This window comes from Puma concolor, chromosome A1, assembly GCF_028749965.1.
Source record: "Puma concolor isolate L17-30 chromosome A1, mPumCon1.1.hap2, whole genome shotgun sequence".
Classification (NCBI taxonomy): Eukaryota; Metazoa; Chordata; class Mammalia; order Carnivora; family Felidae; genus Puma; species Puma concolor.
In genome coordinates this window covers 159,995,270-160,065,990 of record NC_141667.1, presented here as the reverse complement: position 1 = coordinate 160,065,990, position 70,721 = coordinate 159,995,270, and the positions used below count along the sequence as shown (strand labels likewise).

At 53.9% G+C, this 70,721-nt stretch overlaps 1 protein-coding gene across 5 annotated transcripts; it reads left to right on the top strand.

Moving 5' to 3' along the window:
- The first annotated feature begins 40,119 nt into the window (after window positions 1–40,119).
- Window positions 40,120–68,287, top strand: SPACA7 (sperm acrosome associated 7). Of its 5 annotated transcripts, none has more exons than XM_086708326.1 (7): window positions 40,120–40,308; window positions 43,771–43,830; window positions 48,609–48,710; window positions 49,599–49,706; window positions 52,410–52,481; window positions 65,957–66,034; window positions 68,116–68,287. In XM_086708326.1, the coding sequence occupies exons 1-7, from the start codon at window positions 40,125–40,127 to the stop codon at window positions 68,130–68,132; spliced, it is 621 nt and encodes a 206-aa protein (XP_086564452.1). In that variant the 5' UTR covers window positions 40,120–40,124; the 3' UTR covers window positions 68,133–68,287. The 5 variants fall into 5 exon arrangements, 2 of the variants coding, with proteins under 2 accessions (XP_086564452.1, XP_086564461.1); XM_086708335.1 differs by having other exon boundaries at window positions 40,122–40,296; XR_015251743.1 differs by lacking the exon at window positions 48,609–48,710 and having other exon boundaries at window positions 40,121–40,308.
- Window positions 68,288–70,721: the final 2,434 nt, after the last annotated feature.

The following is a 70,721-nucleotide window of genomic DNA, read 5'->3' as shown; positions in this document are numbered from 1 at the left end:
CCCTCCCTCCCTCTCTCTGCCCCTCCTTCTCTCTCCCCCTCCCTCTCTCGATCACACACAGGTACTCTCTCTCTCTCTCTCAAAAATAAATAAAATAAACTTTAAAAAATATCATTACTAACTAGCCTAACTAAAGGCTTTCATTATTCTCCCCAAAGAACTAGCTTATGGCTTCAAATTTTTCTACTGTTTATTTTCCATTTCACTGATTTCCACTCCTTTTTAAATCATTTTCCTTCTATTCACTTTTAGTTGAGTTTGTTTGTTTGTTTTTACTTAATGCCTCAAGTTGTTAGCTCAGATCACTGCATGTAGGTAATTCTTCTCTAATATATTTAATTTTATAAATTTCCTTCAATGTCCTCTTATAGCTGCATCCCATAAACACTGCTATGTTGTATTTTCACTACAATTCAGTTAGAAATATTACCTAATTTCCTTCGTGCTTTAAACTATGGTTTATTTAGTAGTGTGTTGTGTAATTTCCAAATACTTGAGGAATACCTTCGTCATATTTCTGAGGTAGACTTCTAACTTAATTTTATTGTGATTTTTTTTCAGGCCACATTCAGACATTTGATCTGACTTACGAGAACTTAAATACAACCTCTGCAGGATTTGAATCGTAAATCTGCTGAGGCTTGATTTAGGCTCCAGCATGCGGCATATGCTCTTGAAATTAATTGGCGTTCCTCCGCCGACAGGCTTGGTGTTCAGGAAGTGACGGCAAACTCAAGAAGGTTGTCGTGTTGTTTAGACCTTTTTGTTGTCTACTTCTGTCAGTTCTTCCATAATTTGCTGATGCGGGGGTTTTAAATCGCCAACTATGACCGTGGGATTTCCCATTTCCCCCATTAATTCTATTTTTCTTTCATGTATTTTGAAGCTTCGTTATTACAGAAGACACACATCGATTGCTATGTCTTCCTCCTCAAGTGACCCTTTTTTATTGTAACTTTTCCTTCTTTATCTCTGGTAATGCCTTTTAACTTGAAATCTGTCTTTCTGACGCCACGGCAGCCACTTGAGCTTTTATGCTTCTTGACTGCACACTGACTCCTGTTTTGCCTACTTCCAACCAGTCTCCCTGTGGCTTTGCATTTAAGGTCAGATTTCCGGGACAGCATATCGTTGGATCCCGTGTTCGCATCCGTCTGAGAACCTCCTCTCTCCACGCAGGGTGTCGGCTACACTGACACCTGGTGTCATTGTTGACATGGCTGTCTGGGCTCCACCATTTGATTGGTGGTTTCCTAACTGTCCCTCCTGGATTTTTGTTGCTGTTTCTTTCTCCTTCCACGCCTTCTTTGGACTATTTAAACGGCTCTCATGGGGACTTCAGTGAGGCTTTAAGTCGGCTGGGTCACCCAGAAAAAAATCAGGTGACCTTGGATAGCTTATCTCCCCAGGTACCTGGAAGGAAGAAAACAAAATTCTCCCTGGAGGATGATATTGAACTAGGCCTCAGATTATTTCTGCAATACCTACACAGTACACACGCGCACATACACACATATGTGAAAAGTACATGCTGATCAATATCAGGCAGCAACAGTGGTAATAATACATAATAGCAACACTAGTACTAACAGGATGAACTAGGTGATTGACATCACTTCCTTCTCACTTTTGTTTTTCAGTGTGGGACGCTGTGAAAAGAAAATGTTGAAATGCTGAGCCAAAATTTGGATACCTAAATTTGAGTTTGAATTCTGTGATGTAACGGTTGCACAGACTAGGGTAACGTGATACTGTCTGGCCTCGGTTTCCTCGTCTGTAGAATAAAGCACTCAAACGACATGATCTATAATCTCTCTCCCACCTCTCACCTTCTGTAGAGGGAAACTGGGCAAATATTTCTATTCAGAAGGAAAACACAATTTCCATGGATTTGACGCCTGCTTTAGTCAGGGCCCGTGTGCAGAGAAGAGAATCCACACCCGTAAACGTGGGCGGGACCAAGGAGAGGTGGCAAAGAAGGACCGCGGTAGCTGTAGGTAGAGTTCGGGACAAAGCACAAAGCCACCCTGGACAGGCGGCTGCCTGGAGGCAATGTCCCATGACAGCTGACTCAGCAAAGGGTTGCCTCACCTGGCTTCCTCATCCCCGCACCCCTTCCCTGAGGTCCAGAGTCAAGCCTGGGGCCACCAGAGCTGTGGCAGGGCCCTGAGCAGCAAGAGTGTGCAGGAGGGGAGACACTTGCTTCCTTGCATCTGACCAGCAGGAAGGCCCCTGAGAAGAGGGGGGTGGTAGGGGGGTTCACAGGCCTCCATTCTGCCTGCCTCGAGCCCCCGCCTTCTGTGGCTGGGCCTCCAGGTGACACACAGATTCGGGCCCCATCTCCCACGGCTGGGCCTCCAGGAAGCACACACTCGAGCCCTCTCCAGAATCTGAGCACGGAGCGCAGGAGCCTCCCTCACTTCTCGTGCTCGGGACAACATCCTCAACCAGCCCCCCGGGGAAAATCTCTAGGGGGACGAGGCGTCAAGCAAGCATGGGCCATTGGTGGACAGAGCCAACACGCAAGTGCCCGCGCCTCCCGCAGCTCACGGCGGTCAGCTCCGCCCACGTGGCGGAGACAGGGAAAAGACTTGAACCTATAGAAGATGGGATCCCCGTCAGGCGGCCCCCGCTCTGCGCTCCACCTCAGGAGCCCTGCCGGCTCTTTGCCGGGGCATCCCCCAGATCGGGTCCCCCAGGGCCCTCCGGCAGGTGTGCGGCCCAGTCAGCCCTGCCTTGGAGTCGAACCTCGCACGGGGCCGCCCGGGGACGCCCCGGGGACGTGGCGTGTGGAGCCCCGGGGGTCCCTGCCCCGAGAACCACGCGGCGTGGGCAGCCTGGGGGCGCCCCGCGAGCAGACAGGAAGGCACAGACCCCCCCCCCCCCACCCTAGGGAAGGCTGGGGGAGGGGAGCCGCCGCGAGGGACTGAAAAACAAAAGGTAAAGTTAACGCAGTGTAATGATAGTGCAATTTCCAAATATTATGGAAGAGGCAGCCTCTAGACAAATATTTTTGAATTTCTAATGGAAAAATAACATTTCTTTTATTTATTTTTTATGTATTTTTGAGTGTTAACAAATAGTTGTAGCGATAATTAGCATCTTTGTATATTTATTGAGAACCAGCACTAAGTCTGTATATTCACAGCAAAGTGCCTTCGGCACAGATAATAGCACCAACCCGTGCCTGTGAATTGACAGTCTTCTCTAAACACAGACTGGAAATTCGGCAATTATCACTACAGCTGTTTGTTAAAATTTGACAATAGATAAATAATGACTAGAAATCAATCTTTTCATTAAAATTCAAGAAACAAAAATATCTAAAGGAATTTTATTATTCCTTTAACAAGCCCAGGCCAGGCTGCAAGAAACTCCTACACATACGTTTCGGAGACACACGCCATGTTTCTTCTCACAGATGTGCGTCCGGCTGGAGACGGAGAGGTCGCGCCTGTGCCCTCCGCTCCTCTCACTGCCACTCCCCACTCACTGACACGCAGGCGGAGCACACAACTCGCATCCACGCTCTTGCACCCACATCTGCAATGCACACCCACACTCACGTGTGCACGCCCACGCACACTCACACATCTGCACACTCAGATTAACAAACGCACGCGCATTCACACAACACCCACACCCACACACATCTGCACACCCACACTCCCACACACCCACTCACACCCCCCTGCGCACACACACACCCTCACTCACGCATGTGCACATTTATACTCACACATCTGTACACTCACACTCAAGTGTGCACGCACCCTCACACGTGCACACTCACACATTCACACTCATATACACATCTGTACACACTCACACATCCATACACACACACACACACACACACACAGATGGTGCTGAGCCAAAGTGTTCACATTGCTTATTCTCTCCACTGACTAGACCAGCAAATGTGTTCTTGCCCTAAATAACCCCCCTCCTCCAAACAAACAAACAAACTGGTTTGTGCCATAGATGTTAATTCATTGAAAACACTGAGTTAGACATTATCTGAGAATTAACTGTGTTGTGGGCTTTTGTTACAAAGAAAAGGCGGGAGCACAGGCGGAGCTGAGACGGATGAGTGTGGTGAGCCCTTCCCATTCCGGCAGGAGAGTGCAGACAGGCTCCAGTCACAGAAGAGACGAGAAGAGACGAGGTGTCTGACAGGTGCATGGCCTTCCTGTCACCGGACATGGAGGGTGACGGGTCAGCCCACCGCAGAGTGAACAATGGCCAGCAGAGATCTTGTAAGATTCCCTGCAGGGTTTCTGCCTGGTTTTCAGCTTGCAGGGAGGTGGGCCAAGAAAAGAAACGGTGAATATTCCAAATCAATCTCCAGCTAAGGATTCGGGGCCAACGGAGCCGCTCTCTGTCACGATTTCCGGCGTTTCTTCATTTTCACAGTACTGCCTGTGCCCCTCCCTCCCCTGCGGGACAGGACAGTCACCCTCCCAAAAGCCCGCACAGCTCACAGATCTCCAGTTTCAAACTTTCTTTAAAAGATAAATATAGTCCTTTCCATTTTGGAGCAGAAACGTTTTCTTTCTTTCTCGTTTCCCTGCCATCCTTCTTAAATGGTGGGGGTGCTACCCCGCACAAGGAAAACGGTTATCTACAAACTATAACAGCACAGCAAGATGCGTCTGGAGGGGGTATTGCTCTCCCTGCCACTGGACGAGCTACCCTCACCACCCACCACGGCATGGCCTCTGTCAGGACACGGCCACTAAAGTCCACTTCCCCGCCTTTGTGGCTACCACTGACACACCTCAGTGGGGTCTGTGTCGTGAGAAGGGGGCACCAGGCTGTGGCCACGAGAGTGGAGCAGAGTGCAGAAGGGAGGGTCTTCCGGTGTGACGGCTGTGTGGGCCGAGCCAGCCGGGTCGCCGGGAACGTGAGCGCAGGTGAGCCGCGCGTGCTGTCTGTCTCAAGAACGAATCCCGTTTGGGTCAAATTTTGATCACAGGAAGTTTCCACACCAGGACGTGAACAGGGATGGACCTCGTGCGATTGCTTGCCCGGTAGACAAACACTGATTCGATAGTTTATTGACCGTCTTTTCTGCTCGAGGCTGGATGCGGGAAGCATGTGACGGGGATGGCTCGTCCTCAGTGGTCATTCAACACCACCCCTGGGTTTGCACCCCTAACTCTGCCCCATGATAGCCCTGAGGTCTCAATTCCTGGGCTGTGGGACTTTGAACGTAAGCAACGGTAACCCGGTTCAAACTGGCTTAAGAAAGAAGTGGAATGCCCTGGCTCATGTACCTGCGAAGTCCAGCAACAGGCATGGCTGGATCAGGGCGTTCAAACAATGAGGACCCGGCAGTGTCATCTGTGTTGGCCTCCCTCTCATTGGGCTTGCCGCACACAGGACGAGCAGGGTCACCAGCGTTTCCAAGCTTCGGGGCCCTGCAGCTCTATCAGTTCTCACTCTCAAATGGTCTGGACAGAAAACACGTGCTGTGTGCACGCGAATGTACACGAGGACAGAGAGAGGGCAGGAGACAGGTCAGGCAAATCTGGCAGGATGTCGTTTGGGGAACCCGGAGAATTTGGACTCACTAGTACTTCTCTTGCAAGTTTTCAGCGAGGCTGAAGTTCTGGCTTTGAAGCCGCCCTCTCCTGACGGCTCCCACCACCCCAACAAGCAGGCCTGGAGCCCTGGGCCTCCCCTGGGTCCGCAGTGGACCCAGGTGTGCGCGGCTCTGCCGGCCTCCCGCCCACCCTGGAGCCGGCGTGGGGTCAACCTCAGCAGACCCACGCGGCCGGCAGGGGAAGGGTGGCTCCCCACACGCAGACTGGGTGCTGCAGCCAAAATGAGGGGTGTGGATGCTGGCCACACTTTCCCCCGACATTCCAGCCGGTGGCCGCCCTTCTGTCCCTTCCCTGGGCCCGCCGGAGCAGAGGCCATCAGACGGTGATTCTCAGAAGCAAAACTCCCTACAGTCCCAACCCAGACAGTCATGGGATTGACCACGACCTGAGATTCTCACACATCTCCAAGAGGTGATGGGATTCACCAGAGGAGGTGAGATCCGTTAAGAAAACACAGCCATGGTCTTTTTGAAGAAAACCGTCTTCCTATTTTTTTTTTTTTTACAAAAGTACTTATTTTCTTTGAACAGGAAATAAACCTGGTCAATGGAGTTATTTTATCAAAATATCCCATTACATACAGGAAAGGTAAGTGAGCACTGAAATTCAACCAAAACCAGACTATTCCAGTGAACGCGAACATGCCAGAAACATCAAACTGGTGTGAACCTGTGGGGTCAGACCCTCACCCAGCCCCCCGGGGTGTGAGTGGAACAACACAGGCACGTCGGAGGAGCCCCTCGGAGCCCAGAGACCCTCTCCGGAGTGGAGCAGTGTGAAAATACCACCTTTTATCTATCTCTTGTAACACGTAAAGACAAGCACAGCTCCGGGCCGCAGTGTCTCCATATTTATATTTGGATTGTTGTGCCTTTAATGCTGTCTATTTTCTGCCTTTTAGGTGCTCCGGCGATTGTAACATGTTAACACTGCTCTGGAATAAGTGCTTTTTGTGAGAAGTTCATCCTCTGGGTTCAAACACATTGCATTTCCCGGTAAAATTTTATTTTGCAATTATTACACTTTTTAAGAAATTTTCATGCCACAAGATGTGAAGTCCAAAATATTTATGTTTCTGATTGTCAGTCTTTCCTTCTTCAAGATGTCGAAGTGAAAACAAAATAGACAACTCATTTTGTTGAATCAATACAGGCGTATTATCACAGCGAGATTATAATTCCGGCGCACAATACCTGCATTTTCAGAGCACAGCAAGGAGGCCGGGAGGCGCTCAGACGCACAGCAGGTAACTAGTATCAATAAAGTAGCCCAGATCTGTGTTCCAACAACACAGGGGTCGAACTTCAACCTACAAAAGTTGACGAAAAGCAGAGTTAAGGTCAAAGTCACCCCAAACCCACCTCTGGCTTTGGGGGGCGGGGGAAACTGCCGGGAGGGAGGTCGTCTGGCGTGGCCTCCTGGTGCCCGTGGTTCCACCGGGAGACCAGGGTTCATCTGGGGCCAAGGCACAGGGACTGACAGTGACACTAAAACACTGGAAGGCTACCTCCTAGACATCCATGTCTCCCTACCGCTACCCTCTCATTAGCGCCCCATTGCTGCCACCTCACACCCTCGAGACCCCTCCTTCTTCCTCCTCCCTCCTCCTCCCTCCTCCTCTTCCCTTCTCCTCCTCTCTCCTCCCCCTCCCTCCTTCTCATCCTCCCTCCTCCCTCTTCCCTCCTCCCCCTCCTCCTCTCCTCCTCCCCCTCCTTCCCCCCTCCTCCTCCCTCCCCCTCCCTCCTCCTTCCCCTCCTCTCCTCTTCCTCTCCTCCTCCCCCTCCTTCTCTTCCCTCCTCCTCCCTCCTCCCTTCTCCTCCCCCTCCTTCCTCCTCCCTCCTCCTCCTCCCTCTTTTCTATCCTCCCTCCTCCCCCTCCCACCTCCTCCAATTCCTCTCTCCTCTTCCTCCCTCTCCTTCTCTCTCCTCCCCCCTCTCCTCCTGCCTCTTCCCCCTCCTCCTGCCTCCTCCCCCTCCTCCTCTCCCTCCTCCCTCTCCCTCCTCCTCCCTCCTCCCCCTCCCTCCTTCTTGTCCTCCATCCTCCTCCCTCCTCCTCCTCGTCCTCCCTTTCCTCTCTCCTCCCCCTCCCTTCTTCTCATCCTCCCTCCTCCCCCTCCTCCTCCATTCTCCCTCCTCCCCCTCCCTCCTTCTCATCCTCCCTCCTCCTCCTCCTCTCCTCCCCTCCCTCCTCCTCCTTCCTTCCTTCCCCTCCTCCTCCTCCCTCCTCCTCCCTCCTCCTCCCTCCCCCCTCCCCCTCCCTCTTCCTTCCTCCCCTCCTCCTGCCTCTTCCCCTTCCTCTCCTCCTCCTCCCTTCTCCTCCCTCCCCCCTCCCCCTCCTCCCCCTCCTCCTCTCTTCCTCCCCCTCCTCTTCCTCTGTGCCAACATATCTCTGCACCATGGCCTCAGCATTCTGACGATCTCTTCTCCAGAAACAATTTTATAACAAACTAGAATAGGCTTCAATCGCACATAAGCAAAGCGAGACTTTATAGTATTCAAGCACACTTCTGAATGTACTGAAGATACATATAATCTGAATGTAAATTTCATGTCTATTTTGGCTCCCAGAACTTAATGACACGCAGAGTTTCCTACAATGAGTCAATAGCAGATCCCAAAATACAGAACAGTTTATTGGTTGTCTACCAAGCAAGACTTCAAGGCTTTGGGTGTGCGTGACTGGCTCTCGGGCCAAGACCACACGCATGTTCACACACACACAGATGCCCTGTCCTTGCCCGTGGCCCAGCGCTATACTGAGAGACAAGGCCATAAGTGTCCCTGTCACGGGAGGAGGTTACAGAGGCTTGCTGTAGGACGTCACTATTTTCAATCCTATGAGTCATCACGATATTTCTTGAAAAGAGCCATCTCAGCATGTGAGGGCGGGAAATGGCATGTGAGGCTCACGGCTGGGCCTCAAATCCACCGCCATCCACCCGTGGCTGGGGACACGTGGGTTGCTGGCAGTGCCCGTGCCGTGGCCTGCGAGCCCAGCAGACGCCAGGTCACCCTGAGCCACAGGGCAGTATTTCCAAACTCAGCAAGACAGCCTTCGAGGACATGCACCCATCTACCCCCAACCGGGGACGGGGCCACGTCCCCATTCACCACCCCGCCCCCCCTCCCCCCCGGCGACAAGGCGGTGGGGCTTCGAGGGCTGGACGTTCTGAGGGCCAAGCATTGTCCCCCCACATCAAGAGGGAAGAATATGCTTGCATTCCCACAGGAGACCAGATGTGCCAAAGGCCACCGCAGCCCTGCGTGGCTCCCTTGCTGCTCAGCCCTAGCGCCCATGGCGGGCAAGGATGAACGCCCGTCCCAGGCCACCCGACACGCCAACAAGGCCACTGCTGCCAGGACCACCGGCCCTGTGCACTCTCCCAACACCCCCCATCCTCACCGCCGAGGGCCCGCCTCCTCCTCAGGGTGGGGGTGCACAGGGGATGAGGCCCAGAAATGGGTCAGGATGTCTGTTTCCATCATTCTTAGGTGACCGAAAACCATGAAATGCGGTGGCCTGATTTTCAGGTCCTCTCCCCCATCCCAGCACCCTGACCATGGGAGCCATGTCCACACAGGCCTGTGGGAGGCACGAGATACCCCGGCAGACCACCGTACCGGCCCCATCTCTGTCTCTGGTTGCTGGTGACTCCGGGCACTCGGGCCTGGATGCAGCCGCACAGAGTGAGGCCATGACAGCCACGTGAGTTCAGGTCCCACTGCTTCCCTGGGCTCCCAGGGAGAGGCCAGCCCGCATGGGCATCCCCCACGCCCAGTGGTTCCACTCAGCCTGCACACCCACACCACGGCCAAGGTCAGCCTTTACCCCCAGAACTCTGAGGCCACTTGGAATGGGCCACAGAGCCTGCGACGACGGCCATGGGTGCAGACCTGGGTCCACCCGCACGGAAACGGGTTCCAGAGGGTTCTAGCAGGCCCCAGAGGCCCAGCTGGGCTTTGGTGGCTCGCCGGCCTGGGCCCACATGGGCCCCAAGCCAGGTATCTGTCCCCCCTCAGACATGACCTCCTCCCAGCGCCTGCACCCTGATTGCTCACCCCCCGTCAGACAAGATGCGCCAGGGGGCAGCGCCGGACCTCAAAGCTGCTTGGTGCACAGCGTCCGTCCCTCACACACACTCCGTCCCGGGAGCCCAGAACCTGGAGAACATGGCCTGGGCGTCACCCCGAAGCAGGCTGGGGACCCTCAAGGCAGAAGGGCTTCCGTGGAGGGTCCCGGGAGGGTGGGGCAGGGGCAGACCAGGCGTGCCCAGGCAGTACCAGTTTAGTGCCTTGACTTCAGGCTCCCGAGTGACGGTCTGTCGTTTCTTCTGGAAACATCCACCGAGGCGACTCCACCAGCAGCTCTCCAGGCCACATGGGGAAACGTGGAGCCACCACAGCCAAGGCCTCGAGTGCAGTCAGGGCCCCAAACAGGTTCAGGAGGCTCGCGGCCCTCAGTGCCCTCTCACCTTCATCAAGGGACCCATTGAAGCCCCGAAGTTCCCTTATCGTGTGGAGCCACAGCCACGGCCCCACGGCATCCCCTGCTCCAGATCTGCGGCCGCAGGACCAGCAGAAGTCCCATGTCATGGTTCTCTGCACCCAAAGTCCCACGTCAGGGTTCTCTGCGCCCGGAGCCGGCCCCTCCCCGGGCTTCCCCACCTACGTCCCTGAGCCGGTCCCTCAGCCTCTGGAAGAGGGCCCGGGAGAGGAGGTCCAGATGCGGCCACGTGTGTTGACTCTCTGAGGACCACACCTGGGCCCCAGGCGTCCCCCCGCCCTGTTCCAGTGCCCTGCCCAGCACCCCAAGCCAGGCCTGCGTCCACCCCGTGTAGCCCCAGCGCCTCCTCTCACGTCTGCCCGCGAGGCTTCGGGTCCCGGCACAGCCGCGTTCTGGGCACTCGACCCGCTGTGTTCTTCTGGCACCTTCCAGAGGGCGCCCGCCCCAGACGGCGTGAACGCTTGTGACAGTCCCCCCACAGGGCGCACGGTCGTTCCCTAACTCGGTTCAAGATTTCTCAAGGACGGCGCTCTTGGGCGGCCCCAGCCCGCGGCCTCCTGGGCCTGTGGCGTGTGGAGGATTATTTCACTCTTTTTAAAGATGGGACGAAAGCTACTTTTCATGGAAACCTTGGAGAGCATCCTCCACCATATTGGCGGCAGTGAAAAGACACACACACACCAGAGCAGATGGCTCAGGCTGTATTTACACAACAGGAAAGGACGTTCTGTTACTTTAATGGGCTGTTTTCCCCAAATCCTTCATCTGGACAGCACAGCATCCTGACTCAGGGCGAGCGCAGGCTGGATTCGGTCCACGGCAGGCCCCGAATGGCCCTGGCGCAGTGAGGGCGCCAAACACCAGCTCAGATCCCGCTCCCTCCCGCCCAGCCGGCCTCCTCCCCTCACGGCATCCTCTGGCTCTGTGGGCTTTTCCCCCCGAAAACGGCACTTTGAAGTGCAAGCTTCCCCAGGGCTGTTTCCTGCAGGCGTCCTCACAGGGAAGGGGACACGGCCGCACTGAGGGCTGCACTGGACTGCGGGAGGCAGGGGGCTCCCGGGCTCAGTCTGCGCCAGGCAGGGGTGCAGAGGCCGGGGCCTCTGTCCAGGGTAGCTGACGGGTGCAACGCCCGCCTCGCCTCCGGCGGGAGTGTGGGCCTGAACGGGGAGCCCACAGTGCGGATCACAGTGGAGAAGTCAGAAAATTGGAATCAGAGCAAATTGCCACAACATGTGACTAGAAAGTAAGAGCTCTCGACTGAAGGAGCGTCCAACGGCCAAATGTGGGACCACTTCAACCATAATAATAACAGATTGTGTCCCATGGGACATAATAAACACCCAAGGGCTTAGGCTGATACAGATAAATAGTTGATACATAAGGGGAAAGGGAAGCTCTTACCGCGGAATCTAACTAATAAATGTAGACTCGATGATGGAAATAGAAATCACACTTGGCAAGAGACACGGTGATAACTGTCGAAGCCAGAGCCATCAATGCCGGCAAAAACTGGCAGGTGAAAATATAACGAGGAACGGGCTATTTGCCTTGTCCCAAAATATCTTCCCATAAATACTTACTGGTTACCAAGAGGAAAAGCACAAGTTCACAGTGGAGACAACTGGCAGGCAGGGCCCTGAGCACCTGACGGAAGCAGCCTTCACCAGGGGAGGGACCCCTGGGCACCGGGCACCCCTCAGGCCCCACTTGGGTGGACTTCTGGCCAAAGACGCAAACTCGGGCTTATTCATGAGGAAGCCCCAGGCAAACCCCAACTGAGCCATGTTTTGGAAAATCACAGGCCGTCCCTCTGCGAAACCGCCAAGGTCATTAAAGACAAACGTGTACGAAGGAATGGTCTCCGATGAGAGAAACACGCAGACATGGGGCCCGAGGCCAGCTCTCAGGACCGAAAAGGGACGTTTGTGAGGAGGGTGGCAACCTTTGAATCGGGTCCGTAGATTAACCAGCAAGAATGTACCAGTGTTAACTGCCTGATGTTGATACCGAGCTGTGATTCTACGAGACGGTGACACTTGGGGGAGTTGAGTGAAGGGTAGGCGAGAACGCTTTAGTTTTGAAATTATTTTGTAAATCTGAGGTGATTTCTGAATGAAAAGTTACAGAATAAAGTAAGGCTGTTGACGAACAGGTGCTCCCGCGGTCTTCTCCCAGGACCTGCTTTGACCACGGGCACTGCCCACACCACACCACACCCCCCCCCACCAGCGTGGGGAGACTCAAGTCCCTGCCACTCAGCTGGTGGCCGTCCCCGTGGGGCCCAGGCCTCTGTGCACCGGGAAGCTGGCAGGTGTCCACTGGGCCTCATCTCCGCTGTCACCCTGCGCACTAAGAGCCATCCAGGACCCGCCCCAAGCCTCCCACTCTCCCCTTTGAACACTAGGACCCTGCCACCCACCCAGACAGGGACTTTCCTAGAGGACAATAAGGGCCAGGACTCCGAGTCGGCCGGCTTCTCACACCCCCTCCGTGTGGACGGGTCCGGCTGCACCTGGACAGGAGCTCCACACCCTCATTTCCAGGTCTTACTTTCATTGTCCTGCAAAGTGGTTCTAAGGATCACTGGGTCGAGCGTAAGGAAAGGGAGAGGCATTTTCTACAGACGCTGGTGCTGTCGCCAACAAGGGTGACGCACTCATTGTTCCCTTGGCTGAGACGCACGGTGACGTGGTTTCCGGAGCAGCACAGCCCTGCAGGCCAAAACGCCAGGAAGTGGATGGCACTCCTCTCTGGGTGGGCGCGAAGGAGCCGCGTGGACACAGACCTGGCACGGTGCCCGGGCCCAAGGGGCAGTCTGGGGTGGGGTGGGGGGGACGTGGGGTCTGTGCACCACCCATGGGGGGCACCGTGAGACCACCGGGTGACCCTGGGGGTGAAAGCATGCACAATGTCCGGCACAGCTAGGAGCAGGTGTGGGTGAGGGACACACAAGGAGGATGCAGTTTTGTGTCTCAGCCCCAGTGAGCAGCCCCCTCCTCACGGGACCACCGACACCTAAGCCTCGTGTTAGCGTGAACTTCACACACACACGTGAAGTACACGCGCGCACACAGATGTGTCTGTGAATAACACGTGCACGCTCACCTACGACAGGCACAGAGAGCAATGGCACACGAACACAGCACACGTAAGGTACGTGTGAGGTGTGCACGACACTCATGGAAAAAACCCACACCCTTGTTCTGTCGTGCGTCTAAGAAGTACAACATGCAAGCATAGCAGCGTCGCGCATGAATGTCACAGACACAACATGTAACGCACACGTGCGGTACGCATAACCCGCGTGTGAGGAGCCCACGCAAAGATGTAGGTAATATCGCACACAACACACATCGCAGCGTGCGCGGACGGCACCTGTAACATGTAGTGTAAACGTGCGACACGCTAGAACACACGTGTGTAAAATGACAGGCACCTGTGACAGCGCGTCTCCACGGCAGGCGTGGTGAACTCACAGAACGCTAACACCTCCCCCCATCTTCTCAGAGGAGGCCGCACACACCATCGTCACACATCGTGAGTAAGAAAGTGGTTGGTTTGCTGAGTGTCAGCTTTGGAAACATTGTCCCATTTGGGAAACCCGGCCGGTTCCACTTTCCTGGACTCGCACGCAAGTGTGGGCGCCGGCATCTGGGCCCAGCCGCCCTGCACGGCTCACGCGAACTCCCGAGCGGCGTCCAACCAGCTAGAAGCTTCCCTGGGTCATTGTCCCCAAGCCTCAGGCTTTTCCAAGAGCCCGCCCCACCCCGAGGGGCCCCTCCCACACAAGCCGGGCGCCTGGCCTCTCCTTCTGGAAGCCACAAAGCCTCCTGCGGGAGTGGGAGACGCCGGAATGAATTGCCACAGTTAGCACTTGCAGCAAGGGTCCCGCATTGTGGCCAAGGAGCATAATAAGTGTGTCGTGAAAGGAAAATACTTTTAATTAAAGCTGCTAAGAACAGTGCCAAGAAAACCGAGGCTGGAACAGGACTGGGGCCGGGGGCTCGCCCCGCACCTGCCTCTGCTGCACAGGCAGGGCGGGGCGAGCAGAGCCGGGCCAGGCAGCCCCCCACCCCCACCCCGAGCAGGCCAGTCAGAGGGGCAGAGAGCGGGCGCCACGGTGAGCAGGCCTGTGCTCCATCACGGCCAAGGTGGGCCCATCTTCTCCCCGTTCTCCTTCCTCAGAGCCTAGTGGGGACCCTGCTCTCGGCCGTCAGGCTCTCACTGCTGAGCCCTCTGCTGAGCCGCCCGAGGCCAGCGCGCCCACCGTGAGCACATGCTGCTGCCCACAGGTCCTGCCCTGCTGCAGACACTGGGGTCGCCCGGAGAGACGCGTGCACCTCAGACGGCATCCGGGGCCACAGTGACGCCAGGGAAACTTCCAGAGGCTCTTCTTGCTTGCTCCTGTTACTCGGAGACACCCGTCAACTCCAAGTAGACAGCCGGGCAAGCTGGTCGTGAGCGAGACAAGCTCAGGAGAAGGAATGGGGAGGGGTCTGTGGGGTGCTGTGAGGTCACGTTCACACCCTCCCCGGCAGAACCCGGGAGACGTGAGGGCTGCTCACTGTGGCCCTACGACCTTCGAAAGTCGGTTCCCCAAACCAGGGATGGACGTCGCAGGAAGGCGCTGGCCGGGCCGCCCCTCGGGCCACAGGTGTGTCGCGGGCACAGGGCAGTCAGCGCCTCACTCGGCTGCATTGAGACCCGTTCCTGGCACGACTTTTACCAAAAACTTCTGTCTGGCTCATCCGACTCCAGGCCGCCTCTGGTGATTTTTAGTTGCTTTAATTTAATTAACTTTCCGAGACCCAGAGCATATTGGTAAAATACAGTCCCCGGTCACATCTACACGATTGCTAACAACCTACCCAATTACAGGAGGGGGTCCTGACCTCGCACCTGGTAATTAAAATTGCTAATCACTAGCAATTATCTGGCTCGGCTTTAGAGGCGAGGGAAACCGTGTGACCCTTCGCTCACAGCGGGAACAATGTTTGTGTCCATCCCGCGCTTAGCAAAGCCGTCCTGGCCCCTGCCTCTTAAGTGCCACTAATAGGAGATCCCACAAAAGAGCTGTGACATCTGCAGGGACGTCCGGGCCCAGGTCTGCGCACACAGGTGCTGGCATAAGGCTGCCAAAGCGGGAGCCCCGAGCAGGAAAATGTACCAATAATGAAGCGCCTTCGCAGCCGGCCTCTCAGCCAGGACCCGGCCCCAGCCCTCGGGAAGCGGCGCACGACCAGGCCTTTTGTCCTGCAGGCCCGCCTGGTCAAAAGCACTGGATGGGATTTCTTTTTTTTATCTTCTCTTTAATGAGTCTTCTCCGTGCTCCAGCAGAAGTGAAAGATGTTGCCTAGTCTTTTATTTTGCAGGGAGCCGGGGCTTTCTCCCCCCATCTCAGAGGGCAGAGGGTCTGTTTTCACTGCTGGGCTGAAGTGGTTCTTGGACAAGACCGGCTGTGACCGGCTGCTGGAAAGAGGCCCTCAACTAGTTCAGGCTCCCAAGAGGCGGCTTCACACAGCCCCGGGGCCCAGCGGGGGCTCCCAGGGCCCTGCCTCTCCATCCGGGGTCCCGTCCTGCAGGCGCACACACGCCTGCACTTTCCCCCTGGCCATCTGAGGAGGAGATGGCCGGGCTGGACATACGAGGTCATCAGCACAACATGGGGACCTATGTGACCCGGGCTCAGCCACCGGCAGACAGCAGGAGACACTCCCGGGGGACTTTCGTGCCGGCTGAGGACAGTGACGGGAAAGTCAGTGCAACACCCCCTTTGGCCCTTTATAAAAACATAAAGTAGAATTAAGTACCACGGATTTTAAAGTATGCCTTCTAAGGAAAAGATAAAAAGAAAACACATAAAATGAAATGCCTTCCCGTGTTTGGCTCCCCACTTAGCCCTCTCTCAGCCTGTCTTTCCCTCTCCCTGTAACCCAGGAGTCTGCCCTAGGCTCTCCCCAGAGTGTGGCCATGGGACCCCGGGGTGTCCAGCACCTTCTGGGGGTCAGCAAGGTCAGAGTTGTTTTCCCGACAACGCTGAGATGCTCCCGGCCTTTTCACCATGTGGACATCTGCACCGACGCCCCAAAGCAACAGCGGGTCAACTTCGGGGACCTCAGGGTGAACCAGGGCAGCGGCACCCAAGTGTCTGGTGTCGTCACTGTGCTGGCCACCATCACCCTCAGAGCAGGCCCAGAAAATGCCAGTTGCACTTAACAATGTGCTTGATGAAGTCATTTTATGAAGTCTGGCCGCACAAGAACGCGGGGCTGGCCTCCCAGGCGAGGCACCCAAGCACCCCCGTGGCCTTGGTGCGCAGAAGGGCCAGCGCGCGGCCGATGCTGTGCAGTCCCCATCTCAAAACTCTTCATTTGTTCTTAAACAAGAGCCCCGCACTGTCCTTTTGCACCCAGTCCAGAGTCCGGGTTTTCCACGAAGGCCCTTCCTAGGGCATCGGCAGTGCCGTGCACGAGGCACACGTGTGCACACGGCATGAGAGAGCCGCGCTACCGCGAGGAAAAGGACACCATGCCGCCGTCTGAGCTGCAAGCGAACTGGCCGCTCCCTCGTGGAACATCCCTCTTCCTTAAAAGACCCACCGGCAGCTCAACGTTCAGACCCGGCTGTTGGGCAGAGACATTGTCCCGGGAAAAGGGCAGTGCGTGCCTGGATCTTTAAGGAGAGAAGCTGGCAGTTACCATGTGGCCTTTCAAGCAAAAACCAAAGAAAACGGATCTGTGCCCCTGAGCCTGACACACTTGCCTCCTAACGGTGTCTCATCTTTTCTGGCGAGGTCAGTGGGGCTACCAAGGAAGGTGATCTTTTCTGATATCGCATGACGATGTGTGTCAACACCTGGAAAATCTACGTCACCCTGTGCCAAACGGGCAAAAGATGTGCTCAGAGCCCAAGACAGAGCAACGGGCTCTAACGTGACAGCGTGGGAACAGCTCACTGCGAGGGTTTTAGACCCCACCGCATAAACACCCTGGAGGAAGCCGCCACACGTCGCGGTTTAGTGCGGCCTCAACGAATATCCACATTCACCTGAAAAAGCTGTTGAGATGCCCTTCCTGTCTCCAACCAGGGGTTCCGTGTTGGGCTCCGACAACAGAAATACAAGAACTTATTTTCTGTTCTCTTGACACTAATGGCATTTCCCAAATGAACATCTATCACTTTAAAATCCGGTGTTACTTTGGCAATAGAAAAATATGCTGTTTTATTTTTAAAAGAATGAGTGCTCTCCTAGCTAATTGATCCAGAGGAACTGACGAACTTGATACTATATTCCGAAGCTCTATAATGAGATCTTGCTGAGACACGAGCGAGGGTCATTCCTGGAAGAAACCACCCTGGTTCTCAGAAGGGCGGCCCAGAGACATGAAATCCCAGCTCTGAGCCCAGAGCCCTGGGAAACAAGCGTAACCAAAAAGCATTTCCTTCTTTATGAGAACCACAGTGCTTTCTTTTTAGAGTAATAGGTTATTTAATCCAATATGTCCAAGCTGTTACCAAGTCGAAATGCAATCAATACACAATTGCAAATGAGACATTTTGCGTTACTGGCGTCAAGTCCCCTGTCTCGGGGCAGCTCGCCCCCAAAGCCCCTCCCCATCAGACTCGTGGAGCACCGTGGTCCGTGGCTGCTGTGCTCACATCGCAGTTCTGGCCTCGGAAGCAGGCTGGCTGTCATCCGTGTGTGTCCCCACTGGGCCGTGGAAAGAGCTTCCCACGTGATCTGAAATTGGCCTGGGAGCCAGGGGGCGGGGGGCGGGGCTCTCCACTTTGCTCTGGCCAGCAGCAGAGGCCCCGCCTGCACCTGCCTGGCTCTGCCTCAGGCCCCACAGGCTGTCCTCAGGACCTCCAGCGAGACCCTGTGTGGAGCCCCCTCCCTGAGCTGCACACGGTCTGCAGTCTAGGACAAGAAATATCCAGCCAAGCTTCCAGCCCCACCCCACCCAGGACATGGCTCCCCCAGAGGACAGCTTACACAGGGTGTCCAGATCACTCGCCCTCCGAGGACATCTGCCCTTCTCTGGCCTGATTTCTGGTCTGGGAGCCACAGAGCCATACCTACCCTTCCCCCTCTCAGTCTCCAAGTCAGTTTCTGAGGGTAGATTTCTTTTCCACTTTTTAAACCATTTCTCAGCAATCCTACGGCTTCTCCCCCATGGCCTTTCTCTGGATTTAGGCTGGCCTCCACCACCGGCCTCCCTCCCATCCATGCTCCATGCTACCACCCGGGACTCAGGGTCCGTCCACCCACGGCAGGGCGTGGGGGGCTGACGGGGCCTCCCTGACCGCTGAGTCCCCTGCCAAGCAGCCAAATCCCCAGTGCCTCGGGGTCTGGGAACTTCGGGCTCAGTGACACTATCTCTACCCCAGTTTCTAGTCACTGAAGGTTCCCCTCCAGGAGGCTGGAGAGGCGGGACCCCAGGTCCTCAGCCACGCACCCCAAGATGCCCACAGCCTCAGATGGGCTTGCCTTGAAGAGGGCCACCCCTCGCTGCCACTGTCAGCTCCGGAGGGAGGGGGCCAGCTGTGGGGCGGTGCCGACAATGGCTGCACGTGCCAGAGCCACCAGAGGAGCCCCGGGGCTGTGCGACCCACAGCAGGACGGCCCTGCCAGCAGCGGGCCTTCTCCACCACGGCAGCGCCATCAACCTCGGGCAAGTCGCTTCACCTGTGAGATCCTTCAGTGGGACTGCGGTGGAAACTGGACACAGTAAGTGGGGCACCAACACCGCGCCCTGCTCTCCAAATGTGATCAGTGAGCGGTGGGAGCCTGTGTTATGTCAGTGCACCCAACCGCTCCCAGTCCGGTGAGCCCTCTGCTGCTACCAACCCGTGTGTGCATGTGTGCGCGTGCACGTGTTACCAACCCGTGTGTGCACGTGTGTGCGTGTCACCAACCTGTATGTGTACGTGTGCGTGTGTGCGCACGTGTTACCAACCCGTGTGTGCACGTGTGTGTGTGCATGTTACCAACCCGTGTGTGTCACCAACCTATGTGTGCACGTGTGTGTGCACACACGTGTGTTACCAACCCGTGTGCACGTGTGCGTGTGCATGTTACCAACCTGTGTGTGTGTGTACGTGTGTGTCATCCTGTGTGTGCATATGTGCATGTGCGTGTTACCAACCTGTGTGTGCACTGTGTGCGTGTCACCAACCTGTGTGTGCACGTGTGCGTGTATGTGCCAGCGTGTGTTACCAACCCATGTGTGCACGTGTGTGTGTGCATGCACGTGTTACCAACCCGTGTGTGTGCACGTGTGTGCATGCCACCAATCTGTGTGTGCACGTGTGCATGTGTGTGCCCGCGTGTTACCAAACTGTGTGTGCATGCATGTGTGCACTTGTGCGTGTGTGTTACCAACCCGTGAGTGCACGTGTGCGTGTGCATGTTACCAACCCGTGTGTGTGCACGTGTGCCCATATGTGTTACCAACCCGTGTGTGCACGTGTGTGTGTTACCAACCCGTGTGCATGCATGTGTGTGTGTTACCAACCCGTGTGTGCACTGCGTGTGTGTATATTTGTGCATGTGTGCACATATGCATGTGTGCATGTGTGCATGTGTTATCAACCATGTGTGTGCATGTGCATGCACGTGTGCCTGTACATGTGTGTGCATTCATGTATGCGTGCATGCTTGTATGTGTGCACGCATGTGCACGTGTGTGCGTGTTTGTGTGTACACACACGGGGGGGAGCAGATACAGATGAACAAGTAACAATATCTACACCTGTGACGATTGATTTTCTGTGTCAACTTGGCTGGGCTCAGAGGTGCCAGGATGGCTGATAAAATATTATTTCTGCTGAGTCTGTGAGGGTGCTTCCAGAAGAGCCCAGCGTCGGCAGTGCTGGGCTGAGTGGACACACCTTCACCCACACAGGCAGCCCCATCCAATCTGTGGAAGACCCGAAAAGAGCAAACGGGCAGAGGGAGGGCATCTTCGCTCTGCCTCTGCCGGGGCACCCATCCTCCTGGCACCTCTAGTTCTCTGGCCGTCGGGTCTGGACAGGGACGCCCCCTCCGCACCCCGGCTGCCCTGCGCCTGCAGCTTGCAGACAGCAGGTGGTGGGCCAGGCCTCCACGACCACAGGAGCCCGGTCCCCTAACAATGCTCTCCCTGTCCATCTCTGTCCACTTGTCCTCCTTCTGGGAGAGCAGCTCACCTGAGCTCGTGGTTAAGAGAAGCAAATCTAGAAGATTCCTTTCTCCCACACGACATGCCATAGCTTCCTCTCTTGCTAAATGTGCATTTCTATTTCACACATCTTACTAAAATTTCTCTAGTTTAAATTCCTGAAAGAGCAGACCCTCTACTGCCATGAAACTGCCACAAAACATTCCTTTCTTTTTTTCTCTCTCTCTTTTCCCTTCCCTTCTCTTCCCTTCCCTTTCCTTTTATCTTTTCTTTTTTAGCTCCTCGGGTCTCCAAACTGCAAGCCAGGATGAGACCCCTCTCTTCATTTGGCCTGTAGGGACAAGACCCCTGAACCGGGTCTCATGAAGGACCCGACCATTCCTCCGGACGCCTGTCCCTCTGCTGTCCCCAGCAAAGGAGCGTCATCCTTTGCAAAGGAGCGTGCACGTACGTGAAAGTCCATTTGTCAGGATCACATTAGGAAAGCCTCGGAGGACACCGTCTGCATGTGCCCGGGATTCTGATGCTAATTCAATTCTGCAGGGATGAGCAGCTAATGTGAAGGATGGGACCGCGCTGATACCCCTGTGACCCGAAGGAGAAGCTTCCGGGCCACTGCAAGCTGCTGCAGGTGGGGCAGCCTCACTTTACAATCTCCCAAAAGGTAATAAACCGATCTGTACAAGTACCACTGACGCCTCACATGACAGCTCTCCCAGGAGCTCAGTGGCCTTGCCTAATTAGCCACATAATAACTGGGAGCTTCTCCCCACAAACCGGACCTGGGAGCCGTGCCCTCCCCCACACCCGTGTCACAGACGCTCTGAGCAGCAGGAGTGGTCACAGGAAAAAGTCTAACATGCCTCCCACTTCTGGACGAAAAGACACGTGTGGAATCAGCCCTGCTGCCCAGGATGCACAGCCCTCGCGTCTCCAGACTTACGCTTTCCAACAGGCCCCCGACGCGGGCTTTTCCGTCCTGTGCGGAAACTCCACACTTGCTGCTCAGGAGCACGGTGGACAACCGCTCAATTTCCAACAGGGAACCTCCTGTGGCCACCCCCTGGGACCCGTGGGTTCCGCAGTTTTCTGGAGTCACTGTGATGACATCATGATCCCAGTCGTGTGAGTTGAAGACCCCAGGGTCAGGGCCTTCCACACACCATAAAGACCACCATTTCGGCACTTCTGAGCGTGCGGCACGCTGTCGTGGGTGGGATCTGCAGAACGTTTCCGTCCTGGGGAGCAGAGACCCCGCCTACAGTCCTTGAACCACAACCGCTATCCCCTCCAGCCCCAGGCAGCCGTGCCAGGCGTAGGCTTCTGAAATGATCGAGGAGGGTCTAATAAGAGAACATGGAAAGAAAGCAGGTAAGCACTGTCCAGGAGGGAAGATCCCCGCCGTCCTGGGGTCTGGGCGTGAGCCCACACAGACCCAGGCAGAGTGCGTCACCAGTGAGAGCTGCTTCCCTGGACCCGAGACCTTCTCCGGAAGGCTCATCCTTCAGACGGTTGTGGCTGGTCTCCTGCACAAAAGGTGAAAATACACATACAATCATGCCTTCCATTAAGTCGAGTTGCCGTCTACCAGTAATTCTGGAACTTGCCGGAACTATTTGCTTTTGTGTGCTGGGTTACCTCTGTTCACTTACAGGCTTGAGGTGCTATTTTAAACACTTGCCATTTGGATAACACAGGGTCACAGGCCCAACACCCTGCCCGGATCCTGTTGCCGCGGCCGTGCACTCAGCGTGAGCACACACATAGCTGAGACCGGTCCGGAGACACAGAAGGTGCCGGCACGTCCTGAACCCTACAGCACAGACCCGTCTCTACCCGGGTGTCGACACTGTGCTCTTCGCACACACAGGAGCTGAACAACCTCATTCGCTATGTGGCTCTCATACAGCCCACAAGCTTTGCAAGATGTGTTCTAAGGCCGCTGTTCCACGAGGACCGGCGGCGGCCAGGAGAGCGCTGTTGTCAGGGGTGCTGTGGCCCTGAGCTCAGGTCGGCTGTCCCCAGCAGGCCGGCAGGGATGAAGCCCCACACACAGGAACCGGGGAATCTTGACCCAGGAGAACACGTTCCCCGCCCGCTTCTGTGCGGACGGCCTGTAAATGAGATGCCGTCCCCACCAGGTTGAAATGCCCTGGTGGTGCTAGGACATCCAGGCTTTGCCACGACTGTGTCACCCGGCTGACAAGAGGCCTCCCCAGGTCCCTCTGGGGACACTGAGGGACACCGCCCTCCAGTGGCCGGGCCACCCTGTCATCACTCATCAGAGGCCTCAGAGAAATCACCTTGAACGCTGAGGCAGGAGAGAGAGGCAATCCCCTGTGATTGATAGCACTAAATACGAAACCGCATGTACCTTGTCCGTGAAGCATGGAATCATGCGCATTGTCACCGGGGGAGATGAATGGAACTTGAGATAACCCTGGCAAATTAGGCGTATGTTAGCGTTAAGCTTTGTCAGTAAGCAGGCTATAAATTACAGACATATTGTAACTCCATAAACTCTTCTAATGAATTGAATGACGGCGGTAATTTAATGCGGAACATGCCAGCTTAACCCTTTTAAGAAATTAGCCCCAGGTCTCCACCACGCAACCAGCCAAAGTGCATTTTCAAAGTTGGTGCCTAGATCTCCTGAGAGAGCATATACAGCGGGCTGTGAGAACTTCTGAAATTTTCCTGGATATTAAAAACAAATGTCCAAGAGCCTCTGAGTAATTACATTATTTCATAGTTAATTCTTTCCTGAGCTTTTTCTCCCCCCACACATAATCTTCATTATAGTCCTTTTTTTTCCCCTAAAACGATCGCACTAAATATATGGAAGCCATAAGCCCCAGCGTGCAGTGCATTTCTGGGTGATTATTGAACCCATCGGGGGGTACCAGGAGCTCTGCGGCTGAAGGCGCAGAGACTTTAACCCGAAAGGGGGGCGGGAATCCCACATAAATGCACTACCTGCGGTGTCTTGTTGCAATAATGAAGCGGAATTTATAAATAAGAATCAGGTGCAAGGCAGAGCCTGTGCACTTTCCGGCCGTCACTGACAGAGGCAAGACACCCGTGACAGCTGAGTCGTGATGTGAAGCTGTTTCAGAATCTGCTGTATATTTCAGTGGAAGTTGCATGTAGAAATAACTGACAAATCAGTGTTGATCCAAAGAAAACTTTAAATTCAAATGGGAAAATTAAAGGTAATATGTCATTATTTAGAGTGTGTTGGCACAGTAAAAAGCATTCTTTAGCTCTTACTCAAATGGAAGGATGCAAAACAGCACCAGTGGACGTAATTACTGCATAACAGGTACCACTCGGCTCCTAATGTTACAAAACTAGGAATTTTTAAAATAAATGACCCCTCTATGGGTGTGTTTTCTCTTTACAGAACACAATTATCTCTTGCTGGATGTGTTAAGCGTGGTCTGTCCTGCGTCACGAGGTGGCTGGTCTCATCACACACACACACACACACACACACGTGCGGCACAAAACTCCAGCCAGACCTCAGCGCCCCCCGGGTTGTACAGGAGTAGATGCGCAATATGGTCTCCGGCTCCGGCAGGAGTGTCCACGGGGCGCTTGTGTTGAGCTGGACCACGGCCTTTACGCTGGTGGGAGGGACGAGTGACAATTACCCATGAGTCTTGGGTGTTACAATTGCACCCCTAGCCCTAGGGATCTTCCAGCACCTTGAAGAAAAATGTCAGAATATTGTCTGTTTCAGTAACTTCTGAAACACGATCACTGAAGAATCTGAATTCTTTACCTAAAAAGTGAAGTCCAGGAAAACAATCTGTGTGTCGCTTGCTGCAAAGACAGAAGACAAGAAATAAACTCTGAAATCCCAAATTTCCTTCTGGGAGTCTGGATTCCTTCTTTTGTTAAATTGGACCCTAAAGGTCTAAGCTCCATAAATAGGCGTCATTCCAACCTCGTGACAGAAGAGCCTTGCAGACTCTGAGGTCATGGGTCCCGCTCTGCGCACCTGCGGGCTCTCTGCAAGGGGCCGTGGCGGAGACGGTGCGCTCGCGGTGGAAAGAAGTGGGTGCTGCTGGGCTTCCACCCTCCACGTGCTGGCACCACCTGTGGCCGTGAGGGCCTCCAGCGGACTCCGGGCTCTGCCAGCACAAAGTCACCGTCTCGACACCGCGTTTCACGAATTTCTCAGCCCACAAGGGTGGCTGCAGGCCCTGATGGCTTATTCCCTCTGGCTGCAGAAGACTTAAAGTCACAGATTCCACCTGAAACCCCCCTTGGAGCCTCTCTCAGAAGACGCAGCCTCAGCTCCCTCCCCTGGGCCCTGGGTCTGGAATCGGCACCGCGGCCCAGCCACCTCACTGGCCAGCCTTCCCTGCCCTGTCCCCACAGACCTGTCCCCAAACACCTAGCATAGGGGACACCATGCCAGCCCTGCGACAGCAATTCCCCTCTTTGTGCGTCTTGCCGAGTCTCATGTGAACACCGCGACTGTTAGCACCTTGTTCTTCAGCGTGAGGCCCGGGACCCGGGCATCACCTCTGCCGGGAGCTTGTGAGAACTGCCATTGCGGGCGCCTGCTGGGCCCTGCACGTCCTGCATCTATTGGGATCCACAGGCCACCTGCGCACAAAGGTTTGAGGCACCGCCATCGGGCCTTGGGGAGCTGGGTCAGGGCTGATGACGCTCGGCTGTGCGCAGATGGCGGCGGGAGGGAGGAGGCGGGCACTGGCAACTCTGGGCCTGACTTTTAAGCTAACACACTAACCCCACACACGGCTGATGGGAGAGCGAGCCACGCCCAGGAGCAATTCTGGGGCGGTCAGGGGATCAAGGAAATCATGGCCCACACACATCATCCTGGTTTTCAAATGGCCGCCACGCTGGAGGGTTGGGTCCCACGGACACAGGCTCCTGAGGACCCTGAGAGCAGCACCCCTCCCGCCCGATGGAACGCAGGGGTGTGTGAGTCCGGGCCCCCGGCGATTGTGCCGGGTGTGAGTCCAGAGCGCCGCCTCGTGAGCAGACTCCAGTAGCAGCATCTGCACATCTCTGTGCACTGCCCGAGAACGACAAAGAGATGCCCGGTGGCCAAGGTCCTCGCCAGCCTGAGAGCTGCCCGATGGTGCGGCTCCCCGGCCACGGCCATCCAGGAGCCAAATGGGCAGGGAGGAGGGGCTGTGATGGTGGTCGGGGCGGGGCACACCCGTGCATCTGTCTCACTGACATGTGCACCGTGATGCACACATCATGGCTCTGGTTTTGTTTTTTCTAGTGTTTATTTATATCTGAGAGAGAGAGAGAGAGAGAGCGAGCAGGGGAGCAGCAGAGAGAGGGAGACACAGAATCCTAGCAGGCTCTAGGCTCCAAGCTGTCAGCACAGAGCTCAACGCGGGGCTCGATCCCCCTCGATCATGACCCAGGCCGAAATCGGAGGCCTAACGGACTGAGCCCCCCGGCGCCCCTCTGGCCTTGGTTTTGAATGAACTAGGAATTGAGTCATCACTTCTGTCTGCAGAGAACAAGAAAGTCCTCACAAAACAGTGCACGCCTGAGCGGCCTCTGCAAAGCAAGCCAGATTTGGGTATCTTCTCTCTAACGAGGGTCCTACTTCTGGTTCTGTCCTCCAAATGTCACTGCGTTTGGGACACCGGCCAGTGCTCTCCTCTGGCCCCTCATGGGGACAAACTGGAGGAAAGTCTGGATTTTTTGTGCCTTCCCTTGGTCCAGAGGCCCCTCCTGTGGGCTCGGGAGCCTGACAACCTTCCCCTGAACCGACTCACTCTGCCCTGCACCCTGCAGGACCCAAGGAGCCACACCTGAGTCCCCGTCACTGGCCACGGAGGGCACCTGGGCCCATCTTGTCTTGGGTACAATGGGTGTTGCCGGCTTCCCAGAGCCCCTGAGAGCAGGGCGCAGGCTCTCGCGATGGGCTGCTCTCCTGGCATGGCCAGTGCCCCACGTGTGGACCCCACACCTCTGCATACGGCCCTGGCCCACAGGACTGGCCTGCTCAGCCTGGTCGCCCCGTGATACTCACCGTCCAGAGGAGGAGTGACACCCGGGCCCCCATTCTGCTGCCAACAGCCCAGGAGGCAATGGGCCGCGAGGGCCGAAGCAGCCTCAGTGTTTTCCTTCGTCAAGGAGGAGCTCCAGAACGCCCCGGCCAGCACCCACCTTCTGCAGTTACGGACATCACTGTCCGCAGCTGCCTCCCCTTTTCCGCGTGTAATGGCGTGCTTGCACTTGGCTCACAGGCAGTGTGCAATCCAGATCCGTGTTCAGTCCCCGCCAGTTGTGTATGGCTGCAGTGCTGGTGCAAGGCTCTGGACGGCTGTACGTGGTCGTGCACGGCTGTGGGTGGTCAGATGGTCACGTGATTGTGGATGCACGTGGTTGTGCATAGTTCTGTATGGCTGCAATGCTGGCATGCGGTTGTGAATGTTTCTAGCAGCCCTTCTGGTGTGAGCAGGGTTCAGCTCTACTCTGGCAAATGAGACCCTGCAAACACCACCTTCCTCACGTGGACCATAATGTTTATGCCGCGGATCTTACACCCAGACATCAGCGCAGCCCAGCAAAGCCCGAACTTCGTGGCTGAAAACAACAGCGTACGATCACCTCCATGGTGCTGGGCTGATAGGCTTGGCTAGGGGCTCTCCCTCGGGACCCCCACTTGGCGTCAGCTGGGAAATGATGCTGGCGGTGTTGGAAGGCACCCGCGTGGCTCGTCTGGGCCCAAGCGTGGGTGGTGGGACTGCCGGGCACTTGTTGCCTTGCTGTGTCCTCAGCCTGTCCCTTCACATCCAGAAAACGTGTTGAGTTACCCAAGTCTCACATATTATTCCTCAAAAATTAGTTATAATAGCTCAAAAACCCACAGCCGCTGCAAAATACCTCGGGAATGTGCAGCAGTGTCGGGGAAGTTCCCGCCGTATCAGCAACGACTTGGGGCTCTCGTGTGGGGGTGCGAGGCCTCCCAGGGCAGGGCGGGCCCTTCGCTTTGTCCATTTATTTGATCAGATCGTTGTGAAGAGCTGCTCACCAGTCTGGACGGTCGTGCCCCAGGCACCTGACAGCACCGTGGCTGGTGTGTGCGACGCACAGACAGGACACGTCTGCGGATCAGCGTGTGCTCCTAGGGGCCCGTCTCTACGGACATAACGTGAGTATAAACAGACTTACCAGCCGTCGCTTCAAACATCAGCCATCAGATGTCAACAACACCCAGCTGGACACGCTCCCCTTCTCTTAAACTCAAACGACTCCTTTCAAGGAGGCAAATGCCTGTCCCCTTCCCTGTGCCCAGGGATTCACGCTTGGAAACACGTTGGTTTCCTCTTCTGACAGTCTGTTTCCATTTCCTCTATTGAGTCAGTCATCATACTGTTCTCCACATGTGGGTTAGTCGTTCCAGGTAAAGAGAGGTTAGTGCTATCTGTCGTGAAACAGGGAGGCGGAATCGGCAGCCCTGGGGGCCTTGCTCTGTAGCACATTCGAGTTGCTGGCTGATAGATGATGCATCCACGCAGGCAGCTCTCTGCTCTCTCCGCAGAAAACACACACGTTTCCTGCGACAAGTAAGTAAATAGCTCTCAGATAAAGCCCGAAGGCTGTCTACAGTCTCTTCATGCCCACCCTGGAAAGCTGCTGGCTACTAAAGCCATCAAAGTTTGGACTCCGACCTGACCGCACAAAGACAGTAAACAGCGAGAACCTGCCTTGTACTATGAGCTGCAGCAGCTTTAGAATGAGCGGCTCTCAGAGGCTCCAGAACTGACCCAACCCCAGAGGCTTGCATCCGTCAGGTGCTCCAGAGGACAGCTCAGTAAGGACACCCGGCCCTTTGAAAGGAGGCATCAATCTTGTTGCTTAACCCTCAAAACATGCACTGATTTCAGTCAAAGGAGAACAAAGCGGTTTCAGAAATTCTTAATAGCTTCCCTTCGAGGACGCTTCACCTCGGAAACTTCCACTGACTTCTCCTCTCAGACGCCCACGAGGAGCCAGTAGATGCTGCCTGGCGATCAGAACTTAACGGTACAATGAGGCAGCTCCCAAACCCTATTGACAGAAGAAGAGAAACTCTTAAAACGCTTTCAGAAGTCAAATCAGTGGGCAGCAAGACAGAATAAAATCGGGAGGGAAAGAACAGGGTGGCTGGGGAAGAAGAGAAGAGATGTTGTCACTTAGATTTGAGTGGGATGGAATGGCTAGAAAATACCAGAAAGTCACGGAAATGCTCTCCAGGGCTGAGATGTCTACGCCAACGCAAAGACACCATCACCCATAGGACACTTATCACTCCTTTAATCCTCATTCCCACCGGGGGTATGAGCATCAGCAGCCCCACTGTACAGATGGGGAAACCGAGGCACCAGGAGTCCCAGCTCCTGCCTGAGGTCACAGACGACCTGAACTCGGTGGTCCGGCTCCTAAATATGGTGCTCCCACCTCTTCCACACCCACAGACACAGCCAGTATTTGAAAAGAGGTGCAGGGTGCTAGGGGGTGGGGTACAGAGGAGGGGGGCAGGGTCTGCAGGAAAGTGAGGGCAGGTGCAGGGGTGCAGGGTGCTGGCGTGCAGGGTGCTAGGGGGTGGGGTACAGAGGGGGAACATGGTCTGCAGGAAAGTGAGGGAGGGTGCAGGGGTGCAGGGGTGCAGGGTGCTGAGGGTGGGGTATAGAGGGGGAACAGGGTCTGCAGGAAGGTGAGGGAGGGTGCAGGGTGCAGGGGTGCAGGGTGCTGGGGGTTGGGTACAGAGTGGGGGCAGGGTCTGCAGGAAGGTGAGGGAGGGTGCAGGGGTGCAGGGTGCAGTGGTGCAGGGTGCTGGGGGTGGGGTACAGAGGGGGGGCAGGGTCTGTAGGAAGGTGAGGGCAGGTGCAGGGGTGCAGGGTGCTGGGGGATGGGGTTCAGAGGAGGGGGGCAGGGTCTGCAGGAAAGTGAGGGTGGGGCAGGGGTGCAGGCCCTTGCCTGGGCTGTGGGGTCACATTGGAGATATTCCAGAAGCTGACTCATTTTACTTGGCAGCACGTACTTAGGTGTGTTACGGGGTCAACGTGATGGGAGATGTGTGCAAGTGGGGTGCAGGTGCAGCTGGAGAAAAGGTGGGAAGGAAAGTCTGGGTGGGGTGTTACCACTGGGGCTTGGCCAGCCCGCCATGCCACTGCTGTGACTAAGACCTCACGTGGCCATCTCTCCTGGCCCGGCCCCTCCCCCCTCCTCTGCCTCCTGGCTCCCGGCCCGCCCCCTCTTCCTGTCTCAGTCTTCTGCATGTGCCCAGAGGGGAGCGGACCCCAAAACGGGGAGCACTGGGGATGGGGCAGGCTCTCTGAGGGTGGGATGACCCCAGGTCCCAGCGGCATGAGGAGCCGTTCCCCAAAGCTGGCACGGTGACCTGGAGCTTCTCCAGAAGGAGTGGCATCCACAGCAGGTGGCCCCAGCAGTCCCCCAGTGGCACGCACCCCTTAGCAACTGCCACCCTCGACCCGGCGTCCTGACGTGAAATTTGCACGGCGGAAAAATGCATCTAACACCATAACAAGACCAAACTCTAACGAGGCTTCACTCCCTTCAAAATGAAATGAAATTTGAAACCTTCAAGTTCAAAACAAAATTGTAAGATTAGGTTTTTATTAATGTAGATATTTGCATGGTTATGCTCAGCCAAGTTTTTCTTTCCTTTGCCGGGGTGGGGGGCAGTGGTGGGGGCTATCCACTGAGCGCATCAGTTGGCCGTTTGCAAAGAGAGAACTTGTTAGTGGCCTGGCCTCCTATTCCCATCAGTGTCCTTCCTCCAAATGACACAGTAATGGCTTCGTGGGAAGCAGAGCGTCCGTCATCCGATTGCCAGGCCACCTGGACGCCTGGGCTCCAGGCTCAGGAACCAGCATCTTTTTTTTTAAGATCAAAATTCATTTGAAAAACTGGACTCAGTTATTTCTTTTTTTTTTTTTTTTTTAATTTTTTTTTAACGTTTTTTATTTATTTTTGAGACAGAGAGAGACAGAGCATGAACGGGGGAGGGGCAGAGAGAGAGGGAGACACAGAATCGGAAACAGGCTCCAGGCTCCGAGCCATCAGCCCAGAGCCCGACGCGGGGCTCGAACTCACGGACCGCGAGATCGTGACCTGAGCCGAAGTCGGACGCTTAACCGACTGAGCCACCCAGGCACCCCTGGACTCAGTTATTTCAAACGACAGTGAGGAGACGTGTGCCTGGAAGTATTTGGAGCTGTCCCCTTGCAACAGAGAAGGACCGCGTCTCGGGACAGCGCCCAAACCCCCCTCCCACAGAGCGCGCAGCTCTACTTCCTGGGCCGTGCGGCATCCTCCCGCGCGGGGCCCACCACCAGGGGCTCTACGTGTCGGCCTGTGACCTGCTCAGGGCTGGCACGAGCTTGATCTCAGAATAAAATTAGCCCCGATCCCTCATCCCAGCGGAAATTGTATGACTCTCCCTCTCTACTTTCTTAATGGTTTCTTCACTACAAAGCCGCAATCTAATGACCATGTCGGCCATCTCCAAGGTTTGGAATTAAATGTCCCTAACATAAATCAATAGAAAGGAAATCAAAACGGAAAGGCCAATTATTTTTGCAGATGTCTTTGTGCAAAACAACTTTGCATTGAACTCTGGGCCACCTGGAGACTGCAGAAGGAGCCTCCTTCCAGTTTCAGGGACACTAATGTAACGAAGAACTTTCATGAGCAGATGCTGATGACAGGATCTATTAAAATGGTCTCACAAGGCTGGCCCATCCACCTCCCAGAGCTACTAGATAACAATATTAGAAAGTTCAGAATTCTAAGTGTTCAATTTCAAATCGACAGACAAGCGGCCTTTGCAAACAGCCCCGCTGCCTCTTCTCGCTTCCCCCCTCAGCTTCCCAAAGAATTCCACGTGCACGTGGGTTTTCAGGGTACCGCCTTCTCGAAACGGGGGGCTACAAGAAGGCCCCACGGACACGTTTAGAATCGAGTGGAGGGTACCTTCAGGGAGCCAGCCCCTCCTCCCTCCAGACACCCACTCCCAGCGCTCTGGGGCCTCCTCAGCACAGCACAGCCCATAGGGACCAGTCCACTGTGGTCCTGTGCCGTCACTTACCATGATTTACTGCAGCTAGTGAAGCCGTTTCCTAAACTAATTAGCTCTTGGGTATCAGCGGCTGGTAAATTATTAACATGTTATCCCTTCCAAAAGTATTGAATTTTTAAATGGTAAGCCCCAATTACATAATATTTTAAGCAAAGGAAGAACTCTCTAATGGTAAAAATTCAGCCACCTGAGCCAAGAAGAAAACAATCTGTGCCTTTATGGTTTTAAGGAGCCGCGTACTGTGTCGACATCTATGGTTGGTTCTGTGAACTGCAGATTCCCGGCTGAATTTCTGCCGTGGTCCCCCAGAGCCCAGGCAACGCAGCGGAACTGGGATTCTATTCTGAACACTTGAAAGTCAAAAGAGAACCATTGTGTCTCCACCTGCTTTCCCGGCTCCAAAGCACGTTGGCTGTTACTTATTCTGCATTGTTAAAAGAGACATGAGTTCTTACAAAGAAGCATAAACTTGGCTGAGTGGGTGCTGAGATATGTAATTCCAGTGGGAAAGCAGACAAACCCAGCACCGGTCTCAAGGCTCTGGTGTCATCTTTAAAAAGTCAACAAATTGGGGCGCCTGGGTGGCGCAGTCGGTTAAGCGTCCGACTTCAGCCAGGTCACGATCTCGCGGTCCGTGAGTTCAAGCCCCGCGTCGGGCTCTGGGCTGATGGCTCAGAGCCTAGAGCCTGCTTCCGATTCTGTGTCTCCCTCTCTCTCTGCCCCTCCCCCATTCATGCTCTGTCTCTCTCTGTCCCAAAAATAAATAAACGTTGAAAACAAAAATTAAAAAAAAAAAAAAAAGTCAGCAAATGAGGGGCGCCTGGGGGGCTCAGTCAGATAAGCCTCCGACTTCGGCTCAGGTCATGATCTCGCAGTTCCTGGGTTTGAGCCCCACATCGGGCTCTGTGCTGACAGCTCGGAGCCTGGAGCTTGCTTTGGATTCTGCGTCTCCCTCTCTCTCTGCCCCTCCCCTGCTTGCACTATGTCTCTCCCTATCTCTCAAAAATAAATGAACATTAAAAATTTTTAAATAAATCAAACAAAAAGTCAGCAAATGAGAGTAATATTTTTCAGTCATTTGCAAAATGTAACAGCAGTGAGAGTGAGCTTTTCTGCTAAGTTGATCTGACCTGTAGAGCATGAGAACAACAAAAAGAGACCTTTGCACTTTTTTTTTTTTAATTTTTTTTTTCAACGTTTATTTTATTTTTTGGGACAGAGAGAGACAGAGCATGAACGGGGGAGGGGCAGAGAGAGAGGGAGACACAGAATCGGAAACAGGCTCCAGGCTCTGAGCCATCAGCCCAGAGCCCGACGCGGGGCTCGAACTCACGGACCGCGAGATCGTGACCTGGCTGAAGTCGGACGCTCAACCGATTGCGCCACCCAGGCGCCCCTGCACTTTTTTAAACTGACAGATTCTACCACTTTTCTGGATGCCCACAGTTCTTGGTGCACGTCCCTAAGAGAACACAAGAGAAGAGGAGAGAGCGGAACCAGATCAAATGGAAGAAGGAAAAACTGGGTGTGAGTGTGTGTGTGTAACCAATGAATCCGTGCTGGGACCACGTGCATCCACAGATGCCCAGACCTGCTCTACACACGACCTTCTGTCCGTGTGCAGAGAGCACAGTCTCTGATGTCCTCCCCGGAGGGATTTCGGGAGAAAAGATAACATCCCAGGTGAAGGTGACATTCTTAACAAATGTGGGTAAAATGTCACTGCCAGTTCACACAGTCAGCCAGAAATTTCTTTACGTTAATTACATGTCGTCCGACAAGCATACACACAGGCAGGCCCCTCATATCTGTACACATTTGCTAGCACTTTTGTTCTGATTTTTAAAGAACCTTGACTAATTCACTTGAGCGCGGAGCTAATCCTCCAGCAGAGGGCTAAGTATAAAACAAGTAACGTTCTCAAACGGGTGACAGAAATGAGCAGACTGGGGGTCATTAAGTGCTCATTAGCTGTATGTTGTCACATTAACTACGGGGTGTAACACCAATTTTCTCTTCTTTGTCAGGAGCCGACTCGGTCCCCTTTCACGGGGCAGGCCCCCGGGGGGTATGCTGCCCAGAGCGCGCCCCGATCAGCGCTGCCCGCGTGAGGTTCTCCCAGCTTTCTCTCCGTCGCCCCCCGTTTCAGCAGCTCGCCAGGAAGAAGCCGTTACCTGGGTCTGTTGGCCACGGCGACGAGGAACTGAAACGATCAAGGATCAGAACAGGATTCTTTCCACGCGCGCCAATATTCACGGCTGAGAGGGCCAGGGGTGTGGGCAGAGTGGTCTGAGTTGAAGTCATGGTTCTGGAATCTTAAAGATGGTCAGGTAATCCAGACATTCAGGGTTTCCTGTTTCAATTCCTGGTCGCCCTCAGCCCCACGGGGAGGGGCAGCGGTGGCCCCCGCCCTTGGCCATGACCGAGGAAGCCCATGCTCCCCCCGCGCGTGGCTGGGGCACGTCCTCTCCGTTTCTCCGCCCTGTCTCCCTGTTCGTCCCTCCGGCTGATGTCCTTGTGAACAGAAACTAAAGACCCGCACTGAAGCTCGGCTAGCAGAGGTCCCCTCCTCAGCAATACGAGGGCACAGGTCTGGGCAGACGTTTCCAGCACAACTGTAGTTATGAAGCTCTGCTACCCTCACACAACACCGCATCTTGTCTATCATATTCCATTTTGACAAAACTCTACCCCAACGCAACATCAGGTTCCTTACCTGAATTCAGGAGACTGACTGAACCCAACAGAGACTGAAACCATGGAAGCTGGTCTCAGCAGACACATCGGCTCAGGTTTCCTAAGCCAGTCTTTGCTCTCATGGAGCCGGTCTCGGCCTCTCTTTGAGGCCGACAGAAGACACGCTCTGGGGGGAGACGAGGAAGCCGAACCAACGAATAAATGAATTAAGGGAGGGGCTTCCTCACGTGGGCAAACCTTTCCCCGCTGCTCCCACAGAAGAGGCGGTGTCACCCCTGGCATTTCACTTTTGCAGCATCCCCCACCTTAGGATTCCCTGTAGAGGGACCTCAGGACACAGAGCTGTCATCGGGGCCCATTGAGGTCAAGTGGGCGCCCCCAGGGACTGAGCCCGTCCTGATGCGGCCTCGGGCGGGTTGGCAGCCCGGGCAGGAAGGGTCACTGGCATACCACACGGCTGCACCTCATGAGCACAGGTCCCTACCATTCATCTGCAGGGCACCAGTACTCTGTGGTTCTGACACAGTTAATTGTTCCCAGGACTCTATTTTAAGCGCTCTGAAGACAAAAGTAAGAAGACAATTATACAGATTGCAGAGACCAGAGAGAGAGGAGCAGGGAAAGGGAGCTCAGAGAGCCAGCAACAATGTAACACAAACAGCTCGGCAAATAACAGTGCGGCGTCCCCGCTAATAGAACGTTGTAACACCTGAATACACCCGCACGCCTGATTAGGCGCTGACAACATACACCCATAAAGGAAGATTATAAGTTGTAATATGTCTTTGCGAGAAGCAGCATATTAACCACTGTTTGTATACTTCTCCAATTAGATTCCTGTAATTCTTCATTTAGAAAACAGTTTACATTATAATAGCCAGCATCACTTCTGGTTTTGAAACAATTGATTATATGTATACTGCCAAATTATGGGTCTACGGAATATTTTCATAAGTGAAAACAACTCTGAACGATCTTCGAAAGGATCTTTAACTGGGGCGTCTGGCGACGTGCAGACAGACTATCACCTGCGCCCGCTACCCCTAGGGCCTCCCAGTCAATGGAAACATCCCATTTTTCCCCGCTCTGGTTTTCCAGGAGCAGAGATTTGCTCCGTGGACCTGGAAACCAGAACAGCGGTGCCGGTCACAGCTCTGTCCCTGGCCCCTTGGCTCGCTGCCCCACGGACCCCAGCCCTTCAAGCTGTCATGCTGGGCAGGACCATGAGCTGGTGAGGCCAGTGGTTTATTCTGTGGCCAAAGGTGCCTCTTCGGTACCTGAACCCCCAGATGCTGCCAGCCCCCCCTCCCCCCCCACCCCGCCTAGAGCTAGCCAGCGTGGAGTCTCTCCTGGGACCACGGAACCATGTCAGAAGCCATGCAGTCACGAGACAGGCCAACAGCAGAGCCCCCAAGACAAGACGTCGGTGAGGAGGAGAGCCACTGAAGGAGAGACCGGCAAGGGCACAGCCAGGTGAGGCAGAGATGACCCCAGGGGCCCCGACACCGCCCAGCGAGTAGGGGCTACGTGGCAAGAGGGGGAAATAAAGGACCCATGGGAACACCTGTCCTCGTGGGATGGCTCGGAAGCCGAGGCTCGGTGTGACTTCTCTGAGGTCACCAGCTAGTAAGCGGCCGAGCTGGGAGCTGAGTCAGCCTAGTTCCCAGTGTGCACCACCTCTCAAAGCTTGGCCACGCCGCACATGAACCCCCTGGTGATTTCTAGGAAAGCATGCGTGGACCTCTACCAGGAAAACCCATCCCCTGGTCTTGTCACCAAGCGCAACGAAGCCTGTTGATGTTACTTGTAAAACAAACGTGAGAATTCTCCAGGAGACGCAGAGACGGCCGAGGACAAGGGGCCTCAGGACCCGAGGGACAGCATGGCAATGGGTCCCCTGGGTTCTCAGATTGCCTCATGAATCCCGGTGGGGTCCAGCTGGAGATGCTGGCAACACAGAAACACCCACAGACCCAGACTGCTCCCTCCAGCCAAATGACAGGGATGCGGGGTCAGCCTCACGAGAAAGACGACATTTCCACAGTACAACGCCTCTACCCTTGCCAGACACCACAGAAAAAAATGTTCCCTGTCTCCAGCTCACCAGCCAAAGTTGCGTGGGGAACCTAGCCTTGCACCCTCACTGAGCTGTTAAAAGGGCCCAACTCACTGTTGGGGACACCGGTGCAGCAGGCTGAGCACGGCAGCCGGACCCCACCCCATCGACAGTAACGATGGCTCCAGGGCAGTGTCAGACGCCTGCCTACGGAGAACAAGGTCTAAACGACCCCAGAGTCTTATACGGTGACGCACGCACCGGCCGGATGTCAGTCAAAGCCCACTCATCGCACCGGGACGGGACAGGTGTCTGAAGTAACTGCTGAGGATTTCAATGCACTGATCATACAAATGCCTCCCCGAGACTTTACAAACATGCTTGGCACAAGTGAAAAATAGAAAGTCTCCACAAAGATACAAAAGCTTTCAGCGAATACACAGAGAATGTAAAGAACCAAGCGGATATTTTAGAACTAAATATCCGCTAAATGTCTGAAGAGTTAAAAATCTCACGAGATGGGTTCAATAGCAGGAGAAGACAGAAGAGGATCAGCGGAGGAGAAAAAGGTAAAACAGTAGAAATTCCCCGCTGTCACTGACCATATTGGCGGACAAACAAAGAAGGAATCTATGATCGTATCAATTCACGCAGGAAAACGTTTTTGACAATTCCTTCCAAACCGATCTAAAGGTTTAACAAAATTCTCATTGAAATCCCAGCAAAATTTTTCCGCAAGTATAGACAACATTATCATAAATCTATGATTTACATGATAATTATACATGATAATTATAAGCTATAAAGTATAAAACTTTTAGAAGATAAGAGAAATCTTCCAGACCAAGGGCTTAGGGAAGAGACAGGACAACTATGGAAAACATGACTACACTGCGTGGCACATTCTGATTGGGTGGGTCCGGGCCTCAGGCGGTGAAAGAGCTCACCCCCCAGGACAGAACAAAGAGACAGAGGTTTGTTGAATACATTGGGGGTGGGGTGGGGGGGGCAGGACAGCAGAGAGACTGTCCGCCAGGAGGCAGTGGTGAGGCGCTGTGGTTACAGGATGCAGTGAGGAAGCATGGGGACGGAGGAATTTTCCCTGTTTTGGTAATCTTGGGAGTCGGGCCTTGTTGTAGGCAGTCCATTGGTCCGCTGGGGCCGATGGCACTTCAGGGTGGGTCGCTTACTGGGCCTCTTGCATTCAGCCTGGCGGTCACTCTAGGCCCCTGACTCAGACTTCCACTGGCCAAGCTCATTGCCTGAAAGCGGCCTCTATACACGTTGGATTCAGCAAAACCAAAAAACAACTGTTGTTCCGCAGAACACCTTGCAAAGAAGATGAAAGGTAGGCTGCTGACCGCGAGAGACTGTTTGCAAATGGAAGCTCTAATAAGTACTCGTACTTAGTAAGAATAAACATATAATGAACTCTCAAAATTCCACACTGAGTCAGAAGTGGGCAAAAGACATTCTTGTCTGCGGGACGGTGGTCTGCCAGAGATGTGTCTGCACACCCAGGCCTGCAATCTCCAGAGCCTGCGACTTTTCTGACTTAATATGGTCGCGGTAACTGCAGTTGTAGGTGGAATTCAGATCGCCAGCCACCTGAATTTAGAGGGAGGGTTGATCCTGGATTGTCCATGGGGGCCCGAATGAGAACTCTCCAGGGAAACAGAGCCAGGAGGCGGTGTAGATGCAGAAAGAAAAGATTTATTTTCAGGAATTGGTTCACGTGATTGTGGAAGCCGACGAGTCTCAAACAGAAGGGCAGGCTGGAGCCCACGGAAGAGCCGACACTGCAGTCCAGGTCTGAAGGCCATCTGCTGGGAGAAGTCCCTCCTGCGCGGGAGGGATCGGTGTTTTTGCTCTAATCAGGCCTTCAACTGATGGAATGAGGCTCACCCCCATTTTGGAGAACAGTCGGCTTTACCCAAAGTCCAACAGTCTGAACGTAAATCTCATCAAGATGCCCCTCATGGAAACATCCAGAATATTTGGCCACATGTCTAGGCCACGTGGTCAGCCAAGTTGGCACCTAAAATTAATGCTCACAGAGAGCCCCATGAAATCTCAAAAGTCTATATAACCAGCACAGGGAGAACCAGAGAGAGGACAGGCTTTGAAGATGGAGAAGACCAACCACAGCCAAGGAACGCAGTGCCTTCTGGGCACTGGAAGAGGCAGAGGAAGAAAGTCTAGAGAGCCCTTGGAAGTCACACATCGCTGCCATCCACCTAGTGTGGACTCTGGCCTCTGGGACTATTAAGATGATAAATTTATGTTTCTTTCTTAATGTTGTTATTTTTGAGAGAGAGAGAGAGAGCACAAACAGGGGAGGGGCAGAGAGAGAGGGAGACACATATCTGAAACAGGCTCCAGGCTCTGAACCGTCACCCTAGAGCCCGACATGGGCCTCGAACTCACGAACCATGAGATCGTGACGTGGACCGAGGTCGGATGCTCAACCGACTGAGCCACCCAGGTGCCCCTAAATTTATGTTGTTTTAACTGAGTGTTAAGGACACGCCTGCCCCAGGTGGTTCTCCCCAGGTTTGCTCCCCAGCCCCTCACAGGGAAATGCCCAGAGCTGCCTTCTCCCGGTGGCATAGGTAGGAAGTGGGACAAAAATTAAGAAAATTGTCAATTACTGATCAGATGCAGGTCATTTGGGGCTGATTGTTGTAGGAACTGCTGCTTAACCACTCGGACGGTGGGTCACAATTCTGTCACTCGAGGTGCCGCTGTCCATTTGTGTTTTGTTTCCACTGTCTCATGCTGGGGCTGCTGGCTCAAGGACCTGAACAGCAGAAGTCCACACCACTGGTCTATATGTCATCAGTCCATTAATTAGCTCAAGTGGGACATGAAACCCACCACGTCACCCGCAAACCTAAGCCACGTTAACATGCCTGACAGACACTGCAGATATTTGCAGCGTCCTTCATGATCACTCCCGGAGGTAGAAGGGTTCCACTACATCCACCAGGAAGAATACCTAAGCAAAAATCTGCAAAAGTTCCCCATTTCAGCAATAAAAAAATCAGAACTCTAAGAGACCCCTGGTAGGCCAGCCATCTTTAGAGCCATTATCAGGTTTTAGGAGGCATGGTTGCTCTCTTTTACCCTGGTCCACTCCCCTGGGACCCCACACCTGTTTACACAGGAGCAGTGGCCCGGGCAGACCACCCACCCCACTGTGAGCCTGGGGACAGGTATCAGTCCTGGTCGGGTATGGCCCAGGGGAGCCAACCAGAGTCCTTCCTTTGGGGTTTTCTCACAGATGCCGATGGAGAAAAGCCTAGAATGTCTGAGACAATGAGCTGTGGGACATATGTAGCCATGCTCCTGTCTTGGGATGAGCGTCCACCACCAGAGAGAAGTCAGGGCTGCTGAGAAGGAGGGAAAGGGGGAGAGTGGCAGACCTGGGGCATCAGCCCTATTCTTCTCAGACCCCTTGAAATGCTGGTTCCAGCGCTCACCATCCTCCTTCCAAGGCACCTCTTGTCACTTAAGCTGATTTTGGTTGGCTCTGCCACGTGCCCTTAGAGTCTTGATTACTATCCCACCCCTCGGGCTTCAGGGACTGCAGGACAAAAGAAGGCTCCAGAACAGGAAGTGAGCATGCTAAGGGGATCTCTGTTACCCTACTGTCCCAGTCAGCCTCCCTGCTTCTTCATAGTCACACGGCCTCGACACAGCCTTCCCTGCACGGGGGCAGGACGCCACTCACTTCCTGCGTGACGTCACAGGACCCCAGACACCACGCTCCCTGCATAAGGGGCAGGACCCTGTGCACTTCCTGCCATGACGTCACAGGATGCTGGACACTAACCTCCCCGGAACACGGGGTAGGACCCTTCCCACCATGACGTCACGGCTCCCCAGACATGGCCCTCCCAGCACGAGGGTGCAGGACCCCACTCACTTCCTGCTGTGAGGTCACAGGACGCTGGACACTACCCTCCCCAGAACACAGGGTGGGACCCCGCTCACTTCCTGCTGTGATGTCACAGGACCCTGGACATTCCAGGGTATCCTGGAGACCAAGTTCTTCAGGGCATGGTCTTCTTCCTTCAGCCGGAGGGAACATGGCAGGAGACAGAGGAGTGACCCTGTTTGTCTTGCTGCTGTCCTGCTGGTGCCACACGGAGCCCCAGCCCATCAACACGACTTCAGGTACAGTCACAGGTGGGTGGCTATTGGGCGGGTGGGAAACGCACGTCTCCCTGGGGCTGAGTCAGGCCCCTCCCCACCTTCCCAGTTTCCCATCCATTTCTGGGAGAGAGTGAAGTGAGTTGAACACTTTTCTACCTTGAAAGTCCTTTTCAAACTCCAGAACCCCATGGGGAAGGAGCATATGCGATGTATTTTCACTTTTTATCACAGATGATTTCTAGGGCGCCTGGTGGTTCAGTCGGTTGAGCGGCCGACTCTTGATTTGGGCCCAGGTCTTGACCCCAGGGTCATGGGATCCAGCCCGCATTGGGCTCCGTGCTGAGTGTGGAGCCTGCTGGGGGTTTTCTCTCTCCCCCCTCTCTGCCTCTCTCCCCTGCTCATGCACATGCTTGCTCTCTCTCTCTCTCTCCCTCTCCCCCTAAACTAAGGAAACAAAGACAATTTCTAACCTCCCGAAAGTCGAGGGGCAGCACAGAGACCCTGCCGCCCCCCACCGTCCACCACCCCGCACTTCCTGCACACACACACTGCTGCTGTCCCCGGGACCTTGTAGTCCTGTCCAAATGGTCTTACTGCTTCACGTAAACCTTTTCTTGCTAACGTGAGGCGGTTGTCCCTTACACGCCGGTGTCGTGAAGACCCGGACAAAATTAACGAAGCCTGCACAGCAGCTCATCCCGGCTGCACCCGATCCGCCGTGGTCCCCGAATGCCCTTGTCAGGGAGGGTGCCGATCACACCCAGGACGGCCCCCGCGTGCCTCTGGCCCCCGCCCTCCCATGCTGGCCCCTTCCGCATGGAGGATCTGAGCGGGGACGGGCCGGCCGGGACGGGATGGGACTCTGTGACTCCCCAGCAAAGGATGGCAGGGAGGAGGTGCTCCGTGACCCCCCTACCCCACTTCCTGCCAGGAAGCTCTATTCTCAGGCCACCCGGCCACTCTTACACCTGCCGCACAGGTCACCACAGATGGAAGGAACGGGGCCGAGATGGTCCCCCAGCCCCAGCTCCCAAGGATGGCCGAGTGGACCCTGAAGGCTCACTCACAGGGTTTGGGGGGCTTCTCTGAGAGCAGGACCATGGGTGCTGCCCGAGCCGGTTCTGTGTCCCCTCCCACCCTTGCCACGCCCACACGTCCCAGGGGGGGACGGGCCAGCTGGCTGCAGTTGGGCCAGAAGTCAGGTGGTCCTGAAAGGAGTGAACATCCCCAACTTCCTTTTCTTCAGCAAACTGAGCTCTGAGGCGCTTCCCAAAGACAGTGTCCTTTGCGACTCCGTGGGTGCGGACGGGGCTGTAACAGGTGGGGCCGTGTGTCCCCCAAGGGAGGGCGCGTCCCTCCAGGCTGCTCCTTCCTGCTCAGACTGTCACGTGCCAGTGCCCTCGGGAGGTGCTCCCAGTGCCCAGGGACAGAGCACTCCTCCAGCCCTAAGCCAGCCCGCCCCTCCCTGACCTGGTCTCCTGTCCAGACAGGGACACCCTTAGGTGACCGTCATGGTCTTCCCGGCTTGAAAGGCCAGTTGAGGGCAGTCTCTAAATCATTTTCTGAAAGGAAACAGTGGGTTTCCTTATGGGCTTGCGGCTGGGGCGCAGGGGCGCGGGAGTACCCGTCTCCGGGGGTCCCAAGCAGACCAGCTCCGGCCGCTGACAAAATCCAAAGGTGGAGACAGTGATGGTGACACGAGAAAGGAGTTCATTTCGGTGAGGCCGACAGCCAGAAGACAGCACAGACTGGCATCCCCAAGCCTGTCTCCAAATGCAAAGACCCTTCCAGGTTTATCTGCAGAGATGTGGGACAGAGGCCAGGGCACAGGCGGATGGACAGGAAGGGTCATGTGCATCATTGTCATGGGGTCCATCACGTGTGGGCTCCGGCCGGCTCAGGCAGTTTCCATTCCCATCGGAGGAGGCTTTGCCCTCCGAGTCTTGCTTAAGGGAGAAACTGGAAATGAGAACTTCATCTATTAGAAAGTTGGCAGTCAAAACGGGGATGGTTGAAGTCCCCCACCCCCCGGAGGCTTACCGCCTCCGAGGGCACTGGTGCTGTTGGCCGTGAGTCACCCTGACCACGAGGAGAGATGGGAACAGCAGCCATGGGCCTGGTTTGCCTTGTTTTCCCCAAATTAACCAGAGCACAGCCGCAGAGGTCAGCAGCGAGCCCTTCCCGGTGTCCGGGATGCGCACTGTGCAAATATGGAGGAGTAGTCAGGGATCCTGGTAACTCCGGCGCCCGGCGGTTTGAAGCCGAGAGACTGTCAGTCGGAGGTGACAACAGGCGAAACACGCCACAGCCGCCACCGTTGACAATGCACTTTGAAAACCGTGCGGGTATTCTAGAGCATAAATATTTTTCTGCACACGCTTGCTGCCTGACTGGCACAATACTCCCATTATAATCACGGGACAGACACAGAATGAAAAGAGTATTTTTGACAAAGTGCTCGCTCGACGCAGCTGTGCCCATTCTTAATGACTCATTAATGCCTCATCCTCGGCGAACTGTACTTTTGTTTGCCTCGTTGCCGGGAGGTCAGCACACTGGGAAGCGATTGTCATCTCCGTGCAGACCTCCTTGCAGAGATTTCCGCATTGTTCTAAGCCCCGCGTGCAGATGAGGCCATTGGTATGCAGATTGTCCGTCATTAAAACCATTTGAAAATCAGCGTCGTCACTGGTTTACTGTTGGAACGAGAGTCTGCAGACGCCTGCGAGCTCTGTGCAGCCGGGCAAGGTGGCGCTGCCCAGCGGGTCCCGGGCGTGGCCTCTCCCCTCCCCGGGGGCGGGAGGGGAGGCTGACCTTGACCCTGAGTCGAGGAAATGGACGAGGACACCCAGCTCTGAGCAAAAGGAGTAGTAGGGAGCCCCCGGCTGGTGCCGCCGTGCGGAAACCCTCACTCCAAGCACTGCCGGGCCGCCAGCGAGGCCGGGGAGGCTGGGGGTCGGGCGTCCAGGGATCCCACAGAAGTCTGCCGTCTGGCCCGGCCGGCTCACCCCTGAGACCCCGTGCCTTCCCTGTAAACAGACCACCTGGAATCACTCTGCTTCTGAAGGGGAGAGAGCCGGTGGCCAGTCTCTCTGGGACCCCCTCCCGACCAGAGAACCCCCACCGTTCCCCAAATCACGTCCCTAAGCTCCCAGAGGCACTGGCCTCTGGAGCCCTTCAGAAAGGACGTGCGCGTCCCTCTTGGTTGGCTGTCCGCGGAGCACGTGCAAGGGCAGTCATCCCTGTGCCAGGACGCGTGTTCCCTTCCGAGGGACGGTGCCAGCAAGCACTGCCCCACACGGCAGGAGTCAGAGCACAGGGCACGTCCCTCTACCACACGGCCGCCTTGCCCGCCACTTTCCGGATGAGAACCCAGTCCTGGGAACCCCTTGCAGGCCTCTCCCCCCTGCAGCGGGCTGGTGGGCGCCGCAGAGAGAGAGATCAGTGCAAATTCAACAAATTGTTAAACTATTAGGGTATTTATTTCCCCCCTAGGTCCAACCACTGAAATGCCACCCAACTCAAAAGATCAGGAGGATATACCTGGAATATTTGGTAAGGAACCTCCTCATATCGGTATTTGGCCTGTATCTGGAGGGGTGGGTGCCTGTGAATGGGTGCTCCCCAGAGAACCTGGTGGCACAGGTGGAGGGTGTGATTTGGTTTGAAGTTAGAACCACACGCCATGGCCACAGCCATGGCCACGGCTTCAGTGCTTTCACCTGAGTCAAGAATTCAGGAAAGAATTCAGGAAAGAAGTAGAATTTTAGGCCATTAGACGCAAGAAGGGCCAGCGGGAGGGAGACTGCTGGGAGCCCTCTCTCTGCCCAGGGGGCTTCTACAAATGTGAAGTGAGGGCATCGCTTCTGAATGCGGGTCCCCAGACCAGCAAGCCGTGCCAGCCAGGAGCACGTAAGAAATGCCCAGTATCCAGCCCTCCCCAGAAGCCCTGCTGTCCTGGGAATCACTGACTTTAGGGCTGCTCAAAAGAAGTACAACGCAGGCCACACATACGGTTTTAAATTGTCTAGTAGCCATATATTTTTTAAGTGTTTATTTTATTTTTGAGAGGGACAGAGAGAATCCCAAGCGGGCTCCGTGCTGCCACCACAGATCCTGACACGGGCCCTGAACTTAAAAACCGTGAGATGGCGACCTGAGCAGAAATCAAGTGTCAGATGCTTAACTGACTGAGCCCCCAGGTGCCCCATCCAGTAGCCATATTTTTTTTTTTTAAAGAAGCGGGTGAAACTTAATCACATTTTGTTTGATGTTATCATTTCAACGTGTAACCAACATAAAAGTACTAATGAGGTATTTTCAGCCTTTTGTCACACGGAGTATTCACAGTTCAGTGTAGTTCACACTTAGAGGACATGTCAGTAGGACACGCGTGGGTCCCACATGGCCAGAGCTACGGGGCCCCCAGTTCTGGTCCAGCCCTCACTTCACTTTTGTAGAAGCCCCCTGGGCAGAGAGAGGGCTCCCAGCAGTCTCCCTCCTGCTGGGACGGCTCTCCCCCTGGGTCTCGGACTTCCCTGGGTCTGAGCAGGAGCCCTAGAAACTCAAACAGCGGAGTGCCTGTCTGGTTATGTGGGCTCTTTCCAGCAGCGTCTCTGCCAGGACGTTGGACTTTGCTGCATTTCCAAGTCTGATGCAGCAGAGGCCCTGGGAAATCCTCTCTGACCGCCAGAGGGATGGCAGACAGACAGACAGGTGGATTGACAGATTACATGAATGAGCGAATGAATGAATGTTCCAGTTTGGTCTGGGGCTACCGCCGTCTGCTCATCTCCGCGCTTCCCGTCTCAGACTCAGAGGCAGTGGTTCCGATGCCCACAGGTGCCTCAGTCCCCCTGAAGCAGGTCCTGGCCATAAAATGACAGGACATCAGCTCTGTGTGTGGTTCAGGCCTTGGGGAGAACTCAGGTGCATGGAGGCCCCTGCCCCACACAGGTGTGAGCTTAAAGGTGTGACTTAGATGCCCTTAAAAATGCTACGTGCAGGTCAGGTAAGTCTGAGGGTGCCAGACCTGGAAGGGCGAGGCCTCGTCAGGTGAACTTTCCAGCAAGAACGGGGCACCAGCAGGTCCGCGAGCAGTGGAGACAAACGCTCCCAAGTTTCCTGGGGGCTCTGACCGTCCCGGGCCCCGCAGGACCATAGTCCTGACACCAGCACCCCCTCCATCCCATGGGCCGACCCCCCAAAGTCCCAGCCACTGTGGAGAAAGAAAGGATGAGTCACTGGGATTTCTGATCAACTAAGCCCAGAAGGGGAGCTGAGGCTCCCTCTCCACCCACCCCATACTTCCCCCGGATGGGAGCGGGAGAGTAAGGCATCCGCGTCTCTGGAAATAAGTCAGGCCACCGCGTGAGAACAGCAGGGGCTGCCCATTCAGAGCTCCCTGTAGCAGGGCATCCGCCAGGCCACCGCCACGTGCGTGTGGCAGAGACTCAGGTGGGTGGGGCGGGGAGAGCTCAGGGTGGAAAAGAGGTGGCTGGGGGCAGGGACCCTGGGGGAGGTGCTGGCCCAGGACAGGTTGGGGGGGGCTGGGGGAGGTGCTGGCCCAGGACAGCTGGGGGGAGGGGCCTGGGGGAGGTGCTGGCCCAGGACAGCTGGGGGGGGGGGTGGCTGGGGGAGGTGCTGGCCCAGGACATGTGGGGGTGGTCCATGGGAGAGGTGCTGGCCCAGGACAGTTGGGAGAGGGGCCTGGGGAAGGTGCTGGCCCAGGACAGCTGGGGGGGGGGGTTGGGGGGAGGTGTTGGCCCAGGACATCTGGGGGGAGGGGCCTGGGGGAGGTGCTGGCCCAGGACAGCTGAGGGGGGGTGGCTGGGGGAGGTGCTGGCCCAGGACATGTGGGGGTGGTCCATGGGAGAGGTGCTGGCCCAGGACAGTTGGGAGAGGGGCCTGGGGAAGGTGCTGGCCCAGGACAGCTGGGGGGGGGGGGGGTTGGGGGGAGGGGTTGGCCCAGGACATCTGGGGGGAGGGGCCTGGGGGAGGTGCTGGCCCAGGACAGCTGGGGGGTGCTTAGGGGAGGTGCTGGCCCAGAACAGCATGGGGGGGGGGGTGGCTGAGGGAGGGCCTGGGGGAAGTGCTGGCCCAGGACAGCTGGGGGGGGGGGCTTGGGGGAGGTGCTGCCCCAGGACAGCTTGGGGGAGGGGGCCCAGACGTGGGTGCTGGCCAGGACACCGGGGCAGCTAACAAGAAGCAGGTCCAGGGATGGGTTAGGGAAGCACACGGGGCTTTCTCTGGTTGGTCCCAGGTTGGAAGCAGGACAACAGTTGGGGAAGCCGTCCTGCCCTGGTGCTTGTCCGTTTGTATATTCAGTATCTCATTTATCAGAAACAACAATTTACCCATAAGAAATTAGACACAATTCGAAGGCAGCGTTGTCTCACTCGTACAGCAACCTGATGCTCTGTCACTCCCTGAAGGTTTCTGCTATGATTACACGCACAGTGCCTCTGGAAGCCTGTTGGAACTTGTGGTTTGGGTTTGCTCACCTCTGAGGTGTCCCCCAGCCCCCCCTCTGAAGGTGGTGTGAGGTCGGCTGGCTTCGGCCTCCTCTTGGCCCTGAGGACTGTCCCCGCCCACTTTGAGGACCTCTCAGGATGTGTGCAGCTGATGGTCTCCAGTGTCCCCAGGAGGCCACCCGGCTTCCTTCACGAGGTAGACTGGTTCCAGGAGCTCCCACTGCTTTGAGCTGGTCAGTCAGGCTCCTGTCCTGGCCCCTGGTGGGTGCTCTGTGAAGTGCTGTGCACAATCACACATGTACAGTCCTGCCCCTCGCACACGGCTGCATATTTGCTCCAGACAGAGACCAGGGACCAGGGCTGGGCCGCCCTTGACCCCCAGGCACCTGGACAGTTTCTGGTACACAGTAAGTGCTCAATACAAGTTATTCCCATGAATATCCGCTCTTCTGTCTGACCCAAAATCTAACTAGACACCTTGATCTCGGGGACATGAAATGGGCTCTTCTGCACAATAACTGGCCCAGAAGAGTGGCCAAAATCTTCTCAAGGTGGAAACAGGTGTGGCAAAAACCACTGGCCGCATGAGCAGGGCCAGAATGGCAGCAGTAAGGGGCTGTGCTCCCGTGTCACCAGCAGCTCGGCGACATCAAGTCATGGCCCTGAGGCCACCCTGGCCATCCCTTGAGCTTCTGCCTGTGGTCATGGATGGCGTCCACAGCCCCAGAACTGTGTCCACTTCCAGGGCAGGGAGAAGTAAGGGTGTGGGGGGTGAAGCCACCCACTTCTCTCTACCGGGAGAAGCAAAGTTCCTGTCAAAGCCAGTGGGCTCGCTGACCTTTGCATGTCCTGAGCCCCCAGCCGCCCCACGGTCCCAGCCAAGTTCAGCATCTGTGGGGGAGGTTGGAGGATGCCACACAGAACCGTGTGAAAGCATCTTCCCATACATGGCGGTGAAACCTTTGTTTCCAGTGACGCTTTGCGTCTGTTCCCCTGGACTCCTGTAAGTCACATGACTTGGAACCCGGGTGGGCAGCCGTGTGCTTTGCCCAGGATCTCAGGGCTCCCAGGATGTGGACCAGGAATGTCTGGGCAAACTAGTCATCGCCTGCTAGGTGGGCTCCAGCCTCAGCACCTGGACTGACTGCTCAGGGTTCCTCGTAGGCGGCAGAGGTCGGGCGACTCCCAGCTGCTGTCTTTTAAATTACATTAGTCTCCACCACGGTCCCCGACTGTGCTAAGGGCTTTCCACATACACGGCTTTATGTGACCCTCATAACACGCCTGATGCGATAAGACAGACCCATTTTACAGAGGAGAAAACTGAGGGTCCAAGTAGAAGCTGCCTGGGTCGTGATCCAGTGAGAGCAAAACCAGGATGTGGGTCCCGTCTGTCTGACGCAAAGCCCAGTGCGCTTACGTTAGAAGCTTCCTGGGAGCTGTCAGGGAGATGTAGAGGGAGAGAGAAAACAATGCTGCGTTCTGCAGAAATCGGGAAAGACCGTGTGCCTCCAAGGGGACGGCTTGGGGAAAGTCTCAGAGGGGACAGAAGGACAGACGGGCAGAGAGTAGAGGTGGGACGGCACCTGGGCCAGGCTTTCTAGCCTCGTGTCTTTGGGGAACGAAGTTTATTGTCCAGGGCATCTGGACGCCCTCAGGTTTTCAGGAGCTGTTGAGGGGGGCAGTGGTCTCCCACCCCAGACAGGGCTCTTTGGAGGCCCCAATCCTGTCTGTCTCCACGGTGCCCCTTGAGTTCCGGTTTCTAGTCCCGCTTCACAGACTGCCTTCGGTCCAGGTAGAACAAGAGGGTACCTGTCCTGCTCCACTGGTTCTGACGTGTCCTTATGTGCTTTTCCCAAGATGAAATTCTAGTCCAAGAGATGTTGAATCCAAATAAGTCATCAGTGGCTGGAAAGCACATGACAGCATCAACATTGTCAACAAAGTTGTTCAACGATAAAAGCAAGTATACATTTTTTACACCTGTGATTGCGTGTACTCCTAGAGGTCTGTGGTTGTGAAGACACAATCCTACCAGTTTACATTCTTTAAGGCCAGCTTACTTCTGGGGCAAAAGCAAATGGCGGTGTGCAAGAAACAGGTGTCCGGAACCTTCTCTGTAACCTTCCCGAGATTGAGGCGGCCAAGCCGAGGCTGGCGGAGACGAGTTCCTCTTATTTTGGGGTGGTCTCGGGGGTGCACACGCAAGCAGGTTCTTGTGCTCAGGATGCAAAGGCGGCTTAGCCACTGCGGGAACGGGGGGGACACATGGAAACAGGGACTTGCGACCACCCGCTCACTGACACGTACCTAAGCGTTCTGAGAGCGCGGGCAGTGACATTGACCCCATTGCACGCGGGACAGAACAAAGGTCTGAAGAACCTGCCCGAGGCCACATCGCTAGTAGTGAACGTGGGGAGAGAAGGCGCTTTTCCAAAGGGCGGTTCCGTGGTGTCCGGGGTGCGTGTCGATCAGTGAAACAGCTCGCTGAGAACCAAGACCCAGCACTTGGCTGACAGTTGCTAAGGGGAGGCCGGGAGCAGAAATCCACAAGCAGTGCGTGAACTGCATTCAGCAGCCGGGAAGTTCAGCACTTTCTTGCAATTGTGCGCCCAGATGTGAATTCCGGTTCCTGGGACGAACACCACCCAGCATCTGCTGGGGCCCAAACTGCTGGGTTCAAGGTGGTCAGATGACGCCTGACTCCAGTACATCTCAACTTTCCAAGGCACGTTCTCAGTAGACCTTGACAACTGTTAGCGTTCCGTAAGATACAGTGTGGACCCAAATGTTCGTGTTGTGTGTAATCAAAAATTTGTTTCCTTATTTTTTCCATGGTCTTCATCAAAGATGACAGCATGAATGAGGATTTTGAAGTTGGTGGCACTCAGAATTATCAGGGACTCTCCGATAATTCACAATTCTCTATTGGCAGTGAGGACAAAATTTTCAATAATGGTAAATGCAACCCGGTAATGCCCCTGCCTTAGGAGAAGGTGGTGGGGAGGACAGAGGAGCCAGGCAGATGTACACGGGGACGTCCCCGTCACGGAGGATGAAAGCGTGGCTGGAGAGAGCTTAAGGCTGCTTCACCCCAGTGGGGCTGATTTCCCGTCTCCGTCGAGGAACCGCCTGCCCACCACCCCTGCCCGTGGTCCTGACCCTGGAGAAGCAGAGCCTGGCAGGAAGGTCCCGGCAGGCGGGTGGCCACTAGCCGGGAGGAAGGGCTGCCACACTGCCCGCCCCTCCCACACGTCAGCTGGGTACCTGCCCCTCCCTGGGGCTCAGAGGCTGGGCAGGGAGAGCCAGTGTCGCCCCCGCCACCAGGGAGGTTCCCCCGGAGTGAGGGAAAGTGTCCCTCCAACGGCCACGGTTGCTGAAATGAACTCCAGTGTTCAGGCACTGAGGCTGAGGAGCTAGCCCCCCACGGGGTGACAGATCTTTTCCTCACCCTAAAGATGACGCAAAAGAAAGGTGCCCATGTAGCTCGCGGGATGCCTGGCCCGTGAAGGGTTGTGGCAGGCTCTAGAGAAGAGAGCTTGTGAAATGGCAGCTTTCTGCTTCCATCACTCCTTCTGGGTTTCTTTATTGGGATTTTTGCCCTGAGGAAGAGCTTGTCCCTTATTTATTCATTCACTTACCCCAGATTTGCCATGGGGGGTCCCTCCATTTGGCTCTTTGGTCCTGTTACTGTGCCTCCTCCTTCTGAACACCTCCCCACTTTCTGGCACCATGAGGTGTTCTGGGCCTCTAGCCCCCCAGCCCCAGCCCTGGAGTCGTGATTCTTTTTCACCAAAGGATGGAACTTAGAAACAAAGAAGTGGGTGTCAGGTAGACTGGAGTAGAATGTCATTGCCTCCTTCATCAGGCTGGGCTGGGAAGTATGTGACCACACACAGAGACACACACGCACACACTCACATGCACATGCAGAGACACGTACACACAGAGACACACACTCGTGCACACGCAGAGACGTGCACACACACAGACACATATTTGTGCACACGCAGAGACGTGTGCACACAGAGACACACGCTCATGCACACAGACACGCATGTGCATATGCAGAGACACACGCTTGTGCACACAGACACGTGCACACGCAGAGACACACACTCGTGCACACGCAGAGATGTGCACACACAGACACATGCTCATGCACACAGACACGCATGTGCACATGCAGAGATACACGCTTGTGCACACGCAGAGATGTGTGCACACAGAGACACGCACTACACATGCAGAGACGTGCACACACAGGTAGACACGTACACAGATAAGCACATGCACGCACAGACACACACGTGTGTGCACACAGGCACATGCAGACGTGTGTGCATATGCAGACCTACAGACACACATGCGTGTGCAGATACAAACACACACAACCAGTCATGCACACACAAATGTGCAACACAGGCATGCACGCGCACAAACACAGAGGCACGTGCACATGCAGCCATATTAAACTGTCTCCCTCTTTCTCTACGTAAAACCACGACCTGCAGCTGACAGGCCTCCATCCCGCTCCTTGGAAGTTTCTTAAAAATCTGGCTCCCATTTCCACAGTAACCGAAGCACTTGCTTAGTCTAGAGACTTCGGATTGCTCCCCCCACCCCTTGGGAAAATCAGACTGGCCGACAGGAGAGCAGTGTCGGTGAGGAGTTCTTTGTCTCTGTCTCACGTGTGGTTCTCAGGGTCACCCGGGGCACGTCGTTCCTCCCGCCCTTTCTGTGTGCCCCTCGTTTCCCGTAAAGTCAGGCTCATTCCTCATGCTGTTGATGTTAGATGTTTGTATTTGAACATGTGGCCATTACTATGGTTTTGGAGGTCATCACGATAGACAGAGGTACGTACCGGAATCCGCTAGTGGCCCACCACGTGCATGCCTAGTGGGCCGTCCCCACGAGTCCCGTGTTCCCTTGGGCTCAAATGAGATTCACGTATACGCAGATCACCTCCCTTGTTAGGTGAGGGCGCCCACCAGGCCCTGCTTTGTCCCCTCACACCAAGCTGGGAGCCACCGCACACCCTTAAGGGAGCTGGTGCCTGGTTCTCCAGCGGGGCACGCCCCTGTGCCAGTGAACCATGCCTCGTGCCCACCATCCTTCTAGTTGTTTCCATTTTACATTGTCTCTACAGTTCTGCAGGGTACCACGGCAACAGCCTGCTGGGCGTGTGTTTGCATGTTGTTGGAGATGTAAATTCTCCTAATTGGGAGGTGGGGCCAGCAAGCAAGTGAATACAAGGTCCTGATAGATGACGCCTGACTTGATACTTGTGCCATGGCTTTCCAGAACACATTTTTTAAAGCTTATTTATTTATTTTGAGAGAGAGAGAAGGTGCAAGTCATGGAGGGGCAGAGAGAGAGAGAGAGAGAGAGGGAGAGAGAAAGAACCCCAAGCAGGCTCCTCACTGTCAGTACAGAGCCCAACGCGGGCTTGAACCTACGAACCGTGAGATCATGACTGGAGCCAAAGTCAGATGCTTAACCGACTGAACCACCCAAGCGCCCTCAGAACACATTTTTAAATAAAATTTGAAAATGATATTGCATTTCAACTTAGTGTTTGAAAATAAACCATGGCCAAAACGTTCATAAATGTGTAATCAAAACACTGTCTACCTGTTTTTTCCATGTGCGTCATCGAAGAACCCAGTACTGAGCAGAGTTACCGACTCGGCGATCCTGAGGGTTACAGTGAATCACAGTTCTCTTCTGGAGGTAAGGACAGAGTTTCCAATGACAGCGACTGTGACTCAGTAGCTACCCCTGCCTGCATGCCGGGAGGACGGGGCGGGAGAGTCAGTCTGCCTTGCTGCTGTTACAAATGAGGACATCTTTGCCCTGCGTGCTGTAACTGTTTTCTTTGTGTATTTGAATGCTGTTGATTTTTGAAGGCTAAGTATTATTCTGCTCCCTTCTTAAATCCTTTTATTGTTTCAGTTCATTTTAACATTGATGCTTTAGGGTTTTCCAAACATACTGCATTATCACGTACAAATAGAATTTTCTTCTTCTTTACCAATGTGTATGCATCTCATTGGTTTCTCTTGTCTAATTGCATTAGCTCGTGTTTCTAGAATAGTGGTTGGAAGTAGCAGAGTTAGTGGGTTTCAGTGCCTCATTCACAGTCTTAGCAGAATAAGTTTAGCCAATAGGTAAGATTCTGGCTTTTAGACAAAGACTTATGTATTTTCATGTGCAAAAAAAAAGTAACCACCAACTTTTTTACATTTTGTCCCGGCCATTTTCATTATCTTCGGCAATGCTGAAGTTTTTCCTTTAGATCTATTAATGCGGTGAATGATGTATGCATGCATTTTCCCGTGTTGAACCAACCTTGCATTCCTAGAACAGATCTCACTTGGTCATGTTCATTGTTTTGGATCCTGCTCGTTGGTGTTTTATTTAGTAATTTTGCACCCAAATACAGTTCATAGGTGGTATTAGTCCGTAGCGTTTTTTGGTACTTTTTATCAGATTGAAATGTCAGTGTGATACCTGCCTCATAACAAAGATTTAAAATTTTTTTTTCTTTCTTTTTGAATCTCTTAGAAAATTTAAAGAGCATTGAAACCATCTGGTCTTTTCAGACTTGTCAGAAATGCCCTGTGAAACCATCTCATTCTGGTGCTTTTCCTAGAGTAATTACTCAGTAACTCTCTATTTCTTCTAGGCAAAGTGATTCATTTAATCTTTCTTAATCAGATGCAGTCAATTTTAGCAATGCATATTTTTTTTAGAAAAACATCCATTTCTTCTGTGTTCTCAAACGTATTTGCAAGGAAGTCTCCAACTCATCGCATTATTTTAAAAATACCATTTGTTTCTACTGCTATTTCCCCCTTGTCATGTCTTATTTTATAAATATATGCTCTTTTTTTATCTTCCTTATTAGGTAAACCAGCATTTTGTCTAATGTATTAATTTCTTCCCACGATCTAGGGTATTGGCATATTAACTAACTACACCGAGTTTCCATTCTGCACCCCTATTTATCTGTGTCTTTGTCATTACTATTTCCTTCTTTATGCTTTTTTTGTAGTGAGCTTTGCTGCCTTTCCAGGTCTTCGGGCTGAGTGGCTCACTGACTTCATTCTACCGATAAGTGGTTGGTGCTCTGTTCTTTCAATGTGTCCCATAGATTCTCATATATCATGCTTTCATTGTCATTATCTCCCAGAAATTCTACAAATTTTAGTGCATAGTTCCTTTTTACCCAAAAGTTGTCTGAGAGGTGTTTTCTGATTTCTAGGTAGTAGGGCCTTTTCTCTTTGTTTCTGTTAATAATTCCTACTTTGATTAAACTATGATCGGGAAGTGTTTTCAGTAGCGCTACTGTGTGGCTGATGTACATTTTCTTTGTGACCTGACATTAATTTCTGTGAATGCTGCGACAGCACTGAGAAGGTGTGCACTCTGCCAGGGTGGGAAGGGTACTTGTAGTATCTGCTTATTGATGATGTGGTTTAGGCCCCTCTCTGCTCACCTCTTCTTTTCTCCCTAATCTTTCCCTAGAATGGGGTGTAAATCCCCCCACTGTACACATCCTTGCATTTCCTGTAGGTTTTGCTTTACAAGCATGATTCTTGTGACATTTGGCACAAGGATGTTCATGAGCATTATCTCTTCGTTACGAACTCTAGCTTTCGGTATTAAAAAGAGCCCTTCTTCGTCATGTTTAATGCTTTCAGGGTTGGATTTTACTTTCCCTGATGTAAGGGTCACTACCACCTGCTTTCTTGTTATTTCAGTTTACCTGCTGTGTCTTTGTCCATTTTTTCATCTTTACGTAAATAAGCTGTCGCGCTGTAAGTACACAATGTGTACTTGGATCTTGTGTTAGCCCTTTCAGTGAAGAGGAAACCGCCTCATGAAGTCCAAAGCCTCCCTCCAGGGGGAGGTGTCGGGGAAGCAGAGCCTGGCTGTGACGAGGCCCCAGGCCCCCAGTCACTTCTTCTTCCCGCCACAACCTGAGCCAGACCTTCGAGCGTTTGGAAAAAGCTGAACAGAAGTGTTAAGACAACTCCCACTTCAACCTGGCCCCTAAAAACTGAGGGAACGATGCACAGTAGAGCTGGGGCGCTGGTCTCTGAGGAAGCACGGCCCCTGCTTTGTTCCCTGCCCGCCCCCCACCAGCCCCACGAGTCCCCTGTGTGCTCCCAAAGGGGCTGCTGTGTCCTCCTTGTCCCCCAGCGCTTTGTACCAGGCAGGCGTCCGTGGGCTCTGGATGAACCAGCTGTCAAGGGGATCCTGAAATCTTGGGGTTCATTTGAGCAAAACACTGGCCAAGATGCCACTGTGGGAATGTGTGGAGGAAACGTGGATCCATTAACACCCAAAAAAGGCAACATTCCATAATGTTTCACAACTTCACAAGCCACTGAAAGGCAATTCGATAGAATCGTTGCGTGTTGCGCGTGGCGGGTGCTCTGGGACCCGTCGGGGGACCCAGGGAGGCCCGTGTGATGGCGGAGGAGCCGACTGGAGAACCAGGAGAAAAACGGAGAAGGAAATCTTTTCTCTAAGCTCTCGAACAGCGAAGGACAAAGACAGGCCGTGGCAGAGCAAGACAGGACGAGGACATGAGCGCATCCGGAGAGAAACCGTCTCCCTCGTGAGAGTCAGCGCCATGGGCTCCCCAAGCCACCTTTCCCCAGGAACCGGCCTCCTGCGGGGACACCACGTGTGGGCCAGGAAATCAGCTTCCCGGGGGCAACGACACTTGTAAGGCCGGCGCTGATGAGGCTCCTGTGCCCGAGACCCAAAGGGCCGGGTCCCGCCGGCGGGGAGCTGTGAGCATGTGAAGGCCATGGGCACAGGTGGCCCCCCACCCTCTGCCAGCCCCCCAGGCTGCTCCAGAGGCTGTCCTCCTGCGTGCTGGCTTCCTGTGCCGTTGAGACCCGTTGTCGCTCTGTCCTGGGGGCAGAAGTCCCAGACGAAGGCTTTGGCAGGCGGCTCCTTCCAGGCCGTGAGGGAGTCCTTTCCACGCTCTCCCAGCTCTCAGGGGTCTCCCCAGGCCTCCTGGGTTCCCTGGCTTGCGGCAGCCTCCCCGACCCCTGCCTTGTTACCACATGCCTGCTCCTTACGCACTGCTCTGCAGCTGAATGTCCTCCTCTAATTATGATGCCAGTCACGCTGGATCGGGGCCGCCCTGCTACCCGTGGGCCCGGCTCTGAACTGGTCACAGTTGCTGCAGCCCCGTTTCCACGAGGCCACCACGTGAACTCTAGGGCGCCCCATGACATCGCCTGGCAGTGGACACCCTCTGTCAGTGCCCGGAAACAAGCCCGGGGTGTCCTGCCGGATGTGGACTGCAGTAAAAAAGAAGTAAATGCTCTGCCGTCTTATTTTCACTAAGAGATTGTGCGAGGGTCAGAGGAGCCTTGTCTGGTTTGCTGGGCTGTTCTCGGTCCCGGTGACCCGGGGCCCCTGACGCCCGGCCCTGGCCAGGGAAGGGCGGGGACCGTGGGGTCCTGCGGGGCGGTGGTGGTGGGGAGGCCCCAGCTGGCCGGCCGGGAGGTTGTTTCTGAGTGATTGGTCGCCTGGAGCCCCGCCCGCACGTTCCCGTGAGGAGGCTGTGGTCTGGGTAGGACAGTGACGTTGCAGACTTTGGCCCGTGAGCAAGGACAGACCTGTGTTCGGTGTTGCCAGGCTGCTGCTGTGCTGCAGACCGAGAGCCGTGGGTGTTATCTGTGGGATGCACGTGCATTTTTGCCCCGAGCCGCGTTGTTGTGGGCGAGAGACCCTGAGGCAGTTCAACCAGCACGTGGTGGTCAGTGACAATTGCAATACTTCTTCAGCCTGTCCTTGAGTACCTCACGGTCGGAGACACAGCCCTGCAAAGTCATGGTTCCCACATAGTGGGGCAGGTGCTGAGAAGGACGGGGACAGGTGACCTGTGGACGGCCCGATACTGTCGCGTGCGCAGTCTGAAGCTTCGAAGGAGCAGGGAGTTGTGCGTGGAGCACACTGGGGTGGCGGCCCCTGACCACCAGGGGAGGAAGCCACCGTCACTCCTCCCCCGATCCAGGCAAGCAGATTTTGTGGCTGTGCCACAGCCAGCGAGAGAACAGCCATCGCCCAGGGGATGCCTCCTCCATGACTCCAGGTCCGACCGCGACAAGCGTGGCTCCTTCTTGGAAACCCCGCGGCCCCCGGAGGCCCAGAGCAGCACAGGCAGGGCCCCCCACAGGCATGCTCCGGAGGGCGCCACACTGGCCCAGGGTAGCTGCAGACAACAGGCCCTCGGCAGAGACTTCCCGAGCGAGTGGGCAGGAGGGTCGCTGCTGACGCCGGCATCCACCGGGTCTGCCGTCTCCCAGAAGCCGCGGAAGCATAGTCCTGTCCTCAGAGCTAGCAGACAAGACTAAGAAACCCACCGTGTGGAGCACGAGGCGTGTATCTGGGTGACGGCGATGTCGGTGGAGACGCACAGATGGACGCTCCAGGGACAGGGACAGGTAAGGGCCTCACCTGAGAGAAAGAAAGCTTAGTGTCTACAATGATCTTTTGACTTGAAAAGCCGTCACTTCTGTCCTTCCTTGGGAGGAACCACAGGATCCCACGGTTGTCTGCGAATGTTTTCCAGTCGAGGCTTCTATCCACTCCCCTCTGCGCTTACTCCCAGTGCTCCTCCGTGTGCCTCCACGGAAGGGGGACACGAAGCCCAGAGCTCCGCTAACTGTGATGGGCCCTGGCGTGTGCGCCCCTCCTGGACAGGCGCCAGGAGGCACCCTTCACGTGGCCCCCGACCTAGCACCCGGCACAGCGGCTGCTGCCTGGCGTTTGCCGAATCAGTGAGTCAGCGGGTGAATAGTGCAAGTGTCGTCGTCAACGGTGCATAAGTTTGAAAGGTAATCGTCCCTCTGTGACTGTTACAACCATTGCAGCAACAGTGACGTTCTCCCCCTCGGAGTGCTCACGGTGTGCCTGGCCCCGTCATGTTCAAATCACCCCGAGGGACCTCACGGTGGTCCTGTGTCGGGACCTCAGGCCGGGGAGCCGGGGAGCCGAGGAGCCGAGGACCTAGCCCTGGAGATTCACACCGCTTCCAAGGGCATTGGAGAACCCGGGGCCGGGGCTCCCCTGCGGCTGCCTGGAGCAGTGAGGACCAGCTCTGTGACCAGTTCTTGGTTTTTCTGGCTCTGCCCGTGGCTCCGCACCCCTGCCTCCCCCTTCCTGTCTTTCCCACCTGCGCTGTGAGTGTGCAGGACGGGTGCCAGGGAGAACAATGGAGGTGATTTTACCTTTCAGGTGTCCCTGCAGGAAATGATTTCCATCTCAGAAGCCAGCAGCCAGCGCTTCCTGCCTCCCTGGGGTGCTTCGGGGGAGGGGCCCTCCCCAGCTTTTGTGGGCACATCTATCTAGAACTTTCTCATGGCCACAAGATAACATCATCTCCAGTCCAGTGCTCTGGGCCAGTGAGATTTGCGGACACTCTCTTCCCTTCACACTGACTCTAGGACAAAGGGGACTTCTGCTCGTTTATCGTCCTAGACCCCCAGGTGTGCCGTGATTTCATCTACACTGGGTTAGAAGTCAGTTCATGTCATTTGTAGACAAACAGGCCCCTTAGAAACCAGTCTTCTTCTTTGTCTCTGGTCAACAGCGAGCAGGTTTTGGAAGCTTCCAAATTAGAAGGAATGAGTAGATTAGAACACCTCCCTGAGGACTAGGGTCTTAGGCTGAACCACTAGAAATGACCGTGCAGATCAAAGACGGTCCGATACCCGCTCCCGGGAAACTTTCGGGGCCCCTGCGGCTCAGCGTAGCTGGACACCCCCAGGCGTCCCTTCTCTCCAAGCCCACGCAACACGCAGTCCCCCCTGGGAGCAGGTGTGCATCCTGGGCCTGTGGCCACAGGCGGGGCATTTCCCGGAGCTCCAGCCCCCGCCCCCGGCGGGCACACGGGCGGGCTCTCAGCGGGGCGGTCAAGCAACCCTATGTGTTGAGGACTCATTGCTCAGGGCTACCCTGAGCTCCACCACCGACTGCCGCAGAGACAAAAAAGTATAGACACCACAACCTCGTCCTCCTATGCCACACCTGGGGACAGCGCGGCATAAAGGGTTTAAAGTAGGCTCCAAGGAATGAATCTCTAATGTGAAATTCTGGCCGCCACAGCAGGGCACCTCTGGGAAACTGACGGGCTCTCCTTCCTGGGCTGGAGCCCTTCTCTCCCGCTAAGCGATAGGTGGGACTGCTCATGTGATATGACCGTCCCCTGGGGGCATGGGTCATTTTCTGCTTGATCTCAACCCCGTGGTGTTTGTCATCTGCCAGTGGAAGTCCGGCTAACCTTCCTGCCATCCGTCTCGGCGGAACGGGCCTGGAAGCGGACAAGCGTCTGTGGGACATGGGACGTGGGAAAGAGTGCAGGGCAGAGAGGAAGAGCCTGTCAGACCCCGGCTCCACCGCTCACTGGCTCTGCCGTCTTCGAACCTGTTTCATCATCTGTAAGCTGGGAGTCATAGTGCCTTAAGCTGTGGGGTCATTGGGACAATTAAATTGGTTGAAAAGGTAAGAACTCGGGGCAGATCTTGATTCATAAGAAGTGTTAGGCGTTATTACTAGACTTTCTGTGTTTTAGTAAGATTCAGTGCAATACAGGGAAAGTCATCCTTTCTAGAGTCATGGAACCATCACCACAAATGACATACAGAAGAGGTCCGTTACCCGAAAATTCCACGCTCCTTCCACGGAGCCCTAATATACTGACCTGTGTCCTGTTCCTATGATTTTCCCCCTTCTGGAATGTCATACACTACAAAGACCATGTAGACCTTTGAGTGTAGCTTCCTCAACTAGCACAATGCATTCGAGACGCATGCATGTTTGCCCGTAATTATTCGGTTCCCCTCACTGCAGCCCCTGCTGGCTTACTCACTCACCAGCTGAATGAGCTTGGGAATTACAAATAAAGCCACTGGAGACATTCCCATACAAGGTTTTGGGTGAATAAAAATGTTCCTTTAGTTTAGGTAAACAGCTAAAGGTATGGCAGCTATGTTTTACTGTATAAGAAACTGTCAATGGGGGGCACCTGTGTGGCTCAGTGGGTTGAGCGTCTGACTTCGGCTCAGGTCATGATCTCAGGGTTCGTGGGTTCGAGCCCCGTGTCGGGCTCTGTGCTGACAGCTCAGAGCCTGGAGCCTGCTTCGGATTCTGTGTCTCCCTCTCTCTGTCTGCCCCTCCCCTGCTTGCACTCTGTCTCTCTCTCTCTCTCAAATATAAGTAAAAACATTAAAAAATTTTAAAGAAGAAAGAAAGAAAGAAACTGTCAGCAGAAGTTGCATCCCTGCTAGCAGAATTGGAGCGGCCCTGGGTCCTCCTCAACACCTGAGATTTTCTGTCTCCGGGCCGCTCTAGCAGACGCACAAGAGTCTCGCTGTGGCATGGGTTTGCACTTCCCTAGTGACTGGTAATCCCGAGCGTATTTTCCTGTCTTTATTTGCCATCTGAAGATCTCCTTTGGTCCAGTGCCCATTTTCTTTAGTCTGTTTTCTTACTGTTGAGTTTTGAGATGTGTTTACACATTCTGGACACAAGTCCTCTGTCACGTGTGTGATCGGAAAGATTACCTGCCAGTCTGTGGCTTGCTTTGCATTTGCATACCAGTGTCTTTCAGAGATCAGAAGTTCTTAACATTGGTCAAATCCAATTTATCAAGTTTCGTTTTCAGTGTCAAATAAGACATCTTTGCCTCATTTAAAGTCACAAACATTTTCCACGTTCTCTTCCGGAAGTCTTAAAATTGTAGATTTTACTTTAGGGCTGTGATCCATTTTGAGTGAAGTTGTATATATGGTGTAAGATAAGGATTCTTTCATTTTGGTTTGATTTCTTGCATATTGATGTCCGGTGCCAACACCATTTTTTGCAAAAACTCCTCTTTCTCTGTTGAATTGCCTGTGCACATAGTTGACAACCAACCAGTCATTTGTGAGCCTGTTTCTGGCCTCTTACTTTGTTCCACGGACTTAAGATCTACTCTTTTTCAGGTGTCACATTGCCTTGGCTACAGTACGTTGATACCAAGATTTGAGATCAGGTAGTGTCCTCCCGCTTTGTTCGGATTTTCAGAATCAACTTGGTTGTTCTGGTTTCTCTGCCTTCCCGTATACATTTTAAAAGCGGCTTGTTAATTTCCGCAGACCATTCTGTTGGGACTTTGGCTGGAATTGCTACGAGTCTATACATCAGTTTGTCAGGCACCGACTTCTTAACCGTATTCAGTCTTGCCCTCTGTGGAGGACTCTGTGTATGTAGGTCCTCTTTGGTTCCTCTCACCAGAGTTTTGTAGTGTTCAGCATAAAGACTTTGCATATGTCTTATTAGATTTATGCAGAAGTATCTCATAATTCTTGATGTGATCATAAATGATACTGTTTTTTAAATTTCAACGCCCGGTTAGTCATTTCCAGTGTATAGAAATGTGATTGTTTCGTACAAGACTCTGTAACCTTCCCCCTTGCTCAGCTCACTCTTGTGTTCCAGAAGCTTTCCTGTAGATTATTTAGGATTTACTGCTTACTGAATCATATCATCTGTGAATAGATTTTTTTTTCCTTTCCAATACATACACCTTTTATTCATTTTTCTTGCCTTACCCCGCTAGTTCCGGTACAGTGTTGGAGGTTAAATACGAGTGGTCAGAACGGGTGCCCTTTCATAAATTAGGTGTATCTAATTGCAAGCATAGAGGACTTTTTTGGTAAAAAGTCAGATAGCAAATATTTTAGTCTAAGAGCAATATGGCCCCTGCTGCAACTACTTAACTAGAAGCAGCCAGAGACCACACATAAAAGAACAGGTGTGGCTATATTCCAACAAAACTTTATTTACTAAAACCGGTGCTGATCCATACTTGGCCTGTAAGCCATGTTTACCAACCCCTCGTCTACTGAAATGATCAGTTGGTTTTTCTTTATTCTGTTCATATGGCGAATTACATGTCTTGATTTCTGAGTGTTGAACCAGGCCTGTATTTCTGAGATAAACCCGTGATACAGTTTCCTTTTTTATATCCTTTGGATTCAATTTGCCAAAATTTAGTTAAGAATTTTCGCATTTATGTTCATGAATGATGTTGGCCTATAGTTTTTTCTACTCGATGCTTTTGTCTAGCTTTGGTCTCAAGGTACTAATGGCCTCACAGAATGAATTGGGAAGTACTCCCTTTCCTTCGGTTTTCTAGATCTGTCTGTATGAAATAAATATTACCTCTACATAAAATGTTCGAAAGGATTTACCAATGAAGACATTAGGTCCTGTAATTTCTTTGTGGGAAGGTTTTTAAGTACGCATTTTATTTCTTCTGTAGATAAAGGGCTGTTTAGTGTATCTGTATGTTCTTTGGTGAGCTTTGGTGGTTTGTGTCTTTAGATGAATTTTCCCATTTCATCTAAATAGCGGTCTCTCAACGCCCTTTTTAATGTCTGCAGGAACCATGGGGCTGTCATCTCTCTCGCTCTTGATATCAGTAATTTGTGCCTTTTTTTAAATCCCTGGTGGTCTGATCAGTAGTTTATCAATCTTATTAATCTGTCCAGAGAACCAGGCTTTTGGTTTCATTTTTCCATGTTGTTTTTCTATTTTTTTATCATAGTGATTTTTTCTTTTAATTTTCTTTTTTTTTCACTGCGTATTTTGAGGTTTTTCTCTCCTTTTTTAATGACTTGTTAATGTGAATACTTAGGTCGTAGACTTGAGGCTAACTCTTTTTATTGTGAATGTTTAGTTCCTTTTAATTCTACTTTAATCCCGCCCTACAAATTTCAATATGCTGTGTTTTTATTTTTGTCCGTTCAAAATGCCTTATAACTCACCTTTTAAATCTGTTCTTTGACCCGTGGGCCATTTAGAAATGTGCCATTTCATTTTCAAATATTTGGAGACTTTTCCAACACCATTGTGTTAGCGATTTATGATTTATTTCTGTTTTGGTCAGAAACACACAGTGTATGACTTAGATCTTTTTAACGCATTTTTAAAAACTTTAAATATGGCCCAGAATACAGCGTTCTTTAGCAAGTACTCCCATGTGTGCCTGAAAAGAACGTGTACATGGTGTTGATTTGTGGAGTCACAACAATTATAAATGTCAATTAGATCAAGTAGCTGAACTACCTTGTTCAGGTCTCCTACACCCTTATTGAGTTCCTGTCTCCCCATTTACTCGACTATTAAGAGAGCAGAATTTAGGTCTCAGACGATCACCGTGGATGTGCTCACCGTGCCTTTCGGCTCTACCAGTGTTCATTTCACGCCCTTCGAAGCTCTTTCATTGCACTTCATCCGTATGCATAAAAACGTGGAATTGTTCTATCTTCTGGATGAATTACTGCTTTAACAGTAAGAAATGACCCTCTTTATTCCTGGCGATATTCTCTGTTTTTGTCTAATATTTAAATAGCCACTTTAGCTTTCTTTTGATCAGTGTTCGCACGGCTGATCTTTTTATTTTATTTTTTACCTCCTTGTGCTTTATATTTAAGGTGGGATTTTGTAGACAGTGCATAGCTGGGTCTTGTGTTTTTATGTAATTTGACACTCTGTGCTTCTTGAACATTTGCGATACGGTGTTACGATAAATTTTGATATCCTTGCCCTCTAATTCTACCTATAGAGTCATTTCTGGGCCAGTTTTGATTGGTTGACTCTGGTCATTATAGGTCATATTTCATTGGTTATTCTCATACCTGCTCATTCTTGTTTGGATGCCAAGTATGAATCTCACTTTGTTGGATGTTGGATATTCTATTTTTAGAAAATATTAGCAAGCCTTGCTCTTGAACCCACTTAAATAACTTTGAGGTTCACTTTTAAGCTTTGTTAAGACCAAGCAGCCCTTACCCCAAAGGCTAATATTCCCCGATACCGAGGCAGTAAAATTCAGAGCACTCTACCCGATGCCTGTGTATAATGAGGCTCTTTACGTTTACCAGAGAAGACGCCAACTTTTTCTGGCCTGTGTGAGCTCTGGAGATTGTTCTGCCACCTTTTTGGGTGGTTCTTGTTCCACGCTAAGGCTTCCTGTGGCTTCTCACTGACCCCCACTCAGCTGGAGACAGGGCCACCCTCTGCAGTGTCCGAATTCCCTCGCTTCTGCTGCTCTGGCCTCCCCAGCCCCGTCCCCTCCTGGTGACACCACAGGGCTCTGCCTACGTCCTCCCTCATCACACAGGACCAGAAACACTCCAGGCAGGAACCAGAGGCTCATGGGAGCCCCTTGGCAGTCCCTCCTCAGGGGTCACTGTCCCTTGTTGCCCATTGTCTGATGAATGGGAAATCATTGTTTCATATAATTTTTCTAGTTTTTTTTTTATTAAATTGGGAGGATAAATCTGGTCCTTGTTACTCCCATCTTTTCCAGGCGTGAAAGTTCAAATAGCGGGCTGTCACATATAGGAAAAGCCCTGCATTTCAACTCTGGTCAAAGCTTCAGGGTGGCCTAGAAGGAGCAGAAGCCAGGGGCCCTGCCTCCCGGGTGTTTTCCCAGCTGGACCACGTGCCACCCCAGTGACCTCAATGCTTTGTGTCCCTGGGGTCTCATCCACAACTGGAAAGTAAACATTTCCCACAAGCCTCATCAGTGCATTGATGTTCAGGTGGAACCCCACCTACACAGTCCGTGTAAATGTTGCCATGGCAGGTGGAGTCCTAACTAAAGATCGTAGTCCAGAAATGAGCATTTTGAGATGCACATGTTTTATACTTATTAATGAATTATGTGTTTCCCTAAAATTCATCAGTCTGAATTATCCACCAAAATTTCCTAAGCAATTTCCTCTAAAAAACATAAATGCGGTTTTAAATATTGAGCGAGAGTATGATGTTGGCAACAATCTCCGTCACCAGAAGGAAACAGAGGTGGATGGCAATTGTGGCCTCCAGGAGGAAGCTGGAAACGAGGCACCAACTATTGGAAATGGCCTTACTTTCCACAGTTTTTTTTATTTTTTTCAGATTTTCAAATTCTACCATGGGCTTATAATACTTATAAAAATACGAATTTGTTACCGTAAAATAACTTTGAGGAATGTTTTAAAAGCCAGAAGCACTGGGGCGCCTGCGTGGCTCAGTCGGTTGAGCGTCCTACTTCAGCTCAGGTCGTGATCTCACGGTTCGTGGGTTCAAGCCCTGCGTTGGGCTCTGTGCTGACAGCTCGGAGCCTGGAGCTTGCTTCCGATTCTGTGTCTCCCTCTCTCTCTGCCCTTCCCCCACTCATACTCTCTCTCTGTCTCTCAAAAATAAATAAACATTAAAAAAAAAAAAAAAAGCCAGAAGCACCTTGAAGGATCTGCCGAGAACCTCTCTCTCTCGTTGCTGGAACAGCCAGCCCCCTGTGTGCTATCCAGAACGTCCAAAAATGCCCCACGACCCAAAGCACCACTCCTGACCTCTGGAATGTGCCTGGACTTCGGGCTCTGTTCCAGCCTGCGTGCCGCACGGGACACGGATAATTTTATGCCCTAATCAGTGATTCGAGGCTGGCCTTCGCTGTAACAATAGATTCGTCCTCTTGCTCGGTGAATACCTGCTGAGCACGGGCTGGGAGGCTCCAGGCGAATGAGGGGCTGCGCTTTTATAAGCCCCAGAGAGCAGCCGGCCACCAGGCAGGACCTGCGTGGTGGACAGATGTGCTGGCTTGAACGTTTTCCTTGCGTCTTCCTGCTGCGCTCAAGTGGAGTTTCGGGAAACCTTCAGGATGGCAGCGTCCTTGTTATGCTTGGAGAGCCGGGCAGCCTGGAAGGAGAAGGGGGAGAGCGCCCCGGGCGGTGGCAAAGGCCACACCCCCGAGGAAGGGAGCCTCGTGGGCCGTGTGGGCCTCTCCCCGTGACCCGCGCCAAGAACGCACACTCTGCCCTCTCCGCAGCGGTGAGATGGGCCCCGCGATTCTGGGGTAAGGGCGGTTCCGGGATGGGGCGTGAGATGTCATAAAATACGCGTCCGAGGGACCGGGAGCATCACCTGAAGGACGCAGGCTGGGGCGGCAGCATGAGGAGGAAGCCGCAGGGCCGTGTCCGTGACTGCCCGGGGCCACACAGGCCGCAGCTCTGGCTCAGGGGCAGGCCGCCCTCACCTGTGAACTGGTGTCTCCAGAGCTGTCGTTCTCAGGCTAAAAAGGTGTTTGGAATCGTGACTTAACCCTTGACCAAGTCCTGATCATTGTACTTATTTTTTCCCCATAGGAAAGAATTTAAAAAATGACCAATATAAAAAAACATCAATTCTGGACAAAATCCTTCAAAACATTGGAAAATCTTCAGGTAAGTGGAATAATAGATAAGTGGGTCCTTGTGCTGGGATGCCACCCCCGCCGTGGAGAGAAGTAAACTGTCTGCTCCAGGGGACAGCTCTCTGGAGGGGCAGGTGACTCTCTGGGGGTCCCTGGGCAGATCGGGTTTCGTGTGTTGTCAGTGCGGGACTCCTGGCCCATTGAGTCCAAATTCCACGAGTCCTAGGCCACGTGTGGGTGTCCCCTCCCTTCTCAGCTGTCCCTGGGACCTGTGCGCCCACCACCACATGCCACAGGACCAGGCCCACAAGGTCCCCAAGCCTCCCACCCGGGGAGTCCCACACCTTTGAGCGCCCCCGCCCTCCGCCCTCCCCACTCCTCCCACCCCTGCCCTTTAAACAACTTCCTAATCGCTGAAGTTGGTCCACGAATTTCCTCTGGTGGCTTCTGCCCCAGCCCCATGCTTCTTCCTGGAACTTTCCAGAACACTCCTGAGCCTCTTCTCCAGGCCAGTCCTCCTCCTGGCCTCTCCCAGGTAGACTCTGTAGTCCCGTAGACGGTTCGAATCAGCACCTCCTGCGTTCTTTCTACCACACACCGGTCCACGCACCCTGAGACCGCCGGGTTTGGGGGCGCATCGCGCCCACATTTCAAGCTAGTGTTAGCGAAGACTTCCGGGGGTTTGTAAACGGGCCTCGGTGCAGCCCCATTAGTTGGGTCCTCGTAGAGCCAAGTGCAGGACCAAACACTTACACCTGGCCACCTTCATTCACCTCCATCAGTGCTCACTGGGCACCTACCACGGGCCCACACCCTTCCCAGTTCTGGGGACTGAGCACCGTGGACACGGACCCCTGCCCTCGAGGCGCCCACATTCCAGGGGAAGGTTAGATCGCCCTCCGCTCCAGCCTGCTGGGACACTTCTGTGTCCGGCGTCTTCCGGTCAGTCGCTCCTTCAAACCTCCCTGCCCACCGCCCCCCCCCCGCCCCCCGTCATCGTCTTTCGGCCAGCCTGCTATCTTGTCCTTTGTTTAAATGCCCAGCAGGGTGGAGCCACAGACGGGTCACTAGAGACCTTGCATTGTGTGACTGGTCACCAAGCAGCCAGGAGCCACTCTGTGCGGGGCCAGAGCCAGCCCTGGGGCCCTGAAATTGCAGGCCCCCCACAGTCTGCACCTCCCCCCAGTGGGACAGCCCAGTGCAGTCGGGGGTTGAAAGCGGGGGTGAGCGGTTGCCCCGCCCGCCACAAACTTACCGACCGGTACTGACATCCAGCCACTTTCTGCTGCTTTAGTCAGATGTCAGGGGGACTTTGCCAAATCCCCAGTCCCCGGGCCCTGAGAGTTCTGTCGTTGAAAACAGGAACATCCTTATGGCTCCAGTGTCTGAGGCAGGACCTTTCCACGTTGCACGTCCTGCACGTTGGCCCTGGGCCTGCCTGTCTGGGGGATGGGTGGCGGGCACTCCTCTGGTGCCAAGGCTGGGGGCCCAGCAGTGCGTGCACGGGAGGGACCGAGGTCCTTGACCTCCCAGAGCCTGACATCACAGGACTGCGTCCACAGGGGGTGCCCCCGAGGGGAGGGGAGGGGACACCCCCAGCCCAGCCCAGTAGTGCCCAGAGGAGCCCTCACTGGGTTTGGAGGCAGAAGGCCGTGGCAGTGAGGCATTAAAGGGTGCGGCCTGGCCCCCACCCGGTCCTCCCTCCGCGACCGCCTCCCCACAGCTCCTCCCCTCTCTGCGTCCTGGCCTGGGCTCCCCAAGATCCTGCCAGGGCTCTCCCCACCTGGCCCACTGCCACCCTCACCCGAACCCACACCTTCCCCCTCTCCCTCCTGCAAACAGTGCCTCCGAGTTCGCCCTGACCTCTTGGGGCTTTGGCTTTCCCCCTGTTGTCCTCTGCACCCTTGCAAGCCCGTTTCCCCCCACCCAGGACTCTCTCTTCCTGCGGTTCCTTCCAGCCCCACAGCACCTGTGACTGCTGCCCACAGACTGGGGACACTGGAGGCTGGCTTCACGCCTGTAGTCCTGCACCAGTGGGACAGCCCAGGAGGGTCCGAGCCACAGGATGAGCAGGGCGCCTAGGATTTCTCAAGAAACTCTCTCTCCAAACAGGGAGCTCTTCCCAGTAAGTGGAAGAGAAGGGTGAAGCTCCGAGGAGATGCAGAGGACGGTCAGCAAGGCCACCTGCCCCGAGGGAGCCCCCTAAGCAGGAAACTCCAGACTTCGTGAGACCCCACAGCCCCACCCTCAGGAATAAAGAGCATATATGTGCACATACTGTTAACCACGCTGTGCGAGGAAGTGTGTTTTATTCATGAGTCCCAAGTAGAGCTTATTTGTTTAAATGTTAAGGTGGAGGGTATGTGGGTTTCCTTTTGTTTTTTTAATAAACAGAAATTACTGAGTCTGAGAAAGGAAAGGTTTGAGAGGCTCCTGTTTTCTAACAGGATAAGGCTTGAGGACGCTTAGCTTCTGAAGGTTGTGTCCATGAAGAACCAGAGTCACCTGCTGCCCCCATCCCGTGGCAGCGCCCTGCAGAGTGCACACACGTGTACACAAAACACACACGGAACTTCTCCGCATTGGAATGTGTACCGAGCACGGGAACACGCAGGTTGGGTCCCCGTGGTGCAGACGGTGTGAGCTCCAGGGGGCGTCTGACCCACCTACGGCATGTTCGGGGCTGACCAGAACATTTCTCTGAGCAGGTTTTCTTACCCAGACCCACTCTATGGACAGGTTACGCCTCTGCTTGATCCATGGGGTGAGGCTGGGAAATGTTACTCGGGACAGGGTGTAGCTGCCTCCTTTTTCTAAATGGGCAAGTCGGTGGACATTCATGAATCAGGTCCTAAAACAGCCCTGGAGAGAGAACTTCTGCCTTGAGGCCGTGTTGGCAATGGACTGGTGTTTGTTCTAGAACACACACCCTTCTTATTGGTGGTTGCCGGCTGCCCACACTTCTCCAGTGAAACAAAAGTCCTCTCTTCTCTTTCCCCGATGTCATCAAGTCGGTGGTAGTGTGGAGGCCCGGGGCATTGGGACCAGAGGATCGAGGCTTTCAGCCCGTCCTGTGATCCTAGCTGAGGACCCCAGGCAGAGAGGGGACACGGGACTCCCTCATCACCAAGTGAGTTGGTGGCAGAGCAGGACGCAGACACCCCTTTCCTACTTCGGCCCCTCCATCAGTAAACGGGTATCTCAGGGGGTTGGGGTTTGTTTTTGCATACAGTTCTAGTTTTTCTGTCTTGTCACCTCTACTTGTCTCCACTCAGAGGTATTAGGTGGCCCTCTCATCACCACACCATCACAGGGTCCCTGGTGGAGCCAGTCCCGGCGGGCTCTCCCTGCCAGGCATGCTGATAGCATTTTTGGTCCCAAGCAGGACCTTGCAGTGTTTATCCCCGGGGTGTTTTGACAGAGCAGGACTGACCTCCATAAGATAAAATGTAAAAACATCATCGACCAGGTCCCCCCACCCCCTCCCTCACTCTCACGGGATCCCTGAGTACGGTGATTTTCAAAGCTGAAAATGTAATGAGTTAATAGTCTGCACACATCAGAACGTCTCCTCTCGGTGGTGGCTCCCGCGTGTCCAGACCCTACGTGCTGCAGGGGATAGACGGTTGCTGAGAGCAGCTGAGAACTACATTTATGGACAAGAACACAAACATTAGCATTACTAACAAACATCAGGTGATCCACTAAGTCTGAGCTGGAGGGAGTCTCCCACTGGGTCCGGAGTCAAGCTGGGTGAGAGCTCCACGGAGAAGACGTGGACGTGACCCTCTGGAGGCAGGAAGCACATGGGCATGGGCACTGCCACCCGGGGCACAGAGTGATCCCCTGTGATGTGTTATGGGTTGGAAAAAGCTTAAAAATACTGATTTGCTCTATGATTTCCATTTCGGAAATTGACCGAGGCCTGCTTCATGGCCAAACATGGACGGTTCTGGTGACTGCTCCCCCTGGAAGTCAGGAGGAATGGGTATTCTGCAGGTGCTGGGCACAGGGTCCTATAGAGTCATCAACTGTCTGTTTCTACGGGATGTGCATTTGAGTCCCCCACGATGATTGTGAGGGACTCACCCTCTTACAGGGCTGTCAGTTTTTCTTTATATATTTCAAAGCTATGTTATCAAGTTCACAAAGACTAAATTATTATATTTTTCTGGTGGACTGAAGCCTTAGTTGTGTGACAAGTTTCTCTTTAACTGTGTATTTCTTCTTGCCTTGAATCTACTCTGGGGGCGCCTGGGTGGCTCATTCAGTTAAGTGTCTGACTCTCGATCTCAGCTCAGGTCTTGATCTCAGGATTGTGAATTCGAGCCCCGTGCTGGGCTCCATGCATGTGCATGGAGTTTGCTTAAAAAAAAAAATCTATTCTGTTTGATATTAATAGACATAACCACACTAATTTTCTTTTGGCTAACGTTCGCATGGTATATCATCTTTCGTCTGGCAACCTTCACCTTTTCTGTGCATTGTATTTCATGTATATATTTTAGGCACTAAATATAAGGATGTATTTTGTGAAATTCCTTCTTTTTGCTTTTTAATTACTTAATCCACGTACATGGAATGTATCTAGTGATATATATAGCCGGGTTTATATCTACTGTCTTACTATTTGTTTTCTTTTGTCTCTCTTGCCTATGTTTTCTCCCTCATTACCTTATTTAAGTCACTCAAGTATTTTTTCATTCCATTTTCCTCTT

Bases quoted from the DNA above. Each gene is read 5' to 3' on its own strand.
- SPACA7 (XM_086708326.1), top strand. From the start codon at position 40,125: ATGTCACAGGACCCTGGACATTCCAGGGTATCCTGGAGACCAAGTTCT. The intron at 43,831-48,608 runs GTAAGGAACCTC...GCTTTTCCCAAG, and splicing joins GGATATACCTGGAATATTTG to ATGAAATTCTAGTCCAAGAG. The intron at 48,711-49,598 runs GCAAGTATACAT...TCTTCATCAAAG, and splicing joins AAAGTTGTTCAACGATAAAA to ATGACAGCATGAATGAGGAT.